The 71,714-nt window shown below is 47.5% G+C and overlaps 1 protein-coding gene, 2 long non-coding RNA genes and 1 other non-coding gene across 11 annotated transcripts in view; 2 read left to right on the forward strand and 2 right to left on the reverse strand.

Moving 5' to 3' along the window:
- Positions 1-426: 426 nt before the first annotated feature.
- On the forward strand, positions 427-4,221 carry LOC149357524 (uncharacterized). The gene is made up of 4 exons (XR_016291849.1): positions 427-720; positions 943-1,032; positions 2,127-2,230; positions 4,107-4,221. It is a non-coding gene; the product is annotated as an uncharacterized LOC149357524 (long non-coding RNA).
- A 3,892-nt stretch (positions 4,222-8,113) lies between these two features.
- LOC149357525 (cytochrome P450 3A12-like) lies at positions 8,114-55,743 on the reverse strand. 8 transcript variants are annotated; one of them, XM_089577934.1, is made up of 6 exons: positions 55,432-55,519; positions 55,203-55,333; positions 37,895-38,102; positions 21,472-21,661; positions 12,794-13,005; positions 8,114-10,142 (listed from the first exon to the last, which is right to left on the reverse strand). In XM_089577934.1, the coding sequence occupies exons 3-6, from the start codon at positions 38,072-38,074 to the stop codon at positions 9,195-9,197; spliced, it is 1,530 nt and encodes a 509-aa protein (XP_089434060.1). In that variant the 5' UTR covers positions 38,075-38,102; positions 55,203-55,333; positions 55,432-55,519; the 3' UTR covers positions 8,114-9,194. The 8 variants fall into 8 exon arrangements, with proteins under 8 accessions (XP_089434060.1, XP_089434059.1, XP_089434061.1 ...); XM_089577933.1 differs by adding an exon at positions 50,625-50,701 and having other exon boundaries at positions 55,203-55,514; XM_089577935.1 differs by lacking the exons at positions 55,203-55,333; positions 55,432-55,519 and adding an exon at positions 55,723-55,737.
- Positions 29,084-29,154, reverse strand: TRNAG-GCC (transfer RNA glycine (anticodon GCC)). The gene has a single exon. It is a non-coding gene; the product is annotated as a tRNA-Gly (tRNA).
- A 12,184-nt stretch (positions 55,744-67,927) lies between the features above and the next one.
- LOC149357527 (uncharacterized) overlaps positions 67,928-71,714 on the forward strand; it is an 8,478-nt gene continuing 4,691 nt past the window's right edge. Inside the window, exons 1-3 of the long non-coding RNA XR_016289908.1 lie at positions 67,928-68,164; positions 69,051-69,144; positions 69,691-69,766. This is a non-coding gene — a long non-coding RNA (uncharacterized LOC149357527). The remainder of the gene's footprint in view (positions 68,165-69,050; positions 69,145-69,690; positions 69,767-71,714) is intronic.

Here is a 71,714-nt window from a genome sequence, read left to right on the forward strand (position 1 = left end):
CAAAGGGATACTGCAAGGACTGATAAGACGAGTCTCGCCGCGCTCGTTGTCTCCGATAACGGAAGAGTTGTGCGCACGCCGAAAGCGCGGAAAAATACGTGCCACAAGGGCAGAGAGGCGCATGCAAAAATAATAAGCTACCAGCACATTGCAAGGACCAAAGGTTGTCGCCCGCACGCGGGCGGCTTGACCTTGGGACACTACTGGGAACGCAGACGTTCTTTCAGTCAGCGGAGAAAAGGAAAAGAGGGGAAGCGCGGGGTCCGGCGGAACGAAAGAAAGGCACGAAGAATGGAGGAAGGAAAACCTCCTCTGTAATTCCTCTATGGCGCGAAGCAAGCTTTGGAAGCGATGGCTGGCGATGGGTTGTAGTTTCTCCTGGTTTCTTCCTTCTCTCCATGCTTCTCTCTCTTCAGATCACGTGCCTGTCTATTTGGATTGGCCGCTCGCGTAGAGTCGAAGACGAAGCCGCTGTTTACCGCGCCTGGGTGCCGTGCGTGCAAGTCGCGACGCGCATTCCTCATTTCATCTTGCAGTACGGGCCTGTGTGCGTTTAGGTTCTGTTCAGCGATTACTTCATCGTGCAAGCTTCATCGATGTGTGACGCTGCAGTGGGCGACATCTTCGCGAAAGAGTCAACGTCTGAAAGAAACAGCGCACGCCAGATCGTCGCGGCGCCCTCATCGTACGGATTCTTTGAGCCCAATTTCAACCGTACAAGTAAGTGACATTTTCGTTTGGTCATACGGGTTGTTTCCTGCCATCAAGTTATGGTGTGTTCAGTACAGATTTTTTATCATGGATTGTGTGCGCGAGCCGCTGCTTGTTGCTATTTCTTGTTTTGAGCCGGTCGCGTGCGGCCGGAGGGAGCCTATCGTGTACAACACACGATCGCAGCGGCGCAATCTGCCGGCGTCTTTCTCATGCTTTCTTTCGCTGCAGGCTCTGATCCTTCGTCTGCCGTGCGAAAGAACATTGCCGGTCGTCTCTTCAACGCCAAGTATTTGTCCCTGCTCACGACCATTCAGTAAGGTAAGTCCAAACCGCAGTCTCCGTTCAGAAAGGGGCGAGTAAATTAGTGTGCGCGCTTCTGTGGCACGTACTGCGCGCAGTGCTCACATCTACTGCAGCACTGTATGTGTTTCCTATTGGACCATAATCCCTTTATAATTTTAGCGCTGCAAGGCAACTCCTTCTGCCAGGCCGCTTTTTTTTTTTTTTTTTGCGAATGGACGGCGTCAATTTTTTTTTCTTTACCACGGAGTAGCAAGCAAACGATAAAACAGTAAACGTGAAATTTATTTATTCATAGGCACGAAATTAGCAGCTCATTTGTGCTCTGCGCTTCCTGGCATGCGGCCGTTTTCGCTTACACCTTGCAATATTTTTGCTAACCCAGAATGTGACTTATCATGCCAGCAGTTTTACTGCATTCGAATGGCAAGATGCGCTTGCTAATGGTGTTAAGTTGATATGTAACTGGCTCTTCACTCAGGCTGAGAACTAATAGAGAAAAGTGAACTTGTTTAGTTCTTTTTACTAGTGAAAAGGTCGGGGCTAGTTGGTGGCCCAACATTAGCTCACAAAAGCGTACAGTCTATGTCACCTCTTTTTGTGCTCTTGTATTCTCTTGTGAAAGAGTGAGACTTTAGGTTTGATGTCGCTCTAAGAGGTTGAATAGAAGAATACGCTAGTATCTAAGCTTTTCTGTTTAGAACAATAGGGATTTTGGTTGCACTGCGGTAATCTGTCAACGAAAAAAAAATTCTGTAATGAATACTGTCAATCTCGTAAGCAGTAACAGTATAGTTCTTTCTTTTTTCTGCAGTGGCTGTTAGAAAATGTGTTAATTATGTTAGGCACTTAGTGACAATTCACTGGTAATAGGCCATTGTGCTGTAGAAGTTTGTCGAGGCTTATTGTGCCAGTGCACTGCGTCAGTTATGCCTGTTATAAATATGTGGCAAGTGCTGTAATGGATAAAAATTTGGAATCAAAAGTTGTTTCTCGTTTTCAAACTATTCCGGTCGTTTTTTGAGCATGTGTGCTGCCATTACGTGGTTTAATGAACATATAAGTTATCACTAACCATTACACTAATGCTATAAATGACGCCTCTATTGCAGTGCACCTGGGAGAAGGAGGGATGCAAAGGTGCACAACCATTGTCACTCCTAGCACCGAAGTTCAGCCTGGATTCCGTACAAGTGGCCGGGACTAGATGTGTGTGGTATGTATGTTTTTATGTAATTGGGACATTGTTGCAAGTTCATCATCGCTTGATGTCCATCCGTGAACATAGTATGCTATGTTGCACAGCTGCAGCCATTCTATTACAGAGATTTTAGAGCTTTTCAATGTTTTCGAGGACTTAGTTCTGAAAGAATTTCTGAATAATGGTTTGATTAATTGTGACCACTTTTTATGACATGACGTATAAATGCAGTTTTTTTTCTGCAAAAGTAGGCTGGACTTCAGCAAAGATTTCATACTGAATTAGTTTGAGAGGCGCTGCCTACAATCCATGTTGCTGACGTCAGAAAAAAATGACACAGTTATGGTAATGCTTGGCAGGGTGGCATGCTACCAAGCTAATATGACTAGCACCGTTTATGCATGTGAAGCTTAATGTGATATGCAGCTACGTGAGGCTGTTAATCTTCTTTGTACTGTTCACACTTTCTTTTTGAGTAGGAAGGTGCTGTTCGCTGATGTGAATAATTTCCAATAACTCACATGAATCCACATTAGTTTCATTTCACATCGGAGTGAACTTAAAATTTAATTAAGGTCACGTGCACTGCATGTGACAGCAGATATGGAAGGCAACTGTTTTAATAGCCATTCTTGAATGCTGTCAGTCAGTGTTTACAATTTCATTATGCTAAGCATCTGAAAAGATGTGTAAAGGTAACATTCTATTGTGCCAGCAAAATGTAATTCATGAGAATTACTGCTGCTGCATATGCTGCAAGCATTGGAAGAAGCAGCACTGTCTAAATAAGAAGACGAGATTTGTAATTTCCTCAAGCAAAAATAGTGCTTTAGAAGGAGACTGTTCTGTGCTGCTTGTGTAGTTAATGTAGTCTGTCAGTGAAGGCCAGTCCATAACCAAAGCTTTTTGCACAGGCATAATGTAGAGGTGTAGTATGAAACAGGCTATGAACGTGAATAAAAAGTATCTGTATTATAATGTGGTCCAAATAATTTTTTGGGTATGACGTTACCTCATGCATGGAGACAATTCTTTAGATGTGTAAGTTGCCCTTGCTATTATTTCACATTTAGCCGAAAGCTTTTCTTTGTTTTCCAGGAGTGGTACACTAAGATTTATAGTGCATAGCCTTTGTGCATAGGCCTTTCACCAGGTATTTAAACTGTATCGAAAGGCTGTGACAATGGAATGCACCCAAAAATGCCATCACAGGGACAAGCTTCCTGCTGTTTGCTAATTGGAAATGAATTCACAGGTAATATATGCAGGGAAAATTACAGTTGGAAGTATCACTGATTGATGCTCAGATAATCACCTACACTTCCCTTTTAGGAAGAAAATTCACTGTATGGGCAACAAATCATATAATGGCATCAGAGACCAGAGACATATTGTTAGCAAGGGCTGCATGAAACCTTAACCACTCTAGATACGGAGAAATAAAAACACGAGAATGGAGGGAAGGGTTTGTTAAACGGCATTTCATTTGATCACCTTTTAGTAGCTTCCATTTCATGCACATGTTTTTCTGTTTCTTGATATGACAATCTTCTTAGTCTCGCATCCGGGATGCCTACAGCCTGACCGTGCAGCTGGGCACAATATTCTGGATTTTTCCTGAGAAGCCACTGTGCTTGTGATAATGTCAGCATATGTGAGTGATTAAGTAGCTGCCATTTAGGACATGTTTTGTTTTTCCTGCATATCTTTTCTGATTTTGGTTCTCAATAATAAACAGAAGCCTGCACTTGTGGCATTGTTTTCATGCATTTCCATTTATCCCTGCCTTTTGTGTGGTTTACACTTTTAGACCTGAATTAACTAAGCCCATGGTTACGTCGTCTGAGCTTTGTGGTTGCAAAATTCATTATATGTTTTCTTCTCTGTGCAGGTCAAATACATGGTACATACTGCCTCCACCTGTATGAAGAAGACTGCCAGGGTCATTGCTGTAATATGGTGTAGCATGTGACAAAATAAATATGACGGTATGTTTCTTTCTCCGATTCGTTTATGAATTCTTTGTGTACATTCTGCAGTAGTACCTGCACCTGAACACACAATGACACAGACCATCTCACATGAAAGATTCGTCGCAACATTTTGACACTGCCTGCACTTCCAGAAAGACTCGGGCTTCTACCATATGGGTCAACTTTAGTTCTGCATTCAGTGGGCAGGTTTACGCTACAGAAGGGTAATAATGCTCTCGTGTGGACAGTATAAATACACCACCGAGTAGTGTATAGATACCCCTTGCAGTAGGGCATTACTTTGTACCACTAGAAGGGTAACTTTATCCATCATGTAAGGGTATAAGCTTGCACCACAGGGGTGCAAACTTTGCTCTGTTTATGACGGTATAAGTTTAGTCTTTGACAAAGTAACTTTGCACTTCTATACATAGCATAAATTTACCTGCTAAAGGTGCAAACTTGCACCTTGCATGCTAGGATATGTTTATGCTTTCCTCAGGCTAACATTTACCCCTTTTAGAAAGGCGTAATGTTATACCTAACTGGTTTAAAGTTACTCTTCTTATGTCAGTGCAAGTTTAGGCTATTAGAGCGTAACATTACTCTATGTGCGAGAGCATAAATACTTAGTCTCCAAGAAACAGCGTAACCTTACCCCCAAAAAGGTGTCAGCTCAGCGACAAGTGTTTTACCCCCCAAAAAGACTAAGATCACACCTTTTTTTCTTAGAGTGTAAGCTCTCTTTCGGCGAACAGACGCTGTTGAAGAAGCTCGTTGCGGATGCCGCAGACGAAACGGTCGCGTAACATGATATCCAGGGCGAGCGCGGTGCTCACGGCGGCGGCCGTCGCCTCCGCGGCGGGCGGCGACGCTCCTACACCGAAGTTACAATCCGCGGCGAGTTTCCGTAAAGCGGCAACGTAACCAGCAATGGACTCGCGTGGTTGTTGGTGCCGTCTCTGGAATTTGCAGCGACAGTAGAGCTCGGATGGGCGTGGGTCATAATGCGTAGCCAAGGTTTGGACGATCTCGTCGTATGGCACTTCTCCTGGGCTCTTAGGTGCGACCAGTGCGCGGACGGTTTCGAATGTTTCCGGTCCGCAGAGAGTCAGGAGCAAGGCTCGCTTTTTTTTCGTCGTCTGTGATGGAATTTGCCACGAAGTAAAATCTAAGGCATTGGATCCATGATGTCCAGGACTTCCCCGAGAAAGGCTCGATGGAGGCTTGCAAGGATGCCATCGCCAGTTGACTCCACCCGTTTCTTCAGTGGGTTTCCGCTTCCCTCGTTGCCAGTGTTACATGCTTCTGATACGTTCCTTTATTGGAGACACACTGAGAGGATACATGCGTAAGTTACAGGAGAGAAGGCTGTGCTCTCGGCGCATGCGCTGCCGCTGGGATCTCTGGCGGTGGGTTCTTGCGGTGCTGAAACCGAAACTCGCGCACTCCACACTTCAAACCGAAACTCACGAACACCACAGAGGGAGCTATCGCGAGACTGTAAAGCGCAAGAGGAGAGTGGATGTCACTGGAACCATCCGGGTGGTGATTACCTTGCAAGAAGGAGGCAGAGTATGGAACCGAGCCTACGACCTCCAGGGGTCGTGGGTTCGGTTCCCACCGGCGGCATGTGGTTGTTTTTTCTTCTGCTTTTGCAATCAATTATCTTTAAGCGATAACATATTCAGTAATATTCTTCATTGATCAACCACCACTAAATAAATAAATATAAAAAATCCCCTGTGTTCCTTGGTTTCCTAACAATATATATATATATATATATATATATATATATATATATATATATATATATATATATATATATAGCAAACAAGACAAGGGCAGTAAGTGGATCGTTATATATATCAGATGAGCCAACAGCAACCAAGAAGAATGGAGTTTTGTAATTGTGGAGTTGATTAGTGAATATTTTATCCCTTAAAGACTGTGTGTGTGTGCGTGCGTGCGTTTGTGTGAGTGCGTGTATGCGTGCGTGTGCGTGCATGCGTACGCGCGCACACAGACACACACATCTTAACAGCTGTCGCTGAATCTCACTTTACACAGTGGTAAGCATCTTGCCAATTTTAATTAGATGAGCGTGAAATGCTTTCGTTGAAATTCACTGTATGCTTTTCCACCGCTTATAATCTAGAGAGGTTCGATCCCGACAGCGGCGATTGCGTAGGGATGGGGTAGAAATGATAGAGGCCCTCGGCATACTGTGCGATGTCAGTCCGCGTTAAAGAACCTCAAGTGGTCGAAAATACTTGGAGCACTGCATTGCGGCGTCCTTCATAAAATGTCTCATAAAACCTAAAACGTACATTTGGAGGGCTGTCTGTTTTCTTTGATTTTGTTTTAAGCTGACTCACAAACACATTCCTAAAATATCTGCTATGGCCCGTGCCGAATCCCATAGACTACAACGACGACTCGCCAGGTGCTACTTTCCAGCTTATAGTTTATTCAGTCAGTTCAGCATCTTCGGCATTATGCCTCCATATAACGTTTTGCTTGCTCGTGGTTTAGCAGCAGTTTGGAAATAGTTGCGGATCGAACCGAACAGTCTTAGAATAGTGTAAAACAAAAGTGGCCTGCATCACCGACAGCATCTGTGACCTTGACACATGTACAGTGTTAAAGACACGAAACTCTTTTCGGATGCTATACCTGGATCAACTCAAACCATTCTAAGTATGTTTTCAGCTTGATTAACGAGCAGAGTTACTGGTAAGAAAAGCGCGTCTGCCCAGTTCGGTACGCTTCAAGGAAGTCAGAACAGGGTCAGAGCACGCGGTTCTGCCAGTGGCAGTCCTGGGGGGGGGGGGGGGGGGGTCGCCCCTTCCCCCCCAAATCTTTTGCACATCTTCCCGAACGTCCGTTTTCCGGCTCTCACAGGTGACATGTGATTTTTGGCGTAGAACTGGAAAGCTTTTGCGTCTGTGATGAGTCAAGTAGTCCCCTACTTTGTACGTACACCGTGTTAGCGCCTTTCTTATTTCACACAGTTCTACATTCTACAGGTTATACGAGTAAAATTAGTAGTTATTATCGAAGTATCAGGGTCCTGCCGTGCCCCCGTCGTTGTCTTGCCTTAGCGCCGGCGCGCCGACAACGGCGGCTGTGGGGGTGCCATTCAGCTGCGGTTGGGGTGGCCAGCGACCTCGTCGGGGCGGAAGGGAGCCACCGATTCATGTCTTTATCCCACCGTGGGCGATTAGGCGGGCTTGACTTCCCGCTTGCTCTTTGTCAGATAGTGCACTAGTGCACGCTTGACATGAATGCTCCGTGGGTGCTACCTCGGACGGTACGTGGCCAGGCGCCCCACCCCGGCCGCTCAGGCAGTGTGCCGCGCGCGCGATTAGTCCGAGACAGGACGCTACGTACTATCTGTCGTTTTCTGTAAATTATTGTGCACAGTGGCCGCTCGCGCGCTCTTATTTTCGAACAGAGCCTGGACAATTGCGCGCGAGCGACGCGAACTTCATTACTTTTTGTATTTTATAAATAGTGTACAAAACTCTTCCCTGTGCTTTCTTGCTATCGCTCCCCTCTAAACCTCTCCTAGCTATCCTCCCTTTCCCTTTCACCTCTGCCGGCTGCAGCTCGCGTGTCTAAGATATTAAATAGCAATGGCCGCGGCCGGTAACAATATTTTCCCTCACCTTTTCCATTTTTTTTTGTAAAATGAACCATTACCACCTATCCCACCATGAGACCTAGCGATGCCAGTGTAGAGACCATCCCTTCTGTTGGCTTCACAAGACGCGCCGACCAGCCGCCTTGTCTGAGGGGACCAAGGGCAGAACAAAGCCCCTTCCCCGAACTGAGTAATGAAAGCCGCCAAACGCGCTCGTGAAATACCCGGGCAGGTGCTTTGACCTTGCTGGACCCACCGTGGCGGAATATCTCATTCGACGACCTTTTATCCTTTTATTGCTCCTCTCAGAAAAGGTAAAAAACTTAAAAGAAAGAGAGAGGATGGCCGGACCAGCAACGCTTCGACAGGTTTAACGCCACTTCAAGATAAATGAAAAAGAAGTGAATGCTCCAAAGGAAAAAAATAATTTAAAGAGGAAAAGAGAGCAGTAAAAAAATAAAAACTGAAAAGAAAAAAGAAACAAAAGGCACATCACAGTCAAAGTTACAGTCAGAGCCAGACAGCCAGAGCACAGCGTGTAGTCCGCAAAATAAATAATAAGAAAATCAAAGTCAAAATATACTCATGGTCACAGTAACAGTCAAAGCAAAGCACCGAGTGACAAAGAAATCAGAGAAGTAAAACCATAATCAAAGCAAAACAAGACAAAACCAAAGTCACAACACAGTCAAAGACACAGTTACACAGTCAGAGCGCAGTATACAGGCCACTGCTAAAGCGCCTATGCCCAACAAAGGAGCACGGAGCCCTCCTCTGTGCAGAGCGTGCGGAAGAGAAATTAGAGGAAAGATACAAATCAGCATGAAGAATTAGGAATTTTGTTACTTATGAGGTGAACCATTTGAAGGAGAAGATCGCAAGCAGCAGGGCATCGAAATGAATATTGCTCACGTAACCGTTAACACTCAAGGCAAGAGTTATGGTATAACATCTATATCGTTCGCCATTTATTTTCCAACAGGAAAAACACAAAATTTGTTGTATAAATAAAATGTAAATAAAAATTGCTTTTATTTTTTATTTCTTCGATATACGGAAGTCCGTCCGCCCCCACTAAAACCAATCTCTGGGACCGCCGCTGGGTTCTGCGAGGCCATGATTAGATGGCGCTATGACACAGCCTGCGCGTGCTTTTCAGACTCCTATATGGCAGCTTACACCATCAGACTCCTGCAAGGGAGCATACATGCACACAATAAAACGGAAAAATGAATTTTCGGGCACAGCGACGTCTTCTCCTGGAAAACGATGTGGTGGAAGTCGCAGTTCCACCACCAGTTCCAAAGCACGACTCAAAATATGTTTCCTAGGCGTACGCAGGGAAAGCGCGTAAGGTGCACTAAGCATCCCTTCGAGCCACTCGCAGTTTTATCTTCCTCGCGGGATTCACCGTGACCGCTGGCACAATCAGCTCCATCGGGTCATCCGTCTCCTCACAGACGCTGAAAACGAATGAGCCGACCAATTTCGCGAGCACTGTCTTCATCTCAAGAAGGGCGAACCGCCGTCCCATGCACTCGCGAGCTCCCAGGCCAAACGGGACATAGGCCGCCGGATGCCGCCGCTCCCCCTGCTTTCTGTCGGGTATAAATCGGTCCGGGAGGAAGCAGTACGGTTCGGGCCACAAATCCGGCCTGTGATGAATGTGCCACGTGGGAAGTATGACATGTGCACCGGCCGGCACGGTGTAACCTCCTAGCTTAATGTCCCTCCCGCATACTCTCGCTGTGAACAGCACGAGGGGAGGGTACAGTCTCAGACACTCGCTGATCACCATGCCCAGTCGCCTGAGCTTCTGCACGTCGTCATAGCCTAGCTTCCCGGAATTTTCTGAAAGCTGGGTTGTCACCTCTTCGAACACCCTGTCCTGCTCTTCAGGGTGCCTGGCCAACTCGTATAGAACAAAAGAGAGCGCCGTGGCTGTGGTCTCGAAGCCTGCTGCAAGAAAAAGGAAGCAATTTGCAACTAAGTGCCTCTCTGTGATCTCAGCCTTGCCACTGGTTCCGTCATCTGCCTCATTTTTAGCGTCCAGCATCAGCTGAAGCATGTCCACAGTGCTTCGCGGCCTCCCTTTCATCTCTGTAGTGCGCATACTGATGACTCTGCGAAGGTTGTCCATTATATGCAGAAAGAGTTTTCCGTAACTCAGAAAGGAAAAGGCCCAAGCGTAGACCTTTCGAAGCACCGGAAGGGCCACTGCGGTTGCCATGAGTCGTTCGTCAACTTCGAGTAATATCTTCTGGAGGCGTTTCATAACAGGATCTTCAGCATTTCGCTGGCATTCAACCTGCAATTTTAGTGACAACAATGAAGCAAAATAAGTGTTTTTTTTTTCGCCACAAAAAAATGGAATTCACAACGTACACGAGTGATGGAGGAGGGAAATTAACGGTGCTTTAATATACACACAAAATATTCACGTTTCGTTCAATAAGTTACTGAAACTTTGTATGGGACGGAGACCACATTTCCTAAAGATCTGGTACTAAATGATAAGAATCATGAAGAAATCACGCTTCTATGTCTTTGATAGAGGCCGGACGATAAGTTACAAAATAAAGGCATAAAAGCGCGTTGATTCTCTGCGCATTTACTCTCATCTTATAAGCTAGGAAGGAACTGAAAGTGAAACAATGCATGACCAAAGCTGATTTCACAATAACATGACACAGAATTAGCAGGCGGCTATTTTTTGAAAATAGCGTTTAACCTGAGTAGGAAGGCACCCCTTGATCTCAGTTAATGTCGGCAGTGGCGTGCGATACATGCTGTCTATCAACGTCGTGGCTGTGGGGCAGGTCATGACAGATGATCCACGTTATTATGGCTGGAGCATCAGATCTTGACCAAATTGCAAAGAGCCTTCTATATTTTTCTTAATATGGTCTCAGTCACCGCATTGATCGAGTAAAAAATATTATGGGCGCTATTCTGCAATGCGACGTGCTACATAGAAAACTCGTGAACACAGACATGCAGAAATGCTTGCATAAAAAAAATTCGAGAACGTCACCTACCTCATTCATGCTACAGGAGTATTTGGAAACAATAAACTTGAAATGGCATTAAACTAGGTACGCTTATTCGAGCACGGTAGGACTGGGCCGAGTCAGGCGTCGGGCTGAGCAGAGTCATCCCGGCTTGACGATTGCGCGTTTACATGAACTCGATCTCAGCGAGTCAAGGCAGGCGCGACAGCAGCGACGCCCAGCGTTGAGCAGTCCAGTTCGAGCGAGCGAAGGCAGCGCCCAAGATCGCAGCCGCCGCCGCTAATATCGGAGCCGCGAATGCGCCGACGCAAAGCAGGTTCTTATTCTTCCCTCCTCCCAATAATCCGACCCTGACTCGACAGCGCCGATATGTGCGGTATCTTCCTAGCGGGTCGGCCTGCATCAACGTACTCTTTTCTGTCGCTGACCCAGCTCGACCAGACGCTCGTTTAACCCGACCTGCTAACGTTTGCATGAGTGAATTTTGAGCCAGATAGGGGAATTTCAGCGGAAGTTGTATGGGCTCAGGCAAAGGCCCATACTGAAGTGTTTCTGAATAGTCTGCTGAAGGGTTCAATAGAGTAAACTGCTGGGCTAATTGATTCATAATGCGCAAAGGTGGAACCAGCGAAACAGACACAGGACAAGAACAAGGAGGTGCACACACAACACCGCTCCTTGAGCGTTAAACATAACTCATGGAGTAATTCGTGTCATCTGTACTAAACAGATGTATTCGCCGCACTAAGAAGCTAACCGAAAATGCATTCAGGCAGGTATCTCGACACGGGTTGATTCATTATCACATGTGGTGGTGAAACTTTAATTCCAGCGGATGTAGAGGAGCGACCCGAAGTCGCCCCTCGCTTAGACGACGGCCGCTATCCCATGGGCAGGGGCGGCTTCTTCAGCCAGCTGGAGGAGCTTGATCTGTGTCCTCGGGTAGGGGCTGAGCATTAGAGCCTCCCAATGATTAGAGTCGGTAATGAACTGACTCGCGGGTAGGGACTGCGGGCAGTTCCAGATCATATTATTTAGATCGGCTTTACTATCACAATTTTTGCATTTGCCTGAGTCCTTCCGAATAGAAGCTACACAATTGGGGATTTGGATAGGTGGTATTTTGAAGTTTACGCCAGGTTTTGCCTGTTTGGGGAAAATTTTATCTGCTGAGGGGAATCTGAGCCTTGCAAGCCTGTAGCGCTGCAGGATTTCTCTGTACGAAAAGAACCTGTCCTTACCGGAGAATAGGCTGGGCGGGCTGCACGACCCAGCTCGGCGGGTCAGTTCTCGAGCTAGGTTATGAGCCGCCTCATTACCAGCAAGGGAGGCATGAGCAGGCGACCAGATTAGGCGAATGTGCCGTGTGGGCTCATAATTTTGCAGAATCCGCTGCTTGTGGGGAAAATCTTCCCGGCGTGTAGTTACGTATCGCCAATTTTGAGTCGCTGACAATGGTTTCTTCCGAGGATCCCGCAATGCATGGCTAGAGCAATGGCTGTTTCTTCTCCAACATGTGTGTGCTGAGTGCGTATAGTGCGTATAGTGCCTACAGTTATAAGTGTACCACGTTCCGTGGTGACCACAGCTACCATCTTGTCAGCCGAGGAATCTGCTGCATGTGCATATACCACAGAAGTATCATTAAGAAAGCGTTTGCCCAACAATTTGGCTCTCTCTGCACGACGTTCAGCGTGGAAACTTGGGTGCATGTTCCGAGGTATTGGAGGAATGACCAGAAGCTGGCGTATATGTTTGGGCAGGTCAGTTGTTGGTCCGCCTTGTCGTTCGTACGTTATGCCTAATGTGGACAGAATGTGTCTGCCAATTGGCGTGGCCAATGCTCATTCATATTGTGAGACGGTGGCCAACATAAACCCTCAAGCCAAACCTAAGATTTGTTATTCCTCCCTTTTCTCCTTTTATAGACGAGAGATTGCCGCCTCACCTGCCAAGCGAGGGCGCATTTGGTGATGACGTCCATAGAAAATGCCTGGGACAGTGCAGTGACGTTAACGACGGCGCGCCCGGCACAAAGGTGTTCCGAGATCACATCCACCGTCGTGATTGCGCAGGCGTCCATCGTGTGCCACATCAGCTTCATTTTGGCGCTGCTGAAGCTCGGGCTGAGCACGGTGCGCACCCTCTTCCACTCGTCACCTGCCGGAGAAAGAAACGCGGAATTTCAGAGCAACTTCAAAATTGAACGTGTTCAGGAACGAGCGCCGATACGGCTGTTCTATCAAAAAAGAAAACTCCTTTTATCCGAGAGCTAAGTATTCCTTGTCGCTGCCAGTGAAGGCCTTTATTGCATAAAATTAATCAATGACACCGTAGAACGGACGTTCGGGCGCGTTACTCACTGTTCATTTCGGAAGAAAAACAGCGCAAAATGCAAAGGACAAGTGCACGGCAAATACAAGTCAAGTTGTTGACTTTTACTGCCTTTGCCTTGCGCTAGCCCCCCCCCCCCCCCCCCCGCTGGGCAGTGATTTTTCATGTCATAAGCGAAATTTTCTTTAATTGACCAAAATATATCTATTTTCGACCCCTTTTCTCACCCGAACAATGAATAACGCAGCACTTTAGACAAAAAGCTAGAAAATTTCAGTTCTTAGATTTCTTAGAAATCGGCAATAATTACTTCCCGGAAATATTTTTATTCGGTGTTTAGGAAGCGCTAGCCACAACCTTGCACGCCACTCCTTACCATCATCTTGTTTGTTCAAAGGAAGGCAGCGATGAAAATGAACAGCTATGGCGAAATCAAGGTTATATTAACCTTGGACGAAATATACTTTTATAGCCAATGCACACAGTTCCGACGAACAGCAAATGCTTAGAGGCAAGCATTAGAGGCAACACGTTAGCGGCCAGGCAAAAGCTGGCCTGTCTATTGCCGCCGGAAATGAGCAAATCTGGCTTCCCTCCTCTTCAAGGAAAAACCGCTAAACCATCTTGCCCTCCATACATCTCACTGATACAAAAACCCGCTACAATCTTCAGAAAGCCAGGATTTATTTTTCACTGAGGTAAAGTACTGCATACCGAATTCCTTGGAGTGGTTTAAACGGATTTTCGTGACGTTCCTCAACAAGGCATGCCGGAGTGATAGGTTCTTGCAGAAGCAAAGCTTGTGGAGCTTCCACACTGCTTTGGGCGTACTATTGAACAGAACCTAGCTCGATTTGCACACAGCCCTCTACAAGCTTGTTCTCATTGGGAACATTTAGAGCGGGCTATTTGTGAAAGCCACCGTGCAGGAAGTTAGCCGGCCAAACCTTGCGCAGAACAAAACTGAAACAAATGGAAAGGCATACATTCCGCAGTAGACAATCTGATTTCACTAATGATATGCGGAAATAATCACCTGCAAAGGCGACTTTAAAAATAAAGGCCAGTTATCTGGCGCTGGCTCTAGGAGTGGGCTAGGAGACAGCGAAAGCGGCAGCATGCTGATCCGCTTCTTATTCTTCACGCAGTTCTGCGCCTGCCTCGCTGGTGCCTCCGTAGGGACTATAGCGGCGCCTTGTTTCCTTGCGCTACGGACTTCAGCTCCATCGCCATCACCAATCCTACACGTGGATGACCTCTGTGCGAGCGTGGACTGCCCTACCTTTCCAGTAAAAGACCGCACGGGTGTTCCCTCCACTGCGCAACCTGGCCGAGCATCTCCCTTCGACGATGTCATCTTCTATCTACCGGTAATCTTAAAGCCAAGTTCTGTGACGTCACCAACGGATCGTATAAAAGCAATGCCAACACAGCAGACTGCCAGTGGGCTAGGAGACAGCGAAAGCGGCAGCATGCTGATCCGCTTCTTATTCTTCACGCAGTTCTGCGCCTGCCTCGCTGGTGCCTTCGTCGGGACTACAGCGGCGCCTTGTTTCCTTGCGCTGCGGACTTCAGCTCCATCGCCATCACCAATCCTACACGTGGATGACCTCTGTGCGAGCGTGGACTGCCCTACCTTTCCAGTAAAAGACCGCACGGGTGTTCTCTCCACTGCGCAACCTGGCCGAGAATCTCCCTTCGACGATGTCATCTTCGATCTACCGGTAATCTTAAAGCCAAGTTCTGTGACGTCACCCACGGATCGTATAAAAGCAATGCCAACACAGCAGACTGCCAGTGGGCTAGGAGACAGCGAAAGCGGCAGCATGCTGATCCGCTTCTTATTCTGCACGCAGTTCTGCGCCTGCCTCGCTGGTGCCTTCGTCGGGACTACAGCGGCGCCTTGTTTCCTTGCGCTACGGACTTCAGCTCCATCGCCATCACCAATCCTACACGTGGATGACCTCTGTGCGAGCTTGGACTGCCCTAACTTTCCTGTAAAAGACAGCACCGGTGTTCTCTCCACTGCGCAACCTGGCCGAGCATCTCCCTTCGACGATGTCATCTTCGATCTACTGGTCATCTTGAAGCCAAGTTCTGTGACGTCACCAACGGATCGTATAAAAGCAATGCCAACACAGCAGACTGCCAGTGGGCTAGGAGACAGCGAAAGCGGCAGCATGCTGATCCGCTTCTTATTCTTCACGCAGTTCTGCGCCTGCCTCGCTGGTGCCTTCGTCGGGACTGCAGCGGCGCCTTGTTTCCTTGCGCTGCGGACTTCAGCTCCATCGCCATCACCAATCCTACACGTGGATGACCTCTGTGCGAGCGTGGACTGCCCTACCTTTCCAGTAAAAGACCGCATGGGTGTTCCCTCCACTGCGCAACCTGGGCGAGAATCTCCCTTCGACGATGTCATCTTCGATCTACCGGTAATCTTAAAGCCAAGTTCTGTGACGTCACCCACGGATCGTGTAAAAGCAATGCCAACACAGCAGACTGCCAGTGGGCTAGGAGACAGCGAAAGCGGCAGCATGCTGATCCGCTTCTTATTCTTCACGCAGTTCTGCGCCTGCCTCGCTGGTGCCTTCGTCGGGACTACAGCGGCGCCTTGTTTCCTTGCGCTGCGGACTTCAGCTCCATCGCCATCACCAATCCTACACGTGGATGACCTCTGTGCGAGCTTGGACTGCCCTACCTTTCCTGTAAAAGACAGCACGGGTGTTCTCTCCACTGCGCAACCTGGCCGAGCATCTCCCTTCGACGATGTCATCTTCGATCTACTGGTCATCTTGAAGCCAAGTTCTGTGACGTCACCAACGGATCGTATAAAAGCAATGCCAACACAGGAGACTGCCAGTGGGCTAGGAGACAGCGAAAGCGGCAGCATGCTGATCCGCTTCTTATTCTTCACGCAGTTCTGCGCCTGCCTCGCTGGTGCCTTCGTCGGGACTACAGCGGCGCCTTGTTTCCTTGCGCTACGGACTTCAGCTCCATCGCCATCACCAATCCTACACGTGGATGACCTCTGTGCGAGCGTGGACTGCCCTACCTTTCCAGTAAAAGAACGCATGGGTGTTCCCTCCACTGCGCAACCTGGCCGAGAATCTCCCTTCGACGATGTCATCTTCGATCTACCGGTAATCTTAAAGCCAAGTTCTGTGACGTCACCAACGGATCGTATAAAAGCAATGCCAACACAGCAGACTGCCAGTGGGCTAGGAGACAGCGAAAGCGGCAGCATGCTGATCCGCTTCTTATTCTCCACGCAGTTCTGCGCCTGCCTCGCTGGTGCCTTCGTCGGGACTACAGCGGCGCCTTGTTTCCTTGCGCTGCGGACTTCAGCTCCATCGCCATCACCAATCCTACACGTGGATGACCTCTGTGCGAGCTTGGACTGCCCTACCTTTCCTGTAAAAGACAGCACGGGTGTTCTCTCCACTGCGCAACCTGGCCGAGCATCTCCCTTCGACGATGTCATCTTCGATCTACTGGTCATCTTGAAGCCAAGTTCTGTGACGTCACCAACGGATCGTATAAAAGCAATGCCAACACAGGAGACTGCCAGTGGGCTAGGAGACAGCGAAAGCGGCAGCATGCTGATCCGCTTCTTATTCTTCACGCAGTTCTGCGCCTGCCTCGCTGGTGCCTTCGTCGGGACTACAGCGGCGCCTTGTTTCCTTGCGCTGCGGACTTCAGCTCCATCGCCATCACCAATCCTACACGTGGATGACCTCTGTGCGAGCGTGGACTGCCCTACCTTTCCAGTAAAAGACCGCATGGGTGTTCCCTCCACTGCGCAACCTGGGCGAGAATCTCCCTTCGACGATGTCATCTTCGATCTACCGGTAATCTTAAAGCCAAGTTCTGTGACGTCACCCACGGATCATATAAAAGCAATGCCAACACAGCAGACTGCCAGTGGGCTAGGAGACAGCGAAAGCGGCAGCATGCTGATCCGCTTTTTATTCTTCACGAAGGTACGTTTTCTTGAAAACGTACGGTGCGTCCGCTCTGATAGATTTTTGATGCTGTTTCCTCGCCTACACAATCGCGGTTTTCGTTATGTGTCCGTATCGTTGTATTCACAGCTTGTTTACTGCACTGCTAGTGTTCTCTTAAGCGGAGATGTGGAAACTAATCCTGGACCCTCTCAGAGCAATCCTGGTTCAAATCCAGGCACACGTTCTACATCTTCTTCCGTTAATGTTCAAGTAGCAAGCACTGATGACGCTTGCTGCACTTCCAATCAGCCAGCTATTAATAAAATGCTTGCCGAATTGCTTGCGGGCCAGAGAAAAATGGCCGAAGATATTGCAGATATAAAACGTTTCCAGCAGAGTGAACTCTCGTTTTAAGGCACTTGAATCACGAATCTCTGCTCTTGAGTCAAACCCGCCAACCTCGAACGGCGACGCAAGCGACGGGACCGTGCAACACCAGTTGAATTCGTTGTATGAGGTTGTTAGCAAGCTTGTTTCAAGAAATGATGAGCTGGAAAACCGTTCTCGCAGAAACAGTCATATATTTCACGGTCTTGCTGAAGAAGATGAAGAACTAACAAAGTTCTGTTCATTGCGGTGACTAAGGTATTCATCGATACTTTCAGTTGGACTGTCCTAAAATAGAAAGGTATCATCGGCTAGGTAGAAAGCAGGAAGGGCGCCCTCGTCCTGTCATCGTTAAGCTACTTGACTTTCGGGAAAAAACTCAAGCGTTAAAAATGCTCGTAGGCTCAAAAATTCAGGCATTAGCTTATCGGAGGATTTCTATGCTCACGTTCGATTGATCCGGAAAAAAAATATGGGATGCAACGCAATTTTATCGTGACAGTGGCTCGAAGGTTCATTTGCGTTATGACGACGTGTTTATTGATAACGTGCGGTACAACTGGGATGATGTTGAGAAAAGTTTGGTCAATGATTCGAAATCAATGCCCCCGGACACTGCTGCTGCTAATGCTACTGCTGCCAAGCCACCCGCAAACTCTGACTGACGGGACACCGCCGCCAACCTTCGTGTTCTGAACATTAATGCCAGAAGTTTAGTAAACAAGCTGCCAAATTTTATCTCTTTAATCCTCACTCATTCGCCTGATGTCATTGCGGTCACCGAAACGTGGCTACATGATGGTATAATTGACTCTGAAATAACTCCTCCAGGTTTTCTTGTAATTAGGGCAGACAGGCAGCATGGGAAAGGAGGCGGTGTCGCTCTCTTCATTACGTCTAGTCTGAAATTTGTTGAAATTTCGGTCCCTGTTGAAATAGAGTCAACTTGGTGCAAACTCTACGTAGGTAACAAATCATTTGTTATTGGTGCGGTGTATCGACCACCAGGCACTTCTTTAGACCACATGCATTCTTTAAGTAACTTCTTGCATTCTCATCATACCAGCAATCCAAATATAATTCTCCTAGGAGACTTCAATCTTCCCGGAATTCAATGGCATACATTATCCATTACTGGTCACGACATTGCAATCAGTAATGAACTTGTCAACTTTTCTTTGTCATTTGGGTTAAAACAGATAGTTGATAAGTCCACGAGGTCTTCGGCAATACTGGATCTGGTGTTTTTAAGCTTTCTCTTTTCGCAACGAATTTTACATGCGAAGTCGTCGAGGGGATATCACAACGCTGTTCTTGTTTCGATACCATGTTCTATTCCTTGCTCTAAACTAACTTATTCATAACATTTACGGATTTCAGTAGAGCAGACGACGTGGCTATCCTGGGTTTATTAAGTGACGCATTTGAACAGTTTCAGCACCTTAGCATATCATGTGACATGAATTCTTTAGTAACATTTTTCGAAAACATTGTGAAGGTCTGTATTCAACGTTTCGTTCTATTAAAAACTAAAAAGCAAAACCCCAGTACGCCCTGGATAACAAGAGACATACTGCATCTTTCTCGCCGTGTTGCCAGACTACGCGTTTCCAAGCGCAATGGTAACCCTGCACTTTTGCAACAGTTCAGCGACGCTAAAGAAGAACTCCGTGCCAAAGTTCACTCGGGAAAAGATTTTTACTACAGAAATTCCTTGCCGCAATTAATGAAACACAATCCCCGCAAATTTTGGGCATCCATATTGCCACAGAGCACTAGTCCCAATACCTTCATTATTGATGATAAGCCGGTCTGTGACTCGTCAGCTATAGCTACTAGTTTCAACACATATTTTCAGTCGGTATTTACAAGAGATAACCTTGAAATGATTACTTTTCCTAGCAACTCTCAACGTTCTGTCGATGATATTTCAATAAGCGTCGAAGGTGTTCTGAACTTCCTCATTCTGAACATAAATGTGAAAAAAGTAGTGGTCCTGATGATATCCCTAATGTATTTCTGCATCGTTACTCCCTTTGGACCAGCCGTTATTTGACTACCATCTTCTAGAAATCGCTATCATCCGCAACCGTCTCCGTAGCCTGGAAGCTTGCAAAAGTTATTCACGAGTTGTTATTGAAAAGTTATTGAAAAGTTATTATTCAAAAGTCATTATTGGGCACGAGAGTTTGTGTCGTCCCTGTTTTGTCCCGTCTTTCCAAAAGCGCAATTATGTTTGACCATGTTAACTACCAACTAGCCCAATTTGAAACCCTCTTAAAAGTTATTCCCCTGTTTAAAGCTGGCAGCACCCAAATCTTGTCCAACTATCGCCCCATTTCGTTAAATTCGCACTCATGCAAATTACTAGAACATATCATTCATAAGCACATTTCAGAATTTCTTGAAGCTAACAATATCTTGTGCAAATTTCAGCATGGGTTTCGGCGCGGGCTCAGTACCATTTCACAACTTGTAGAATTCACGCACGACATTGCTAGTTCCCTCGACACGGGCTCACAAATCGTCGCTTTATTTATCGACCTATCTAAAGCTTTCGACACCGTTCTCCACAGCAAACTTCCTTGTAAACTTAATGCAATACTCAAAAACCCGTTACTGGTAGACTGCATATCAAGCTTTCTTTCTAATCGTACACAGTATGTTTCTTTCAACTCCTGTTCATCTGAAACTCTCAATGTATCATCCGGTGTACCACAAGGATCCGTGCTCGGGCCGCTGTTATTCTTATTATACATTAATGATTTGCCAGAAAATATTATTTCGAAAATTCGGTTGTATGCAGACGATTGTGTGATATACAGTTCAATTAACACCCCTGAGAATCACACGACACTAAATCAGTCATTCGTGTCATTCTGCTCATGGCGGGAAACATGGCAAATGCAAATAAACTTTCGTAAATCTGTATACATGTCATTCTCTAATCGCACAATACCATCTTCTTACACCTATTCATTCAAAGATAACTCTCTGAATCAAGTGTCCGAGTACAAATATTTAGGTCTTCTTTTTTCTTCTAACTTGTCCTGGTCAAAGCATATTAACACAATATCCAATAATGCAATGCGGAGGCTAGGTTATCTAAAACGTACACTTTGTGTTGCCCCCCAAGAAACTAAACTGGTAACATACAAAGCTTTAATTCGTCCACTTTTGGAGTATGGGTCAATAATCTGGGATCCCCATAAACAGTCCGATATCAGTAAGCTGGAATCCGTCCAAAGGAAAGCAGTATGGTTTATTTGCCGACGGTATGACAGAAATTTTTCACCTTCATCCACTCTTCCTGCCATAGGCCCTTCCCTCCTTTGTACCCGCCGCGACAATGAGTGTTTAAAATATTTTCATGGTATTGTTAATTTATCCCGCTTTCCTTCATTGTCTGAGTATTTGCATTTTTCAGCATCTTCATCTACAAGGAGCTACCACCCATTGAATGTAACACCCGTTCACGCGCGCACTGATATGTTCAAATTTAGTTTTTTTCCTCGTGTTATCGAACGATGGAATTCTTTACCCGGTGATATACGCTCCCTGTAATCAAACCCATATTTCAATGTTGTTGCAAATCTGTGATTAGTCTGTTGAATTACTGTTCTGTATTTTAATGATGTTCACTTCTGAATATGTTGTCCCTCTGTGCCTTTTCTTTTTTATTTTTTTCTTCCTCCCACTGCTGCAAGAGCCCCATCGTGGCTGCAGTATATGTAAATAAATAAATAAGTAAATAAATAAATAAATAAATAAATACATAAATCTTGTTAAGTTACTGACGATAAAAGAAAATAGTCCCCGAGATCGAGTTCTTCGTGCGGCGACTCATTACCTGATATCAGCAGAGATTTCTTCCGCTTTTCCTGCTTGACGATCATGCATAGCAAGCAAGAAAGCGGTACAAAATATAAGTATTGAAATTAAAATGTTCAGAACGTGGTACCTTTCAGCCCAATGAGACTGCTTTTGACGGGCTCCACATCAACAATAATGGGCACTCGGTCATGGAACACGTGTGTTTCTCTGACGAAGCATTCTTTGATGTCGTCGAGGTCGCTTAGGACGACCTTCGGAACCTCGCCTTCATAGAAGCCAAACACCTTGCCGTATTGTCGGATCCAGGCATCCATTACCTGCATCACATGCAGAAAATAAACACACGCCCATGGTTTGTACTTTCACTGTTCCGAAAAGAGAGCATACGGTACATGTCTAAGATACTGGGACAAAAATTTTGATAATTCGAAAATGGCAAGACACTGTTACTGAAATATTAAATATAATGGTCTATTCTTCTGATATGTAACAGAATCTTTCTTTTAAAGTGCTTCCATCGATCGCACCAAACAGTTTAGACTGCCATAGAAACCAGTTGGAACGCTTTTGACGACAGCAATAACGATAATAGAAAAAAATGCAAAACTACCATCGGGTGATCTGCGGATAGTAAGGTGGAAAGTTGGGCGAGTTGAATCTTATTCATGATGAAGTTTAGCGCCAAAAACGAGGACAAAGAAGGAGTGAAGACACAACACGAGCGCTTTTTCGCAACTAAAACTTTAATGGAAGAACACATAACATATATACCCATATCGTGAAGTAAATCAAAAAGCAGAAACATACATGATATGGTCAAGATAAACCTTAGAGGGCGATACATCTGAAGAGTGCTGAGGGTGCAAAAGGTACATAAAGGGTGCAAAAACAGGAAACTTCATGGTCACAATCACAATCACGAAGGCGAAACCAAAATACCAAAAAAAAACAAAAAAGGGGGGAAAGGAAAGATATTAATTCCACGTGTGATCCAGGTATGCCAGCTCTTTTTCTGTAAAAGAAATGGACGGTGCGCTTATGCATGAATTTCCCTGTCGCGAAATATAAAAAGCCTCGGTAATTTCGCGCTGGAGGCGTTCTCTATGATGTGACAGAATTTCTGTCACATCATAGAGAACGCCTCCAGCGCGAAATTACCGAGGCTTTTTATATTTCGCGACAGGGAAATTCATGCATAAGCGCACCGTCCATTTCTTTAACAGAAAAAGAGCTGGCATACCTGGATCACACGTGGAATTAATATCTTTCCTTTCCCCCCTTTTTTGTTTTTTTTTTGGTATTTTGGTTTCGCCTTCGTGATTGTGATTGTGACCATGAAGTTTCCTGTTTTTGCACCCTTTATGTACCTTTTGCACCCTCAGCACTCTTCAGATGTATCGCCCTCTAAGGTTTATCTTGACCATATCATGTATGTTTCTTCTTTTTGATTTACTTCACGATATGGGTATATATGTTATGTGTTCTTCCATTAAAGTTTTAGTTGCGAAAAAGCGCTCGTGTTGTGTCTTCACTCCGTCTTTGTCCTCGTTTTTCGCGCTAAACTTCATCATGAATCTGCGGATATATTGATTGTTCTAGTGAAATCTTACATCATATAAAATAATCGCGTTCAAAAACGGTTTCCCGCTCAAAAATGTTTTTGTCCAGAATTGTTGCATATGTCAAAATAAGCGAGCTCTAACAATGGCTGCCTACAATACTCCGGTAGCTCTCGCAGTCTTAATTCTCATAAGCAATAGAAGCGATGCTTATGATGACCTCACTTCACTCTACAGCTTTCAGAAACAGGCGTCAAAGTAGTGTGCAATCCGCGTTGTGTCAGTTTTTAAACGTGAAATACGCGAGCTGCAAGCGAACGAAACATCCTAACTGCATTAAAGAAACTTTCAAATTTGTCCGGACCTGTAATCTCAATCATTATCACAATTTTGTGAGTGTCTGTGGGTCGCATATTTAGAAGACACCCTGGCTCCCCTCTCCCTATGGGCCAATCTTTTCCTTAAGGTGCAAAACGCGCTGGAAACGTGCTTATTACTGCAAGTACAGAAAGATAAACAGCTAATACGCAGGCCTGATGCCTAGCAGGTCTTTGACTCGCTGCAAACGACTTAACATTTAAAGAGTTTTTTTTTTTTTTCAGACGAGCCAAATCCACCTAAACGCAAACCGAGAGAAACGCGAAAGTTTGTTATCAGCATAAACCGTACCGCGATCCCAGCTGTCATATGATATGCTTTACAAGCTAGTTTGAGCAACTCTGCACCATGATGCAATGAAAAATTATGCAAATAATTTTGTGAATATCAGCATGTAAGCATTCCATGTGAAACTCTGTTTCTGAACCATTTTCGTCGAGAAAATTTTATTTCCACAGTTATTTTTAAGCTCTGTTAATGCAAATAATGGTTAAAAATGATTATGCTGTCAATACAGTAAAATATAAAATAGTCTTCATAGTGTGCAGTAAGGGGCATTGGTGTGCTTCAAAACAAGCAAGTGCGAAGAGCCGGCTTCAGCCGCAAGGAACCGACGTGACAACCTTCTTTTCCAGTGTTCCCACGTCGGCAGCGAGAAAATGAGTTAGCTAGAATGTATGGGATCTAGAGTGCATTTTACTTCTAAGCAGCATTCTAAATCCAAGAGTATTACCGAAACGGTAAATGCATACAGGACGCAGAACGACCAGGCAACGGCAAGTATTGTCGTTTCCTGTCTGGCTCAGGCACTTCGCTTCGAATAATGCACTGAAAAAATCATTGCCTAGCACGCTAACTAAGCGCTTCAATGTTAGCCATATCAAAGCCGCATCCTTGCTTCATCGTTATCGTCATCTCGGTTCAGATCTTCCACCGTACTTTTCATAGCCTTAGCAGTCGATGCGAAAGTGGCGCTGGGGAAGGACTAAATAAAACCACTCTCGAAAAAATCCGACTTATGAGGCTCAAGCTGACAAAGAATGCTCCCAAGAGTGGATATGAGTTACTTTATCCTAACATCAACAGAATCTGGCTAATTTTTTTATGATACAGAGGATTTGCGGGAACTTTCTCTAGGCGTTACTTGGCATCTTTCGTTCTCATAGCTTTTGCAAAAGTAAGACCTATGGGTGAGTGTTCTATTACAACAAAATTTCACTTCGTGTCCTTGTCTGGATTTGAGCTATTTGAAAAAAAATCCTCACTTGTGTGTGTGCGTTCGCTGAGACTGCCCTCACAACATGCAGCGAACGAACAGAATAAATTAAGGAAGTGTAGCGATTAAGACGCGTTCAAACATTGCTTGTAAAAAACTGTTTAATTTCAATTGGCTCATGAGCGAAAAAACAGAAATGCCCATTGAATTAAAACGCATGCTCTCGCTTCGAGATGCACTGCCCGTGTTGCGGGCGCTCTCCCGTTTTCCACAAATCTTCTAAATCGCTAGGACACGTGGATGAGCTGACCAGAGAAAGAGCAAAGGCATATGGTATGCACAAACAGATAAACAAGCAGCAGCAGTAGGAGTAAATTTGATAACGGAGCTGCCATCAACACAGAAATGCACCTAACCCAGTAATAAACAACCTGCGCGAGTTTTTTTCCAGCCACCAGTGTATTGCGTCACACGATAGTAATATTTGATACTTTTTACAGCGAAACACGCCCATCTGCGCTTTTTAATTTCTGATACGCGGACGTGCGATGCAGCTAGTTAGTATCCATGTTCTGTTTTTTTTTTGGTAAAAAAAATGTTCAACACCAGTTATAGCCGCTTACTGCGGGGGGTCTGGAGGACTCGAGCTACATTCCGCCCCCCCCCCCTCCCCCCCCCCCCCGCCCTTAAAAAAAATCCGGGGTTAAAAAATCCCCCCTTCCCCCTTCTTGGAGACTGAGCGATGGGGTCAGGGGCCAGCATATCTTCTGCATATGTTGTCGTCCAATGTTCTGTCCTTGCAAAGTGCTTTTTGTGTATCCGGAATAAATTGGTGATTTTAGAAGACTGGATTTGTCACCCGTGGGGCGAGACCATGGCTCGCGCACCCCTTCATTAGAAGGCGGGGCCTGTAGTATATAGCCTCTCCGCCTGTCTACATCTTGTACTAAAATCATCTGAAGATAACATGTCACACGTCATACATATGCCCACCCTAAGCGATCAAGATATCTTCAAAAGAGTAGTTTTTGGGCTTGTTGGTGCACGATCATAGCGAGAGAATATAGCGCAGAGTAGGACAGGACAGGACACACGACTCGTCATAAGAAGCCGTACGTGTCATCGTCATAAGAAGCCGTACGTGTCATGCATTGAAGGTGTCGTGTATAAAATACCGTTATCATGCGGGGGCCATTACATCGCCCAGACGGGGAGATGCCTCAATCAGCGATTGATGGAACACGCACGCGACGTCAAGAACGGGAAAGAGAAATCACTTGTTGACCTCATTCGTTCATGCGAATCTAAAACCTGCAAACCATTTTTTGAAAAACTGCTGTGCTTGCAAAAAGTAGGGACATGACCACGCGATTAATAATTGAAGCTGAAAGGATAAATTCTTTGGGAGAGACATGTGTAAGCACTCCCTCTATCTTTTTATGTGATAAAGAACTCTCGTTTCTCAGGCAACGTTACTGTTAGCACAAGTGATGACGTGTTTTTGGTGTATAAATATGTTGCATGTGTGAAATAAAATTTGTTGGAAGATTGCGCTCGTGTTGTTCGTATCTTCTTGTGTCCTGTCCTACTCTGCGCTATATTCTCTCGCTAAGATATCTTGCATTTCAAGTTTGATTTATTATGCGCCATTGTCAAAATGCTCCAAGACCATTAGCGACTATAACGAAGCTCATTTTGTAGCACTTAATAACTGGCCAGCTTTTTAGATGTTTTCTTACCAGGTTATCTGGAGCGCTGAGCATAAATAAATTGGTGCATGTACCGGAGTAAAGTGTCTGAACTGATTCCTCGTCTTATCCCTTCTTCGGCGTGTGTACTCCAATAGCTATGCTCCATGGTATAACAGATATTTAAAACACTTTTCTCAGAAAAAGAAAAGATTTTTTGAACTGATAAGTATTCATTAAAACATGCCCATTGATCAGCATACAAGACAGGTGCTTCAGCCTATTAGTGAGCCCTGAAATCTACTAAATCTGCCTTCTTTAAAGTAACCCTCCTGAACAATCCGCAGACTATTCCAAAACACTTCTGGAACATAATAAAACCTGGAAACGCCAATAAAGTGCCGTTATTGCACCCACCGCCGAGCCTGCTCCCGGCCACCTCTGTGCTACTGTACTAAATGATCTTTCGTTAAATCGTTTCCTTCTTCATACAATGTTATCCAATTTCCTGATCTCCAACTATGCGATCATTTAGCGATGGATCCCAACATGTTCGCCTTGCAAGGCATCATACCGCTATCGATTTGAAACTAACATCTTCTAGCGGAATTTATTGGTATAAATGGCAAATTTATAGGAAATTCTAAAGAGTAGTTCTATCATCATGAAATGAATATTCTCACAATCGTATCATCATGGTGTACTACTGAAGACTGGAAGACTGCTGCGGTCATATACCAGTACATAAAGCCGGAGATAGACAGAATACATCTAACCATTGTTCCATATCTTTGAGATGAATAGAATGCAAAATAATGGAACATATATTTACATATCTTGTTAGTTTTCCGAGGAAATAAATTTCTTCTCTCTATAAAGAGCATGGCTCCCAAAAGCTTTTCTCTTGTGACAATAAACTACTTTCCTTCGCTAACGATTTGCACTTCTATTTGGACTTCGCTTTTACATCTGACCCCATATTTCTTGACTTCGCTAAAGCATTCGATAAAGTTAATAGCTCACTACTACTACATAAACTAAGAGTGCTGAACATTGACCTTGCAGTTGTTAACTGTATCCGTGGATTTCCATCTTCTCGTGTTGAATCTGTCAGCATTAATGACACTGATTGCTCTAGTGTACCACTTGGTTCTGGGGTTCCTCAAGGATCACTACTTGGCTCCCTCACCTTTTTTTTATCTCCTACACTGCTGCGAATTTCCGTTCCGCTCTGTAATGTACTCCGTACACTTAGAGTAAAATAAATAAATAAAAATCTCTTGCCAAGGAGCATACCCGGAGGAGGGGGGGGGGAATGAAAAAGAGGGGGTACTAACCTCAGTGCCGGGTCCATTAAATATAATCTCTCTCCACCTGAAATGTCACGTGGTAGTAAACTTCTTCTAAATTGTTCCTTTCTATGAGATTAAACTTTAAATCTAGCAGGACACTTTCTAACACGTCCTGCGTACATCCGATGAAGTTGGTGTGCCGTATTGCCGCTACCGTTATTCCAATCATACTACTGCCCTAATTTGTCGCTACCTTTCAGTCGCCATGGTGATCTGCTGCTGACCACGAATTAGCGGCATTTAACACGTCTATGTCCACGTGGTCGAGGTCGATCCAGGCAAGTAAAAGAGATTAGCGTAAGCGACCGATCCCCGGAGCGACGGAATGCCAACGGGCGGCTCTGTGGTTCACGAACCAGAGTGCCAGGCTGTTCCTATGCTCATAAGAGCAGTTTAGCAGACAGGCACTGCCTGCAAATAATTGTTTCCGTCTCTTTTTTTCATGAAAGGCTCGCTTCCGACGGACACCGCTCAAGCTTCAAAGACATCATTTTTTGCGCTTGGCCTTTATTTCCGTAAAAAAATGCGCTTGAGCCGCGCGACGGACAGATTACGGTGGAGGAAACAGCACTCGTCTAAGACGGGTAGTTCTGCTTGGATGCAGCTTAAAAGCAATCGCACCAGGGAATAAAACCGGCGGTTTAGTTCACCGAGTCTGCGTATGGCGACAAAGGGGTTATAAGTGAGATGTAATTCTTACGAATTAAAATATCGCTGCTCCCAACAACGCCGCCAAAAAGAAAGGCCACGTTCGCAGCCACACAGGTAGGCCAACACCGAAGTGAGCACAGCAGCACTGGGACACTTGGGAAGCGGCGCACTTGAGAGAGGCTGCTTCTTTCCGGCCTCCCCTCCGCTGGAAACATGGGAACGGCTCTGCACTGTCCCTATCGTCGTGTTCACAAACCGACAACCTTTTTTACTCGCCCTTGCTCCTCATAGCTCACACAGCAGCTGTGGCACGTTAAAATGAATTATTTTAGGAGTGCACTAAAACGATTGTCACGTCTCAAACTCTACGATCACCATCATGACTGCAGTGTAAAACGCCGCCCCATGACACGGTCATCTAATTACAGCTGACGACCGAAGAAAGCAGAGCAGACTGCAACGTTCTCGTTCCACTCATGCAGGAATAGGAATAAGATGTGTACGCCCGCTACTTGATCTGACACCGTGGCGCGCGAACTCATTAGGACCATTGAATTATTTTCCCTACGACAAGCTTGCATTCCGTTGGAAAAGCCTACCGGACCTGAACTGGACGCAATGTCATCGGGTCCTGAAAAGGACCAAGTACAATGCGAGACTGATTAGGGATCTTCGTGCAGTTCTGAAGATCATATACGGAGTTCGGAAAAAGAATCGCGAGCGAGCAATCAGGGGCAGTGCTAACTTCTCGCTTGCCTTTTACTTTCTCTTCGTGAGTGGGTACATTATAGACTGCAAGCACTTTTTTGCATGGTTTGGCAATGCTGCTTGCAATTATGACAAGAATCATCACAGAGAAAACGCGTAAACGGCTAAAAAAAAGGCGCGGAAAACCTGCGTCGGCCGGGAATCGAACCCGGGCCACCCGCGTGGCAGGCGAGTATTCTACCACTGAACCACCGACGCCGACATTAAAGATGTGTGTTCTAAGCCTACAGATGCATTGCGCAAGCACCCCAGATATGGGTCACAGACTCTCCTCCATCTTGCCCACGTCGTCGCTCCTCAGTTGCGTTACGCCAGCAACGCAGACGCCCTCCCCATCGAGGCCCAGTGGCTGCGCTCAAGTTCGCCATTATCAGCTCAGTGCTATCATATCACTAACGCTAGAACACATGGAGGGGACGAGAGAGAGGGGAAAAGCTTGGGTCGAGTGTAATATCTGAACAAGCGGCGCCAGCTCGCAAGCTTGTTCTCGATAGCATGATATCTATGTCACGCTCTCCTAAATGAGTCATTGCAAGCCCAAGCGGAGATACCTTGGACAGCAGACAAACGGACGACGGTGAACCGGACATAACACTTTTAACTGTTTTGCTTCGAAACTTGCACGCTTATATAGTATATTTTAGGAAACAAACACCCCACGCGGAAAACAAAATAAGTGACGTTTAGACACGTGCACTTAGAGGTAAGAAAAACGACTAGATAGAGGAAGAAAATTTCAAGACAATAAAAAACGGTCCCCGAAAGAGGAAAAAAGCTGGGAGTGCTGGTCAAGGTAAATAGAATTACTGAAACGAGAATTATGTTCCGCCTATACAGCTGTGCCGGTGGAGCACATCTACGGTATTTCAACATGCGCACGTTGCTTCTCAGAAATCTTGGTTGTCGGTAGTTTTGACTCGTGTTAACTTCCTGTATTTATGAGTGCAGGAGCATTACAAGAAACAGATCTCAGGGATTATCTGAGGTGCCTGCGGCGAGGAATAAATGATGAAGAAACTCAAGAAACCATGCAATCAGCTATTCTATTCGTAGCAGCTGATAGCGAGAGAAACCCACAATAAATGTGACCAAATTTCTTTCAGAGTATGCGGGTGCCCTCAAGGTCACTTTTCAGAAAAATCACCCACTTAGTATGCTAGCATCAAAAAATGACCTAAATACAATATCAATGCGGAGATGTCCTCCCAAACAAATAAATCAGTATTGAGTATCGCATACGGAGTATGGAGTATCGCATACGTGCACGTATGGAAAAGTTCCGAGTTGGCTATGTACAGGGCCGTCCAAGATGGATAGATGTAAGGATCGAATGTCCCATCTGAAACGGGATGGTGGTGGGCGAAACCACGCTCGTTTTTTTTTTTATATTCTTCTAGCACACTTGTTTGAGAGGTACCATCTAGAAATTCTTCCTTCTAAAAAGAAAACCAATTCTGTTGTCTTTATTCAATAACAGTTTTGAATTCTGTTGTATCATTACGTCACTTCCCTGATTTTCAGCCACTGATCTTCCAATCGTTTTTTTTTTTTTTACAAAGATCCGTCAGTCCCATCCTTGGAGATGTGCACAAGTGTCAAGACGACCTATCTGCTTCACTGAAAATGATATTTCTTGCCTTTGTAGCTTATGGTAGGCTTCGAGAAAATTCGTGAAATAAATGTTTATTATAGGCATGGTGTTCTGGATGTGCTAAAGATTACAAAAATTATTTAGGAAGGGCGCCTCGGACGACATCGAGAGCTTTCTATCCTCTACAAACGCAATAAGAGGCGGATAAATGCAGTCATATTTCGGCCAGCTATCTTTTCAGTGTTTTCACGCCAGAGATGGCACGGAGAAGGACTCATGTGGCAGGAGATGACGCAGCACTAGCAGGGCTGTCATCATTACGGTACAGCAGTTTTTGCTTCGTTTTTTTTTTGCTTAACTGTGTAACTTACCTTTACAGCTTGCTGTGCAGCATACAGATCTATTCAAAATTCACTTCAGTGCTTATTTAGGGATGCTAAGCATTAGAAAAAGAGCAAGTATATGAACGTAGTTAAGCAGTAAATTGATCATCAAGTTAAAAGTATCAAGACAAAAAAAGATACAAATGCATAGAGAAAATTGTGTAAATAATATAAGGAGCGCAAATAAAGTGGCAGAATCCAAACGAGATGAAATCTATATAACGTTCGACGAAAACTCGTCTGGTCGGGAAGAACCCAAAAGTTTTTGTACGTTACGTAGATGACTGTTTCTGCATTATCAAAAAGGATGCGTTATGTGCCTTCAGAGATCACATCAATAGCATGGAAGACTCCATTCAATTCACGGTTGAGGAGGAGGCTGCTTGCCGTCTTCCTTTTCTGGACGTTTTGGTCGAACGCCGTAACCACCGCCTTTCTTTCAAAGTTGTGGGAATCCTGGCTTTCGCCGTCGCCTTTGCGCGGCTAGCCGGCCTCCCGCGTTGTTTCTCCTCTTTCCCTTGCTCCCGCCTCAGGCGGTGGAGAGGCGGCTGGGTGACTAATCACTGTCATTTAGCCACAGCTCCGCCCCGGCTCCCCAAGGGCCTTTGCCATTGGCGCCTTTTGGCGGGAATTCGGGACCCCGCTTTGGGCGGCCGCGCGCCGCGCGACCGTCCGAGCGGGGCCCAGAGAGAGAGGGATCCCTCCGAGACAGCGTAAGGTGCGTACGTTACTGTTTTGTCCCTGCCGGCCTTTGCCGCTCGGACCAGTGCATATACTCGAGCTCGCCCGCACGTGTCCTCTGACCTGCAGCGGCTCGAGCCTGTCCAGCGGGGTCCAGCGACCTCCGACAGGCGTACCTTGCGTTTATTGCCCACTCTCTCTCGCAACCGGCCCAACGGTCGGCACGAGAGAGATATCACAGCACTGCCGCGGGGACATTCTCCTGCAGCGGCGTGCTAGCGGCGCACATTGCTCGAGTCGCTTCGAGCGCGCAGCGGAGCCTTGCTCCTCGCGCGCCCCCGGGACGGGGCGACTATTGAGTGTGTGTGTACTGCTGAAGGACGACGTGAATAAACGTCTCCTTGGTGAACTTGGAGGCCTATTTCTTTGCGGCGAATCGCTCTCCTCCCAGCGGAGGTTGAGTGCACCGCATCGGTGTCCCAGTGTGTGTGTGGTGACGGCTGATCGGGGCCCTTGGCTCGCGCGAAGCTCGAACCCGCGGTGGGTGGTGGCCTGTGTCCACTTAGAAACCCACAACTGGCGCCCAACGTGCTAAGTCATTGGCGCTTACGCCTTTGATGGCACATTAGCCGAGCAGGTCGCCTTGACGATCACGCTTGCGCACCATGTCTAACACCCCCAGCGGGGCATTCGGAAGCTACATGTCGGCTCCCTACGGAGTTGTAGCGTCGTTTTATCCGCTGGCTGCTGTTCCTACGAATAGCTAGACACCGTGGTTGGCCGCGGCCCCCATTGGGGTTTACGGCGACACAACCCAAAATGTCGACCACGCGGCTCCCATTGGAGCTGTATCGGAAGCACCCTGCGGTGCATCCGCTGGTCACATGCCTCAGCTGTGCACGCTTTCCGCCCAGTGCGAAAGCAGTTCGTGTCACGCTGCCGCAACCGGCAGTTTCGAACAGCAGCAGCCGTGCCCCGCGAGCAGTCAATTCTGCTCGGGGAACGGCGAGGCGCTGGCCCGGTTCCCTGTGGAAACCACGCCGCTCATCGAACTAGGAGCCTTGCCTCCCTCGTTCGTGCAGCCCGCCCAAGCCTCCACTGAGGCAGGGGTGCAGTGCGCTCAGTTGGCTGATGCGGCTCCGCGAGCCTGCGGGTCGGCTGGCGCGCTGGGCTCTCCTGATACAGCATTACGACTTTTCGGTGCAGTATCGAAAGGGGAGCACAAACGTGGTAGCTGACGCGCTATCCCGTGCCCCACTCGCCAGCGGCGCCTTGACGCCTGTAGGCGGAGGGGGCGAAACAGCGGACGAGCCGCCGGGCGGCAAGGAGGGGGAACCCGCAAACGGGTTAACCCATTCCGCTAACCAGGCGAGCAGCGCTTCGCAAAGCGGACGAGAGGCAAAGCTCTTCGTGAGCGCCTCGGAGGTGCCGACGCGAACGGAAATTTTGGCTGCAAACCTGAGTGGGGACGAGACCATGCTCCCCTCTGGGATGACTGGAATCGTTTTCAGCCGTAAGAGCTACTGAAAGCCCAGCAAAATGACCCCTTTTGTCGCGAGGTGAGCGACGGTCTCAGGGAGACGGAGCGCCGTGACGCTACTGGTATTGTAGCGGGCGCAGGGGGGCAGAAGCCAGCGTGTGTCGCGGCGAACCCCGGGGAGTCATATTTGCTGGACCATGACGGGCTCGTGCTGAAGTACATAGCCACCGATGACGAGTCCATCGACCCGTTCTAGGTGGTTATCCCCAAAAGTCTAAGAGGCGCACTTTTGCGATTCTCTCATGACGAACCACTGGCCGGTCATCTGAGTGACTCCAAAGTTTTTGCAAAACTGAGTCAATCGGTGACGTGGCCCGGCATGAAGCGTGACATTATCCGCTATTGCCGTTCCTGCCATGTCTGTCAAGCGGTGAAGTCACGGGGTGGCAAGCCGCCTGGAATGATGAAACCGATTGACAGTGTGCGTCCGTGGCAGATGGCCACCTGCGATTTGATGGGGCCTTTCCCCAGGAGCAAGCAGGGGTTCATTGACCTGAAGGCCTACGCGTCACGGTCTGATGAGCTTGCGCCGGTACCCATTGGTATCAAAGGCAAGTGTAAAGGCACAACTGGTGCTGCGGAACGCAAGCGTACGGAGCACCGGTACAATCTGAGGCGACGGTCACCTGTGTGATTGATGCCGGACGGCGGACTTTTCCGCAACCGAAGGCACGCAGCCTCAGCTAGCTGGCGAGCTTTCTTGTCAGGCCCTACCCAGGTGAAGCACGGTGTGTTTTTTTCTGTTGTTGTTTTGGCAGCATGCTCAGTTCCAGCCTTGTGGGTTTATCAGTTTATTTATTTGTTTTGTTTTAGTCAGTTTCTAGCCACTTTCGTTTCCCCGCTTGTTCGTCTGTTTTCGTTCTAACGTACCAGACTTGTACATAGGCAAACTTCAGCCAGCTCGTGCTTGCTCTTATCTTCATGAAGAAAACGATGGGTGTCGTTTGTACAGCGCGCCTTTTCTCATTTCCGGCCCGACTGTGGGTGGTTGGCTCGTTAAGGAGCCGTGTGTCGCGGTGCGAGTTTTGTGCGGCCCGTATGGACGGGAAGTTGGCGGGGCGTTTGGGGCGATGGGTTGCGATGGGGGGCGGAAAGTGCACCCTTTGACCCTCGCCGCGGCGCCTCTGGACGCTTCTGATGAGGGGGTCGTTGTCGCCGACCAGCGTCCGCGCACTTGCGGGTGTATGCGTGGTTGTGGCTGTGACTGTGTGCGCGCGTAACCATGAGCCAAGGCGACGCCTGTGAGTTGTGCCGTTGTGTCCTTCTGCGTGAGCGCGAGGATGAGAAGCACCCCTTGCTGTGGACAAGGTTACACATCTGGACGCCGCCGAACGTCCTCGCCCGTTTCAGCCGGCGTGAAGGGGGTGCACTAACTGTCTTGTGCCCGAACGTGATGTCGTGTCCAAGGGCGCGAGGTCAGTGCTCTGCCGCGGCCCCGTCGTCATCAACGCACCCTACATCAACGGAAAGAAGACCGCCATCAGTCGTCGGCCCTCCCAACCCGTTCAACTTGAAGCCTGCGAGCGGTGAGTCGCCGACCGGCCCACTGGGCCGCGCCATCGAACTTTGAGGCTGGCATCCACCTGTAACATAGCTGTACAGTTGTATTCACATCTTATTGTATATAATCTGCAAGCTGTTTTGATTTACTGAAGCGTATGCAAGTGTTGTTTGCCTTGTTTTTCCTTTGTTTTTTTACATTGTTCTGGCTGGAACTGGTGTAGCTAGTTTTTTTTTGTGTGTATTCATTTCTTTATTTTGGAACTGAAGTGTATCTAGTTTTTTTTGTGTATTGATTTCTTTATTTTGGAACTGAAGTGTAGCTTATTTTTTTTGTGTATTGATTTCTTTATTTTGGCCGCGTGCTTTGCCGATGGGTAGGAGGGCATTTAAGGAGAGGGGGATGTGGGAATCCTGGCTTTCGCCGTCGCCTTTGCGCGGCTAGCCGGCCTCCCGCGTTGTTTCTCCTCTTTCCCTTGCTCCCGCCTCAGGCGGTGGAGAGGCGGCTGGGTGACTAATCACTGTCATTTAGCCACAGCTCCGCCCCGGCTCCCCAAGGGCCTTTGCCATTGGCGCCTTTTGGCGGGAATTCGGGACCCCGCTTTGGGCGGCCGCGCGCCGCGCGACCGTCCGAGCGGGGCCCAGAGAGAGAGGGATCCCTCCGAGACAGCGTAAGGTGCGTACGTTACTGTTTTGTCCCTGCCGGCCTTTGCCGCTCGGACCAGTGCATATACTCGAGCTCGCCCGCACGTGTCCTCTGACCTGCAGCGGCTCGAGCCTGTCCAGCGGGGTCCAGCGACCTCCGACAGGCGTACCTTGCGTTTATTGCCCACTCTCTCTCGCAACCGGCCCAACGGTCGGCACGAGAGAGATATCACAGCACTGCCGCGGGGACATTCTCCTGCAGCGGCGTGCTAGCGGCGCACATTGCTCGAGTCGCTTCGAGCGCGCAGCGGAGCCTTGCTCCTCGCGCGCCCCCGGGACGGGGCGACTATTGAGTGTGTGTGTACTGCTGAAGGACGACGTGAATAAACGTCTCCTTGGTGAACTTGGAGGCCTATTTCTTTGCGGCGAATCGCTCTCCTCCCAGCGGAGGTTGAGTGCACCGCATCGGTGTCCCAGTGTGTGTGTGGTGACGGCTGATCGGGGCCCTTGGCTCGCGCGAAGCTCGAACCCGCGGTGGGTGGTGGCCTGTGTCCACTTAGAAACCCACAAAGTTTATAGAAAGGACACCCACACAGGCCGGTACCTTCATTTTAATTCCGTGCACCCGGTTTGCCACAAACGCTCCGTCGTGGCTTCCCTCGTCCAACGTGCCAAAAACATCTGCCCAAGACCAGGAGATCGGGCTGCTGACCTACGCCAAGTGCGCCGAGAACTGAGTGAATGCGGCTACCCGAAGCACTTCGTAGATTCCGTTCTTCAACGCTCATCACGCCCGTCAGAACCAGTTGGTCCCCCGCGCCGAGCCCGAGCCGCTGTCCCATATGTACCGGGCGTGAGCGAGTCTCTGGCTCGCGTTTTACGCACTTACGGCGTACACGTCGCTCACGTTCCGGCATGCAAGCTGAGGCACGAGCTGGTGTCTGTCAAAGACAAGATAAAGAAAGAGAAGTTTCCTGGCGTCATCTACAAGATTCCCTGCGCAGATTGCGACTACTGCTATATCGGCGAGAGCCGGAATTTCGAGAGACGATTGAGGGACCACAAGAACGACGTCAGGAACAAGAGGATTGCTTCTAATGCACTTGCGGAACACATGGAAGCCGCGACGCACAAAATAGCCTGGGAAGAAGCTTCAGTCATCGCCAGAGAGAAGAATCGGCTGTCACGTCGGTATCTAGAATCCCTAATAATTCAATCAACAGAAAAAACCATTAACCACAACGCAGGCAATCTCCCGCCTACGTATGCAAGATGCCTGGGGCGATTACTGCAGTGCACTTAAGCGATGTGCTTTGGGCTTTTCGCCCAGTGATCAAGGCTTCCGTATGGAAGCCGAAACGTCTTCGTCTTCATATTAAACAACAACCTTTTGGTCGGCGTTCCTTCTATTGACTTCATGAATCCAAACGAGAGCGCGCACTCTGTATTTGAGCAAGAATATGGCTTCCGCTGTTTTATGGTTTGATAAACTTTAGCGCTGCTGCTTTAATCTTGTAAAAAAACCATCATCATCATCAGCCTGACTACGCCCACTACAGGGCAAAGGCCTCTCCCATGTCTCTCCAATCAACCCTGCCCTTTGCCAGGCGCGGCCACTGTATCCCGCAAACTTCTTAGTCTCATCCGCACAGCTAATTTTGGCGCCCCCTGCTCCGTTTGCCTTCTCTTGGAATCCACTCCGTTACCCTTAAGGACCAGCGGCTATCTTGCCTTTGCATTACATGCTCTGCCCAAGCCAATTTCTTCCTCTTGATTTCGATTAGGATGTCATTTACCAGCATTTGTTCCTTCACCCACTCCGCCCGCTTCCTACCTCTTAACGTTATACCTGTGATGACGAAGAAGTGCCCGCGCGGCAGCGGGACTGCTTTCGGCGAGCGCGCGCTTCCTGTTGGTGGTGTTGGAACGACTGACTGCCGGTGGACGCCGTTCAGCGCTTTGTGCTCTGTGCCGTGCTGTGCTTTGTGTTCTGTGCCCGAAAAACCCATTACACACCTATCATATTTCCTCCCATAGCTCGCTGCGATGTCCTTAAGCTGAACCCTTTTCGTTAGCCTCCACGTTTATGCCCCATAGGTGAGTGCCGGTAAGATACCGCTGTTCAATACTTCTTTTCTTGAAGGATATTGGTGAAGTAAAAAAAATGTTATAATTCAAAGAGTAGTGACCATTTATATAAGTAAAAAATGGGGCATTAAGCACATCCTCGCTTTAGCGACAGTTCACTAGGCTGGAATTGAGCCCGCAGCTGCTAACTGCGATAAACGGAAATAAATACCGAGATTTTAAATTGCTGCTAAAGGTGCTCATTTCCCAGATTTTAAAATTCTTTTCATGCCCTCTGTACCTAGCTCCTTCAGCAAAACGCAGTAATATTCAGCTCAACTTTAGCATTCATTGTTACCGTGACGTGAATTAGGTCAGCTCGTTTCTCCCTTTGTGCGGCTTTTCTGGCACAAGTGAACGCTTGAGGGCAAATGATTTCAACTTCTGTAGAAAAATTAGTGCCTCTCGCGGACATTCTTCATTCATTCATCATAATCAGGAGCACAGGATAGACGAGCATCTGACTCTCACCTTGAGCCGATCTTCTTTCAGTTGTTTCCAGTTGCCCAAGAAAAGGTTGGGCTCTGGACCTGGAATTCCGTATCTTTTCAACAATCGCTGCTGGTGTCTTCTTCTGAGTACCCATGCAATGGACAGAGCGAACACAGCAGACCACAAGGCTATCGTCACGCCCCACGCACCGGCTTCCATGGCAAGTGATCGCTCACAGGAGGTTAGGCTGCAGAGAGTCAAACGAGCCAGTAACTTAGATCGGCATGCTAAAGAGAAACGGGCGACAAAACCAGCACTTTCCCTAACCATCACATGTCGAGGCAGTGAGCGATGTAGAAAAATCAATATGAACGAACTATATGAGGTGTGAAGGAGAATCACTTTGGCGAGTAGAAGAACAGGTAAATTCTCTCAGGCTGCCACTCCTGTTACATGCCGCATGCCACCGGGGTGGGCACTGGTACATGTCTCAGTCTTAAAATGCAGCCTTCCTTAGATAAAAAAAAAAAGTTCTTTCCGTTCTACGCGAAACGTCGGCTGTGTTATCTCGCCTGCATGTGCTCAAGAGACTTCAACTTTCGCAGCAGTCTTTGAATCAAGCACCCATGCTATTCGGTTGTTACTGCCCCAACAGGTAGCAGGTGGCGACAGTACATCATGAATCATTGCACCTTTGCCGCCTCTAAGGGTTTTACTGCAGCCCATCATAAGCTATTAAGCCCCGCCCCTGTGTAGATAAGTGCTCTTTTCGCATTATTTTGTGTCTGTGGTACACTTGATACAATAAGGAATTGTGTAAACAGAGTTCTACAGTAAAATAATTCCTTCAACTAATCTCAAGCCACCGGACCCTGTTCTCTCACTCTACCTGTGCACTGGGTGGGAAGCTTTTCTCACATGTTTAGTCCAGCTGGTTCGTGCATGTTTCTGGCATGACTACTACTTGTAAACAAAACGTAAACAATAGCGGAAAGAGTAACATGAAGGACATCTAAATAACATAGACACCCACTATCAAGCGCTTCTATCAGGCAGTGACTGCATTCCTAAATTTTCCTTCACATTTAAATCAACAGGCACCGTCATTGTGCAGATGCATGCAGTGGAATGCTTATTTATCCAAGAATAACTTAGAGTCTCTTTGTTGTTAAATTTATTAGACAAGCCCGAATTCGTTTCATGTAGCATGACAGCGTGGGGGATACAGTTTGAGGAGGTAAACACAAAGCAGGACATACAAAGCAAATTTTTAGAGCAATTTATAACAAAGGCCTACATTAAAATAAAATAAAAGGAATGCAAGCGGATCTCATAAGAAAGGAAGATAACATTCATACAGGAAGGAAAGAGGAGAACAATGTGAAAGAAGGCGAGGAACGCCGGCACGCGCTTTGTCCTTCAGTGACAGAAAAAGATTGCACAGAAATTATGCTTTTGCGGACATACTATGGAGCACATTAACATGAGGCATGCAAGTCTACTTCCCTCTTGACTGCGTGTTAAAAAAATTTGAAGCCGACTTTTTTTTTCGACAATAGGTATAAGAATGAAATACATTTGAGGCAAGGAGTGGGTAATTTCAGAAAAGATCGTGCAGAAAGAGGGGTCGGCACCCTCCCCCTCCCCGCGCGCGCGCACACACGCACATACACGCACGCACACGCACACACACACACACACACGCACACACACACACACACACACGCATGCACGCACACACGCGCGCGCACACACACACACGCACACGCATGCACGCACACACGCGCGCGCGCACACACACACACACGCACACGCGCACACACACACGCACACGCACACGCACACACACACACACGCATGCACGCACACACGCGCGCACACACACACACACACACACGCACACGCGCGCACACACACACACACACACGCATGCACGCACACGCGCACACACACACACACACGCACACGCGCACACACACACACACACGCATGCACGCACACACGCGCGCGCACACACACACACACACGCACACGCGCACACACACACACACACGCATGCACGCACACGCACACGCACACACACACACACACACACGCACACGCACGCACACACACACACACACACACACACACGCATGCACGCACACACGCGCGCGCGCACGTATTTAGCGCCGCCACATTGTGAGAGCTATAAGTTGGTGAACACTGGTCTGCTGTTACAGTATTCTTATGGCCGAGACTTGGATCAGACCGCTAATCGGTTCACCAATGCTTCTTAAGCAGAGGTCAGAGCCGCGGGCTGAAAGAGACAGATACAGATACGTGGTTATTTAAGGAAAAGGAAACCGAACTGACGACCTGAAACAGTCTGATACTCTCCCAGCTAAAGAAAATTCAGGGGGCACTTTGGCTCTCTAAAGTGCTGCAATGCGAAATAATTTCCTTACGCACTGGTTTGCATTGATTTCTTTATTTCTTTATATTTTTTCTGTGTTGTAATTATCTTCTTTTAAATTTTTTTCTTTTTAAGTTTTATTTGCTATATTTATTTTTTATTTTTTATTTGGTTTGATGTTCTTATTTAATTTTTCCGTCAGGGGAGGGAGGAAGATGGAAGTGAACGAAGACACCGTATTCACTACACGCGCCTTTGTTCATTCCAAACCACCGAGCTGGCATTGCAGAGTGGTTAGTGTGCTCGCCTCGCACTCCGGAGACTCTGGGTGAATTCCGCAACTCAACCAATTTTCTACTCGGTTTTATTTATATATTTATTTTACTTGGAGCATCACTATGCCATCCCTTTAATTGGTTGCATGGTTACTAGCCAAAGTACAATTGGCCCCGTTTGAAATTCGCGCACAGTGACGTCACGACCATTCCAACCAATTGAAAAGCGTGACATTTCTGTCCACAACTCCTGCTTACAACGATGAGGGATTAAAGGCCTCCGCCTTAAAAATGGCGGAATATTTCTGCCTTTCTCATTATTTAGATCTTTCTTCTTTCGTTGTTTCGAAATCTCAAGGCGCTGCCATTGGAAAGGCCTCAGTGGGATCTTTTCAAGGATATACGTTTCATAGCCAATCCCAATAGAATTCGAAAGTTATGGACCTCGTAATGTTCACATGCAATCCTATGGGGCGCTGTACGCGCCACCAGAGAACATCGATAAACGGGAATTTCGCACTTAGTATGTCGTCATGACCAAAGCTTTATGTACACACTACTCGCGCTGCTAGCGCATGCAATGCTTGCACTTGTGGCGTTGAATGAATTACAGCGGTTCGAACTAGGTTTATAGGCTCATGTAATTGATGTGCTGCCTCCGGGGTGGCATAAGGACTAGCCTTTGTGAAGTTAGGTGGACCACACTTCATGTATCTCATATGGGTGCGGCCCATTCTTGCAGAAAGTCTCCACCCGCAGGAGCTATAGGGACCGCGTGGCGACGTTAATTCTTGGGGCATTCCAGATAGAAGAAAAAGAGGACCTTCTTCAAACGAGCCCTTCTTCAGAATGACTCCAGATATATAAATGGTTATTTTCCTCCCATCCGCGGTAGTGGGCATCGCTCTCACCGTCTCTTCGCGTCTACGTTGCTTTAGTGCGAAAGCTAATCCGGTGGTTCTGGCCCGAGCAAAATCACCTAGCGTTTGTTTATCTGCCTGTCCGAGAGCAACCTGGATCGCACAAATTCCGCCGGTGCAGCACTTTCCACCCCAGGGCAGTGGCTCACCGCTTTACCGCTGCACCACTCCGTCAGGAGTGATATGAGGAATCCCAGAGATCGACGAACGATAAGTAGAGAAAGACCAATGCTGCATATATGTACACGTCGCGCTTTCGCAATGTATGCGACTGTTGTAAACATTCACTCATTTTTTCTGTTTCAGTTTTCTTTTCTACTTCCTTGGTTTCCTTCGTGCATCCTGTCCACCGGAACTCCCCGAGAGGGAAGTTGTACAAGCTTTCTCCGCCACCCAGCAAATCTACCCCCCCCCCTCCCTCTCTAACAGACGCCGTCGGGTCCCTTTCCTCAGTCAGCGCCCTGTCCGCAGTCAGCTCTGCGCCCTGCATGCAGCACATGGCCGCAGATGTGCATTCCACACTCGACAAGCGAGCAGCTACAGCGAGTGCATGTATACAGCAACTTGGGAATGTGGCGGCTAATCGTGCCGATGGGGACAAACGACCGAGAAGACAATGGCGGCATCGATTTACAGTCACACAAGGGAAGGAGTTCGCTATATACCTCTTTTTCGACGGACTTATTACGCGGCGCAGCACCCATGCGGTCGATGCTGAGTGCTGCGTTCTCTTGGAAGAACTGCTTCTCGTTCTGCTACCGGCACTTCTCTCGGTACAGAGATTGCCTGCTCCTAGCCCATCACCCAGGAGCGGAAATACACATCACTCACAGCCACCCGGCAGCTTTTTAGCACTTTATGTCGCAAAGAAAGATGTCATTTCCAGCAAGGAATTTTTTAGGGAAATGGAAATACCAAACTAAGACTGATGCGCCTCGTTTCTGTCAGGACCCTGCGCTGAAGTTGCAGCTGCCGCTGAATGTGGCGAAATGGGAGGTCCCCGTTCGTCCGCACGGCTGTTCAGCCTAGAGTGGACCAATTAGCACAATGTGCTGTGCGATGTCAGTGCACGTTAAAGAACCCCAGGTGGTCGAAATTTCCGGAGCCTTTCACTACGGCGTCCCTCATAGCCTGAGTCGCCTCGGGACGTTAAACCCCATAAAGCGACCAAAGACTAGACGTTAGCGTCAAAGAAAAGCTTATCTCGTAGGAGAACAAAAAAATTCTGCTGGTTTAGCATTGCTAACCAAGAAATATTGTGCGAAATCACGTTTCTGCAGTTGGACACCAACACCACGCACCTAAAAGCGCGATTGAAAGCGCATTTCCTTTCGTTTCGGGACTTTCGTGCACACATAGAAGTTGAAGAAGACGTCGTGCAGTGCATAGCGCGAGAGTGTGCTGCAGTTTAACATGAGGCATGATCTGCTACAGTGATAGCCTAGTGCTCTCGTGCAGTGGCCAGCGAATCTGATCTGTTCGCGCCGCCGAGGGTTCGAAACCCACTCGCATAAATATTTCATTTCTCCAAGTTGCCCAAGGTCACACTCAAGGTCAAGCTTCACACAGGATTATTGGTTGGAGCCGGGGCAAATAGTGCTCTCGCACCGTAATGTACGACGGCACCAAGACCTGGAACTATTTAACCCTGCACGAGCATTTCTTCGAAGTCTTCCCATCGAGTTGTCGACAGATCCTTCATACTGCGGCTATCATTCTCAAAGTTAAACTATTGTAAATAGCCACCGAAGCAACAAGTTTCTTTTTTTACCAAACTGCCAAAGGTAAGCGCTCTTCTCATAGTTTACTATAGAGCAGAAGTGCTACTGCCCTGGCGAGGAAGCTCTGAATCGTTCACGGTTAAACGCTGAACTCTGAGGATATTTACAGGTAACATTACGTAGAGGGTGGTCGGGTGACATTCCCAATCCATCGATCATTTTTATATCATTGCTTTATAAGTAGGAATCGCATATCTGCTTAAAGTTTTGCTCGAAGAAAACTATGGAAGCGCATAAAATATGTCACGAAAATGTGGACTGTCCATGCCACTTCCTTTAACTTTTCCTTTCTTTTTCTTATTTCCTAGAGTATACAGCAGCGGTACAAGAGGATACGGCAGCGGCATTGCCGTATCCTCGAGGTGTAGCCTTGATATAGGTTAGATAAGCTGGAAAATACAAACATGCAAAAAATTACCGTCTGTCATTTAACCGTAGAATAATCGTTAAGTCCATCAGCAATATGAATATCACCTCTTATATAATGTGTTTTTTTCCTAATTGTACACCACTTTTCGTGTAAAGTTAGCCACGGCAAACAAGAGTCACAAAGAGTTGAAAAATAAAGCGATCTGCTAAAGAAGCGAGCCGAGGCAACAGCCAAAGCGGAAGGAAGATCAAGAACGAAATAATTTAATCGCTATATGTGAAATTGTTTGTGGATAAGAATATTTTTATTTAAAACAAAACATGGAAAACACTGCCGGAGGTGGAGAACGATTCCACGTGTTTTGAATTATGCTTCTACAGTCATCAGTCCAGCCGCCCAACACGGGCACTTCTCTGCTGTGGTTATGCGGGTATTGTTAGGATCAGGATGCCCTCCAGCCTAAGGGGATTAAAAACACGGACTCTCGTCCGGCGCAGCCACGGCAGCGGCGACAGCACAGCAAGCCTCCCCTGAAAGCAGCCAGCGCAGCTCTGCCAGTGCACCCTCATCTACGTGACGGAGATAATTGTCGAGGCCAGCCGTAGTTAACCTTCAAGAGAGGACCCGTGCGTCAGGTGGGACCAGTCACCGTGTTTGACCGCGGCATCCGCCGTCAAAGGACAAGTTTCCTGCGATCGGTTTCCCTACCCCGCGTGGCATTGCACGCAGCCTTGATCTTGCACGGAAGAACAAGTGCGACCACCTGCAGACCGTGCGAACGCCACTCGCGGACCTTCCGGTGTCTGCCCGACATGCATGGCATCCTCCTCACCCTCAAGCTCAACACGTGACTGGGGCGTGTTCCGCAATGAGAGAGTCTGTGATGAGTGCCAAAGTTAACTTTTCAGAACACGCCTTCCTCAACAGGCCGGACCTCCATCTGAGGATCTCAGGGAAGGAAAATCCTATAAAACTAGGCATCGAGTACGGCCGAGAATCTCGCTCTGACCGAGACTCCCGTGTGCTGACGTTCCCTTTTACTGAGAGGCACTCTCTGTTGCCGTTTACTTGCAGATAATGTAAATACTTGTATAAATTTCAGTGTCATCCTCGTAACCACGTCTCCGATCTTGCTCGTCCCTTTTCCGGCCCGTCCACGCTACCTCAGTCCCAATCAACAGCTCCAACGGACTCCAGCAGATATCTCGGCAGGGTGATTGCGCGATCTTTGTCGCTCATTTCGCCAGACCGCACTATAGCACAGGCAGATGTTAGGAGTGGATTTTGGGTTATCTGGGAAATTAAATTTTGGCAGTTTTGTCCTTTGTACACTTCACGGTGAGGCTTGCGTTCAGCGGGGATGAGCGGCACAATATGTGATCCGCGATGGATAAGTTCAAGGTAGAGAACCTCCTTCAAATTTTGGATGATCTGGGCATTTCAGTAGACCCTACTAAAACAAGAGCAGCGATTTTGGACTTTATGCTGACGGAGGAGGTGACAGCCGAGGAGGCAGACGAGACGTGGGCAAAGATTCTGGAGCGAAGGCTCCGAGAGGAGAAAGAACAGAAAAGGCGAAAACTTCGCGAAGAACAAGAAAGAGACTGGCAGGCGAAGTGTCGTGAGAGACGGGCTGAGCTTAGAAGCTACGCGAACAGAAGCTGCAGGAGCTCAGGCGTAAGGGAAAGAGCGAGAGCTCGTTTGAGCTTTTTCGAAGAGGAGAATGTTTCAGAACTTTCCTCGAAGATTTCGAGCAGATTTGCGCAAAGGAGGAGCTATACAAGGGCTACTCGTCAATTATGTTCGTGGCCATCCTGCCCTGTGATGTCGGCGGCGTACTGGCGCGCCTGTCCGATGAGGATGCCGACAACTACGGAAAAGCAAAAAGCGCTCTCTCCCCAGACCTTCACGCGCGTGCGACCTCTATACATTTATATTTATCATGCATATATGTAAATAGATTTATTGTCAGTGTACTCCTCCCCCTGTCCTTTCTACTATCCTCTCCCCTCTTTCTTTTCACTTCTACACTCTGCCTGCTATCCTTTATTTCCGCTGCCCCAGCTCAGGTGCTTCCAGCAGCGATAGCAGATGCCGGGGCAGAAAAAATTCTTTTACCTTCCATATTCAATGCAAAATAAAAAACCACTACAACAACAACTCTCCCGCTTCTTCGGCATACGCGGAGAGGCGGACTCCAAATTTCGAAGTGATGGAAGCGGTCAGTGCTCATCTGAGTGTCAGCGACCAGCCTAGGAACCCCGCTTGGCAAGCTAGGGAAGCAACAGTTGCTCAGGAGTGTAACTGCAGGGCTGGTTTAAGCCTAGAATGAAATGCCAGTTCGGGAGCTGCAGGAGCAGCATTTGTCGATTTAGAGGCGGAGAAAAAGAGTTGCGGCACCGCTAGCCGTAACAAAGACAGAATCGATGGTTTGGTAGGAAACGCGGGCAACAAAGAAAGGTTTGGCACGTTTAGCGCTAGTCCTGAGACATATGACGCGTTGGCAGACAAGACAGATGTTCCGCGCCAGAAAGATTGCTGTGAGGTTTGGTGTCAACGCAATGGCAGAACTAGAGAAGGTCCATGGCTGGTGCAGCCGGCGAATACCAGCAGTCAGACAGTCGAGGCGATACTGTGCGGCACAGAGTGTGACTGTGAGGGACCTGGTAGCAACGTTGAAGCGCCAAGCCAGAGAGCTGCGTTAGCTGAAAAGTGCGATGCCACACAGATTGCTGCCGAAACCTGAAATGAGTATGATGCTGCTCCGATAGGCAGACCGCAGGAAAATGAGCTCTGGTGCTGAGACAAAACCACAGGAGTGGATGATTCGGCAGGTAGGCCGTCGCTTTGCATGAAAAGCGAAGTGCAGGTGGTTTTGCTACGAGAGAAAAATTCCGCACACGACGAGCTTCTGAAGATCTCTAGGTTAAGTTTTGAAGCTGCGGTGAGGGCCGGCAGCTTCACACGTGACGGCACCGGGATAACTGGAAACGCAAGAAACAGATGCGCTAGGGCAGCTTCGAGAAGGCGGCGGCGTTCAAAGAGAACCAGATTGGATGGTTGCGCTAAAAACGAAGAAGTGCGGGTGAAGCTTGTACGTTTGAGGACCGGTAGACCCCGTAACTTCCAGAAATTGCCACCACGGCGCTCAAGAGTTCCCAGGCGTAATAAGGTGCCTTGATGCGCGCCTGCTTTTCGAGAGCGGGAGCGCATCGAGGCATCCTACTCAGGCATCGCATGAAAGCCAAGCTGACTGCCCTTGCGGGGCGGTAGTAGCCTCCGCCGGAGTTGTCATTGGACACGCGGCGCACGCGGCGTGCTACCGAGAAGGGCACGCGGCCGCCACACAAAAGGGCGCCGCAGAGCGCGCGGGAGTCCGAGGGGACGCCACATGCAGGTAACCTAGAGAGGAGGAAACGCTCTCTCTCTTTCAGCTTGCCAAGCGCTACCCTTGCTTTGGACGCATGTCTCATAGAGGCGGAACTAATCAACCCCTCAGCTTTTGTGAAGCGTCGGCTAGTAGAGGTGCTGTACGACCGCGACCGCGCAGGGAGCCGTTGGCAGGGCGCGGCTGAAGAATGGCGAATTCCAAGAATAAGTCTTTCTTATGTTTACTGTTTGCTTTCTATTCATTTACTCAACCGTAAAAAGAAGAGAAAAGGGGTGAAGGCAAAGAATATTCAAGCTTCTTGCCTGAGTGGCTTTTGTGACCTTCATGATTTTCACTCAGTTGTGCAGCTTTTGAAGATGTTTCCCTTTTAAACAGTGGGGAAATAACCATTTCCACTGCGACTGGAAGTGTCACACGCGCGTTTATTTTGCTATGTTTGGTTCCTTTTTTTCACGGCATCACTTATGTTGAGATTTGATGCGAATTGTTTTGCAGCATGCACTTATACACAGGTTTAGCTGCGCATTGTGAGAGTGTCAGCTGACGAGAGAATTACAGTGAAGTGGCTAGTAGGCTATGTGGCGTATTCCCTCGCATGGGCGCTACGAGATTACTTTGTTAGTGAGGTTACCTGCGCTGATTGTTACGTGCTGTTTCCGCTGACACGGAAGCACGAACGAAGTCTCTGTTGGCTTAGGTCTGTTGGCATTGTAGCTTAGGTAGCTCGCGAGAACCCTTGAGATGCTACTTTTTCAGCCGTATTAAGTTTTGTGGTATGTCACTTCTGCAGTGTTTGTACTGCAAGTTTCGCACATTTATGTCGTGTCTGCTGCCATGCAGAACGGAAAGGAAGACCACATGGACAACTGTGGTAGTTGCAAACAGGAAACAGCTTGGGGCAAACTGAAAGCCTTTGTCGCACCTCTCGGTTGATTCCTTTGCTGCCCAGATGGCATCTGAGATCGTTTCGACCGCTCCGATCAATCGTAGACCAGTTCTAATTTTCTTTCTGTCTTGAAGTGTCATGCACGATGAAGACATTTTGGAGTGGTCGGAACATGTGAACTTTGCATTGTGTTCGCGCTTCGTGTTCGTTGAGGAAAATTTTGGTTCATTTTGAAGTTTTACTTAGAGGGATCTCTGCAGAGTAATAAGTATTGATTTGGTGTTTTTCTGGCGGGACGAGTGGGCTTCAGGCGCCACTTGCTTTGGCTGTATGGCTTGGTGTTTGTTGTTTCGTTTGGCTCTCCTGCCAGAGAAATTCTGAGAGCTGGATATCGATAGCCGATGAGGAGCGGCCTGGAGGGCTGCAGAGCGGAAGATCATTCTTGCCCGTCCAGTCAGCTGAGCTGCGTAGGAGCAGCCCACCTTCCGGACTTACTGTCTGGCGGTGGGGGTGATGCCCTCTAGCCTAAGGGGATTAAAAACGCGGACTCTCGTCCGGCGCAGTCACGGCAGCGGCGACAGAACAGCAAGCCTCCCTGAAAGCAGCCAGCGCAGCTCTGCCAGTGCACCCTCATCTACATGACGGAGATAGTTGTCGAGGCCAGCCGTAATGGACCTTCAAGAGATCGGTTTCCCTACCCCGCGTGGGATTGCACGTAGCCTCGGCCTTGCACTGAAGAACAAGTGCGACCACCTGCAGACCGTGCGAACGCCACTGCGGACCTTCCGGTGTCCGCGCGAAAGAGATGGCATCCTCCTCACCCTCAAGCTCAACACGTGACGGGGGCGTGTTCCGCAATGAGAGAGTCTGTGATGAGTGCCAAAGTTAACTTTTCAGGACACGCCTTCCTCGGCAGGCCCGGCCTTCATCTGAGGATTTCAGAGAAGAAAAATCCTATAAAACTCGGCATCGAGTACGTCCGAGGAGCTCCCTCTCCCGGAAGCTCCCGTATGCTATGACGTTCCGTTTCACTAAGAGACACTCTCACTTGCTTTATACGTGTAGATAATGTCAACATTTGTATAAAGTTTTCAGCGTCTTCCTCGTAACCACGTCTCCGATCTTCCTCGTCCCTTCTCCGCCCCGACCACGCTACCTGAGTGCCGTTTCCAGCGGGATTACAACAGTGTTTTCTAACCTTTCGTGGTGCGCCAGTATGTCTAGGACCACAGGGCAGCGTCCTGCGCCCTATACGCGTTTTTACGGTACCCGCGGCCACACATCTTCCAACAACTTCCCAAAAAACAATACGAGTCTGTTACGGCACATTACTTTGTGGAACAAAAACGAGAGATCAAGAAGAGCTGTGACCATTATGCATACATAGCGTTCTCTGTAAACCTTTATAAGCTAATTAAACAGAACGGTAATAAAGATACTTTTTTGCATTTCCTTTCGTGGTTTACTTGTGCATGGCAATGTGCTTCGTGCGTTTCTTTTCTAGGCGGGTATATTTGATCTGGTTTTCTGTTTTCCAAAAGAAGGAAAGATGTATTTCACAGGCGCACATGTAGATGTACTTTATTTCATTTCTCTTTGCAAGTTTACACTCCTCTATGGCGACCACTGGGCGTCATTCACGCTTGTACCAATAAAGATCCTCGCCCCTGCTGTCCAATTAAAAGAAAAATTACCTTGGGTTGCCCCCTGCCTTCCGGGAAAAAAATCCTGGCTACGTGCCTGGTTACAGGCATACGTAGCGCCAGATCAAAAGTTTAAAACAAGATATCAACCAGAGGCGCATTGACGGCATAACCACGTCCCAAAACACACTGGCAGTAATTCTGCTCATCAGTGCCTTGGAATATCCGTTGTCAGCAAAAAGAATGTAACGCTAATATTCCCGCCAACAGACAAAATGAAATCCTCGGAACGATACGTATCATACAGCCGAAGATCGGCGAGGTAGCGGCGCTTTCTGGTGTAGTTTCGAGCACCTGCTGTCCTTCAACATGCACAGAAATCCCTGCACGCAGGCACTTTCGCCTCCATCAAACCAACGAGCTCGCGCTGACAAAACTCTCAGTAGAAATGGACTCACGACATCCAGCGGCAAAAAGTGCTATGCCGCATGCAAACTGCTTTTAGATTTTCGGTGGCCGTGGTGAACTGGGACAATATTTTGCAGGGCAGAGTATGAAAAACGTACACGCTGAACTACTAATTAATATTACGTTCTGTAGAGCTATTTTCTTCAAGTCCTTCTCCAAGCAGTCATGTAATTTCTTGTTGACCTAAAAACGTGCTTGCATATAAGTATTGAAATTACATTACTACATATTATGCCACGGACAAAACAAATATGTCTCACTTCTAACAAATCAGTGGCGTAGCCAGAAATTTTGTTCGGGGGGGGGGGGGGGGGGGGCAAAACGCAAGAATAATAACTGCATTGCCATTGAGAATGCAGTTGTATATTAGATAACGCTGCGCACAGTCTATAGACAAGTGACATATGTATTTTTAAATAAAAGTATGTATTTGTATGCTTTAAAAATCGTGCCAGACGTAACTGATACCAAAGCTTCCATGTTTTTGCGTAGTAAAGAAAATATCACACGAAGCCTAGAACAATATCAGCCTGAAACCAGCAAAGCAGTGCATGCCGTTGATATGAAAAACGTAAAGGCCATGAAATTAGCAAGTAGAGAAATATATTTGAATGAATCGTTGTAGTTGAAGAACGCTTACATTTTTGTACATATGCAACCACCAGGAAAAAATCTCAACGACGCTGTCCTTCGTTCCAGTGTACTCCGCGGCAAAAGCTGTCACAGGTCATGTATTGGGAGTAATTGCACCGAAATAAAATGGAGTATTAGAAATGCGAAGATACAACTAGATAAAGGACAGAAAAGTGTCTATGGAAATAAAGTCACTCCATATATACACAAAACCTCGCCACAGGCTATTTAAATAAACGTGTCTCCATTAAATCTACACTCTAAAAATAAAGGTAGTTGAAGTTACTACATTTTGGGGTAGCAACAACCGTCACATATATGACTACCTAGGTAGTAACTGTACGTAGTAACTGCAAGGTAGTAACATTTACTACCTCTGGAGAGAAAACACCTTAAAAAATCTAATGACTTTCTTTAGAAAGTCTAATGACTTTTGACATTAGGATCTTATGCCTATAAGATAAAAATAATGCAAAATAAGTGTCAAAATAAAAAAAAATTGGAGCAAAAACAAAAGGAAAAAAAACAGAAGGAAAAATGAGCACAAGTCTGGCACACTAGCTTGGGGTTGGTCAAAAAGTGCAATTAAGAAATCAAACTAAAGAATGGAACACATACGTGCTGCGTATATATTGTATTGAAAACAAAACAAAAGCACTGGCAATTTTGTTAGATTTGCTGCCAATTAGGAAACCCCTTTCATTATATAAAAACATGGGACATTGAGTAGAATGTCTCCGGGAATGTTAGTATACATACATGTGCATATTCCGATCATCCATTTCCAGATCAAGGTAGTAATCGATTCGCACTTTTCAGCAACGGTGGCGCCCCCACGCGGTTATTTTCCGAAGCGCTCGCCCGGTGATAAGCGTTCGCAGTGCAAGCAGCTACGCTTCGCGCAGTGGATGTGCCGACGCGAAAAGTGCGATGCAATCGTTTGTGCAGTGTCCCCCAGGGCATATCGTGCAGCGTGACATGAATTGAGCCTGCACAGTTCCTCTAGGTACAAAAAATTGAAATCACTGTGTAGCTTCCTGCTGTGGATCGGGAATAAAGTGACTGATCCAAATTTAGCGGTCGTGTACTGTGAGCCCGTCTAGAAAGATTTGTTCTTGCGTTATCTCGGTGAGTTGGGCGCCACAGCGTGAGTGGTTAGGGCGCTCCTCGGTCCGAAGTTTTATGACTTCAATCAAGGATCTTAACCCTCTGCGACCACGGCTGAAAGCCGGCACCGTGTCGCCGCTATAGATTACAGAGTACTCTCGCGACATGGCGTCAAGAATAAAAAAAAAGCACAGGCCGGTTAGAGAGTTTGCCTATACGTGTTTTAAAGGTGTGGTTTGAATGTTGACTGTTAATGGTTTGACCGTGGTGCTCATGAAACATCTAAATGTAGCGGACCCCTGTGCACAGTAATGTTTTGCGAAACGTTCTGTATTTTCCGCTCGTTGTCGTGTTCACGGGTTCTGTAGTTAGGGCGAGGTTAAAGCAATACATTAGTGGCGGAATTGGCGGATTACTGCAATTTACAATATGCAGTTCACACCTGTCAGCAGGGCTCAATTTCTTCTGAAAAAAAATTTGTTCACTAGACTGTCTGCGTCCAATACATGTAGCCCAGAGGAGCAACGTGTGCGACAGGCGCATAAAATTTATCTGCACACACTCCAGAACGATAACATTCTAATAAAGTAAGCGTACGGAATGTCATTGCATATCCGCCGATATTGAAAGATACTGTACTGTCCGCGCCTATAGTTAGTGCGCAAAGCGCGAAATTTCAGCTTTTGGGCATTACAGCCCGCGGATTGCATACCTGAAATTACGGTACATTGAAGCCAGTTACTTAGCGTTTCATGCTAAAAAGTTGCAGCGCAAAGTAATGCAACAAAGGACCGAAAAGAGGCGCTTGAAGTGCTTATTTCGTCTCCTGCCTTTCTTTGCGTTGTATGGTTTCAAGCGGTTAGTGGATCATATGGCTGGCATTAAAAGGTGTCTCATCCTCTACGACGCACCTCTGCGTTGGTTTAGCGAGCGACATAACCGTTCCGACAAACACAACAAGGCCGAGAGCTGCATGCTCCTTCATACGCGAGCGCTTCCGTGGCACCTCCATCACCGCTCCGTTCTCCATGACGCTGGTGCCGCCGCGCCACCTATAGGCGCTGAAAAGTTCGAATACTACCAGGGTTATAATGAGATAGTACAAGTGTAGTAACTGCCAAAAAACGTAGTAACAGCAGAAGTTACTACCTTGTTACTACTTAATTTTCTTTCGAGGTAGTAACAAGGTTGTAGCAACATAGTACATAGGTAGTAAGGGTTAAAAAAAGGTTGTAACAGCAGCCGTTACTACGTTTTCACTACCTTTTTTTCTAAGAGTGTACGTATCTAAGCAAAAGTCACTGTATAAAATGCGTCAAACAAGGCAAAGAACTATCTTGCGCAATGACAGATAGTAAACTCTACACACGGAAAGACAGACGATCGAGGCAAGAAAAAAACTATGAGATCAGAAGTCGCGATATGTACTTGGGCCATGGTGTGGTCGCGACAGCACCATATGGTTAGAATAATAGAGGAACAATGCAGAAATCAATACGAAAGTACGCATTTTTTAACTGCTTGCACAGCGACAATTATTCTGCACCCATAATTACAAAAGGGTATACTCCTTTGGTTCAATGCAAAAGTAAAAGCAGTTAGCTAAAAAAAGAAAGAGAAGGAGAAATGAAAGCCACGAATGATGCCGCAAGTTTAAATAACCAATATCCGAGTGTGTATGTTGGGGAACGCCGTGTGGGCAGGGCTTTGAATGAGCAAGGTCAATCAAGAATGGTTATTGATGTCTTCAAAATTTTCGTATTCGCACGGTAATTTTGATCATTATGCCAACTGATGCTTGCATTACGTGACTTTAGGTGTATGGGCGTTGCCACGAAATCCAACCCGAGTTAGCAATGTTCGCGCTAAAGTGTCTATTCTAGTCTGAAAAAGACATTGTAGGAGACAAAATCCGGAATGACTTCCGGCGCCGGTGGTTGTTTTGGTCAGCGGTGCGTGACAGTTCGAAAAAATTTCGAAAGGGGGGGGGGGTGCTAAAGCCCTATAAGCCCCCCCCCCCCCCCCCACTCCCGCCACCCTGGCTGCGCCTTTGTAACAAATGTATTAAAAGACTCGAATATAATTACACAGCAGTGTGCGTGTTTCCCCACTTAACAAAACCAATCCTAAGATGCTGCTGTGTCGCTCGCAATCACCATTAGCTAGCTAACTTCAACAAGCTGAAGTTGGTGTAAGAAAAAAATCTGCCCACTTTATTATTTGCCGATATGAGAGACGTTTTGCGCCTCCCTCTAATCGGTCTGCACTGGTTATCACACCACCTTGCTCATGTCATCATATTGAGAGCTTAAAGTTCCTATGATCTTTCATAACACTCCAGAATTTGAATCTATTAGGAATAATTTTAAACTTTCGAAGCCATCATAAAGTAGCGCAACTAAATATACCAGCTTCTAATCCTCCCACTGACATGTTTTAATGACGTGTTTAATGTTTTAATGATATGTTTTAATGACATCCGCCTTTTGAGTGTAGCATGGAACTTTGAAACTTCCCTTCTGGCACTAATCGCGCTCTGTATTGGAACAAAATGTTACAGGCTGCTGATTTTAATTCACTGAAATGTTTAATTTGTGTTTCTTGTATCATAAACGCATATTTTAACCTCACAGTTATGACGTTTCTTTTTTTTTTGCTTCTCCCGTCCGCTCCTGCCATTGCCTCATGTCAGGCTTCAGTATGTCAAAATAAAATAAAGACGCTACAAATACGACCACCACAAAAGTGTCGCCTTTTTCATTCCGTAATCAAAATACAGATCTACCCGCAGTCGCCATAAAGCTAATATGCGTAACGCCAACGCGCCCTGCTCGACTCGACTCTGTACTGGACTCCCATTAGTGGCGCCATCTGGGTTGCAAATGAATGGATACAAGCATCCTGTGGTGTTCGCAAGCTCTGGCAGATGGAGCCACATATTCTATGAATGTCCAACAAAACGTTACATCGGTGTGCCGTAGGAACTATAACGCTGCTATGACACCTAAGTGTGTTAACGCGCGGCTTTGAAGCGGACAGCAGAAATTCTGTGCATATGTGGTAATAGTTAGGCGACACTAATGTGCGCGTACGTACTGTCTCCGAGTTTTTACTGCACAAATCACGGCGCGATTAGAGGCGGAACCGTGCATGTAATCACTTTCGACGCGCATCGTTCATCTTTCTAAGCAGCGTAATCCGAGATACAAGATGACACTGAGAACGCCAAGCCGTTGCGTGATGACATGTTCCGGTTGGCGATCATGCCGTGAAGCATGCGGCTTTTTTCCCGGACATATCCGCAGTACTGATCGTGGTGTTTCATCATCAAGGCGAGAAACTGGACCACCGGACAGGTCAAAGACGAATGTGGATAAGCGTGCCTCCTTGCACTGCAGCCGCGTTTTCTGTGGTGTTGTTTGCCCAGTGATATCTCGAAGACAACAATTTAAAGGAAGTGCGGTTGAGCTTCACTCACCTCCTGGGTGACTTAGACGTGAGTTCACTGTTCCACCCTGCTCGAAGTGCGCGGCTGCTGCCTAGTCACATCCGGAATGCACGCTGGGTTCCTCTTAATGCTTATGAGCTAAAGCCGCTCTCTCTGGAGACCTGCAAGCGTGATCGGCGCAGTGATTGCAGTGGGTGCTCTGATTTTTGGGCTGCCGAAGCAGCTTTGTCGCAAAAAAGAACAAGACCAATACACTGACTGTCCGAGTTCATCGGCGGCTGAGTTGACAGGACCTGTTGCGCACAGCTTATTGCTTGCACACGATATGGATCACGGCTGCAAAGGCCCTTCTCAAACAAAGCTGGTTGTGATGGTGGCGCCATCTGCTGCACCTGCCATCAACAACGACAAAAAAAACGCCTTTCAATAAAACAGCATTCCACCGGTAAAACAAACTAACACAAAAAAAAACTCCCTTCGCACCGCACGAAAACAAATCCAATTACAAGTGTTGCCAGATCTTATCTGTGAGAAGTGTCATGTTCATTACGTATCAGCATGGAGGAAGCGTATCAGCACCGGGGCGACGGAGCGCTTGCCGTGCCCGACGTGGTGGCCGCTCCCCTCGCAAGCTCCTTGCCGATGGGCAAACAGCAGCCGTTTTGCGCGCAAAGGGCGGTGTTTTAGCAGACGACACGCTGAGTCGGGATGCCTTCGTAGTCGCCTTTTCAAGCAAAGGCTGCCGAAACGGAAGCGCATTGAATTTCATGTGGGCTTCGTTATCACAGTTTATCGTACGTGAATCACATTTTTTGAACGCTTACGAAATGAAAATGTGCGGTTGTTGCGCCCGGACCGTTACGCGCGCACAGCTGATGGAACAGGCAGGCGAAAGTTTGGTTCCACGAGACCCCGGCGGACTTGCAGCCTCTACAAGGTGTTTCAGGGAAGGCTAAATGATTCTCTAAAATTGGTTTCTTGAGGTAAATTCGGCTTTTTCAGGACAGTATTACCAGCGCTGGCGGACACGAGAAAACCGGTTAATCTTCTTAAGTAGTACGCTGGTTAACTAATTTTTAATAACTAACTTTGTAACTATTAGTTTCTGGCGCCTAGTTTCAATTACAGATTCGTAGCCGGTAGTTAGTAATAGCCGCATCAGTTCTTATATTATGTTCTGGACAAAAACATTTTTGAGAGTGGAACCGTTTATGAACGCAATTTTTTCGCATAATATAAGATTCTACTATAACAACCAATATACCCGCAGATCACACGACGGCACTCTTGTATTTTTTTGCGATCGATGGAAGCAGTTTGAAAGAAAAATTTTGCTATATGACAGAAGAATGGACCATTATGTTCAGCATTTCCATGCCAGTGTTTTACAATTTTCCAGTTTTCGAAATTTCTGTCCGAGAATGTTGGATGTGTAGAACACGCGAATATCCTTGGCGCTGTGGCTCATTAAAATTTAGCTTTTTTGACTAGTTACGTGCACTGGACAGGTTGCTTTGCCTGCATGCTTTTCGAAAGCGCATATATTTTGGCACAATATAGCCTAACCGAGCCATAGCGCTGAGGATAATCGCGTTTTCAAAATTCTAAACACTGATATCGCTATTATTAAGGGCCAGCTACAAATCTCTAATTGTAACAATCTGCTCACCTGTGATTGTTCAGAAGTTAATAATCAGAGAATAGTCAACCAGCTTACGACTTACCTCTCCAACCTTCCGGTGTCCGCCAAAGTGGTAATAATATACCGCAAAAGCTACATTTTCTCCCAAAAAAGACTATTTTTGGAAATTAATTCCCAGGAAGCCAAATCCGGCTACAAGACGACTGGACTCGTCTTGACTGTTCTTTAGTATAGGCTAGTGCTACTCTAAGCACTGTTGGGAACGGGGCCACAACCCACCGCTGGAACCAGTGTTAGAGATGGGGCTTCTATCCCACCGCTGGAACCAGAGTTGAAGACGGAGGGGTCCTGGAGATGACTAACTCGTTTAGCCTCGCAGGTACCGGCTCCGAATGACGATGTCGGACTGCGTTATCGAGGAAACTGTACAGAAGGGTTTATTCTACATATTTACAGAAGAGAATGGAATCGAATCGAATCCGAATGCAAATGCGAATCGAATGCAATGCGATGCAATGCAATGCTAATCGAATGCCATCCTCCGATCACACAACATCCCGTTAAATACGGTTCGCGTTCCCCAAATCCCTGACTAGGGAACTTAGGTCGAATAACGTTGTCCAATCGGATGGGCCATTGATGACGCTGGCGGTACCACCCCCGGCACGGGGCGGTGCTGAAGCTCTCTCGCTCTCTCACAGCTTGGGGGATGAGAAGGGGAAGACAGTCATCAAACACAGATGCGTCACCTTGACCACTGCCGCAAGTGTTCTGTGCGTTGCCTCCGTGGGAAAGCAGAATCCCGCAGTCTCCTCGTAGGTGGTTTAACCTTCTCGAACTCCCCCGCCGGATGGCCGAAGCACGAGACCCATTCGACACAGCGTCTTTCAATTAGCAGCCTTGCTCAGCGTGACCTTGCGTAGCATCATCCCGTTCGGTGACCCGAAGGCCGACTCGGCCAACGTATACCGCTGTCCGCCGTGCTTCATGTGCATCTCTGCTTCCAGCGTTGCTGCTGCTGTCCCAAGTTCTCGCCACATCGTTGCCTAACGACGACACTCGTTTGACAGTAATTTCTCCCAGGCCCGTGGTAGACAGCGTCCTTCGATCGGTTAGGTGATTTGGAGAGCAACAGCCCCGGCCGTCGTCGTCTATGCTTCTGCCGCCGGCGCCAGGCCTCGTTGTCCACTCTTAACAGCTCGTCCGCGGCCCGAAAAATCTCGAATGGCCAGCGTTCACGACCGCTGGGCAGGAAGAGATGAGGCCGGAGTCGGGTGGTAGGGCTGGTTTCCCGAAATGGCATCCAAACTCGAACATTCAACAAAGAATGGCATCAGTCGACTGTTCCACGAGACAGGGCACTGACCCACAAGCAAGCGCTCGGAATTTGCCAAAGACCCACCAGGCTTCCCACAATGACAATGTTTACTAAAACATCACTGAATTTTGGCGTAATTTTGGTGCCAAGAAAGCGCAAAATATCCCCTTTGAAATCGCCAAAGACGGACTGCTTGGACCAAGGTTAAAATCAAAAACCCACACACAGTAGGTGGTCCTACCAAGTACTCCTGTCTACAACAATCGGCTGAATCCATCAGCATTTCCGTGCGGTTTTCCGTTCCTGAAACGCATCGAGAAATTGTTTTTGGAGAGCAGGACTCCGTCTAAGCAAGCGACCATTTTTGGGGGGACAAAACTGTCATAAGCACGTTTGAGACGATGGCCAGTCTCAAATATGAACTTTGCGCCGTTCAAGTAGCTCTGGTAACCCGACAACATCTGTGCCGTCTAAACCAAACGCGCGCTCTTTGTCTAAAGCGCTTAACGCTTCTCTACATGTCAGCCTGCGGCTGATGTACTGAACATGGTGCTCTTCGTGGCCGTCGCCAACTTGACTTAAAATAGCACCCAGTCCTTTATCACTGGCGTCCCACTGAGCTTCTTTAACAAAATAAGTGGCCCGAATCAAAGGTCTGGACACGAGCGCATCTCTCAGGCTCCTTAAAGAGTTCTCTCTTAGGTCATCTCAGTATACGTCAGTGGGGCTCCCTTTCGTAAGGTGTCAGTCAATTAAGGGATCAAATCTCCGTCTACGCGACTCTAAGCGTAGTTCTACGCGAGCTGCACTCCTGTGAGTGCCGTTATCTCTTGGTAGCATGGGAAATCGACACCTGTGATTTCTAACTCAGTGACGCCCTAGCCTTTCTAACTCAGTGACGCCCTAGCCTTTGTCTAAGGTAAGGAAAAAAAAAACAGTAACCTCCGATCAACTCGTTTTAACTCAAGAGTATCCTTTCCCTGCCTGATTTCACAAACACACACAAAAAAAGAGGAATAAAAAAAAAACAGCTACTTCAAATCGCCACGCGGGGGGGAAAGCTGACTCCCCGCCGCCGAGTTGAAAGGATTAGTCTTTCAGACGCGCCCGCCGGGGTCGCGCTTTGACTGATTGTACTGCGGTCAACTCGTGACAAAAGGCTGCAGAAAAAAACGATCCCCGACTCTCACTGTCGTTTCCGCGCCCCCTCGAGGCTCTCCGAAAACCTTGGTCGTGCCTACAATGTCGATAACCGACTCTGGCTCTGGACGACGAGCAGTGACCAGCGCGAGAAGGTACCTCTTTCTCTCGCCCCACGCAGGAAGCTCGGCTACCCATTCGCCAAGCGCGCTTCCTAGAATGCGGTGCCAAATGTGAAGGACGATTCCTTTTCAAGTGCGCCCGCCGAACACGCCTGCATGTGTCGTCTCGGTTGTTCGACGCCTGCGTTCGCATGCGCTGAGTGCCGCGCCACCTTGCGCCTTCTGATCTCTTGGGCCGCTTTGCCTTTTTCCTAACTGGCTGTTTGTCCGGACGGCGCGGTCTATTCTTTCTTACAGGCCGATGCCCCTTGAATCACTTTGCGCCTGTTTTGCTTGGAAGACGTGCTCTCCCCTTTTCTTTACTGCGGTCAGCCTTTGACTCGCGTGCCGCCTGACCAGTAACTGCAAGCGTACGTTTACGAGGCGCAACGCGGGAAGGCTTCGCCTTTCCTTCCACCGCATTTCTTTCTTTCGCCCCTGTCTGCGCAACCGAATTTAGGGCTTTGAATTTGATCCGTTTCCTCTTGGTTCTTGCCCTTTTTCTTTTTCTGCGCCTAGCCTGTACCGCGTGCGTTTCTTGATCACAACTAGCTATCTCTAGTTTTTCCGTCGCACTTTGGAAATTTTCCTCAAATTCCAAACTGGCCTCTCCGGCTTTGCAGCAGAGTGCCAGCTCCACGCAGCTGACAGACGGACATGAAACTGCCCCTGAGATCCCTAGCTCATTCCTTTGGGGGTTGTCCTCTCCAGCTTGCCTGTCGCTCTGCGCGCCATTCTCTGCATTGCTGCGCTCAGCTACAACTGAGCCCGCCTGGCTGTCGCTCTGTGCGTCATGCTCTACATCGCAGTGCTGAGCCACTACTGAGCCCGCTTGCCTGTCGCTCTGTGCGTCTTTGTCTACATTGCAGTGCTCAGCCACAACTGAGCCCGCCTGGCTGTCGCTCTGCGCGCCATTCTCTACTCTGCAGTGCTGAGCTACAACTGAGCCCGCCTGGCTGTCGCTCTGCGCGCCATTCTCTCTACTGCAGTGCTCAGCTACAACTGAGCCCGCCTGGCTGTCGCTCTGCGCGCCATTCTCCCTACTGCGGTTGTTACTCTCAAAGGGGGTTTCCGCTGTTTCTACTTCGAAACCTTTTCCGATATTAAAATCTCCCTTTTCGCGGTCCTGCCGGTTTGACGCCTGTATCAGCTCTACTGAAAGTGTCGCGCTCGCAACTGTCCCGACAAAGTTGTCCGTTGCCACTCCTACCTCACTTGGAGGAGAATCCTCGCACTCGTGTAGTTTAGACGCTATCTCGGAATGCTCTCTCTTAGCATTACGTCCAACTTCTCCGGACACGGTCTCGGATTCTGCGGCTTCTCTTGGACCACCGCACCGGTTGAACGCGTTCTCTGCCACTTCCCTCGTGGTGTCGCGATTTACCAACGCGGCTACGGTCACAGACTTTTCGGGTCTTATCTGCGGACCTATTTCATAAGCATCGCTTGCTCTTTCAGGACTTCCGGCTCTCACACTACCGCCCTTTCTTCGTATTTCGTTTTGAACTTCTAATATCTTTAGTTTCGTTGTTTCAATTTCAACCTTCCACTTTTGCCGTTGCCGTTCCTTCTCTTTTTCCCACTCCCGATCAGCTGCTATTTTCTCCCGATCGGCTTTCTCTTTAGCCTCCTGGTCGGCTTTCTCTTTGCGGACCAAATTCCACGTATCTACTAGCAACTGATCGTTATGCTTGACTTGTTTAAGAATGAATTCGCATAGTTCAAATTTGGTTAGTTTGCTAGGCACTTCAAAAGACAGTTCCTCGCATATCAACAGCAAGTCCGACCTCCACAATTCCATTAGTTCCATGACAACGCCTTCTCCGCTTTGGCTCTGCTAACTCCACAATGCCTTGAGAATAACCCCTCCCAAACGACAAAGCCCTGATTCCCAGTCAAGATTATTCTCTGAATCTTACAGCCTGGTGAATCCCTTAGCAAAAGCCAAAACGCTCACCCGTGGAGAAAGTACGATGTCGCACGGTCCATCCCAGCTGCTGCCAACCAGTGTTGAGAACGGGGCCACAAGCCCGCTGCTGAGTCCAGTGTTAAAGATGGGGCTTCTATCCCACCGCTGCCACCAGTGTTGGGAACGGGGCCACAACCCACCGCTGGAACCAGTGTTAGAGATGGGGCTTCTATCCCACCGCTGGAACCAGAGTTGAAGACGGAGGGGTCCTGGAGATGACTAACTCGTTTAGCCTCGCAGGTACCGGCTCCGAATGACGATGTCGGACTGCGTTATCGAGGAAACTGTACAGAAGGGTTTATTCTACATATTTACAGAAGAGAATGGAATCGAATCGAATCCGAATGCAAATGCGAATCGAATGCAATGCGATGCAATGCAATGCTAATCGAATGCCATCCTCCGATCACACAACATCCCGTTAAATACGGTTCGCGTTCCCCAAATCCCTGACTAGGGAACTTAGGTCGAATAACGTTGTCCAATCGGATGGGCCATTGATGACGCTGGCGGTACCACCCCCGGCACGGGGCGGTGCTGAAGCTCTCTCGCTCTCTCACAGCTTGGGGGATGAGAAGGGGAAGACAGTCATCAAACACAGATGCGTCACCTTGACCACTGCCGCAAGTGTTCTGTGCGTTGCCTCCGTGGGAAAGCAGAATCCCGCAGTCTCCTCGTAGGTGGTTTAACCTTCTCGAACTCCCCCGCCGGATGGCCGAAGCACGAGACCCATTCGACACAGCGTCTTTCAATTAGCAGCCTTGCTCAGCGTGACCTTGCGTAGCATCATCCCGTTCGGTGACCCGAAGGCCGACTCGGCCAACGTATACCGCTGTCCGCCGTGCTTCATGTGCATCTCTGCTTCCAGCGTTGCTGCTGCTGTCCCAAGTTCTCGCCACATCGTTGCCTAACGACGACACTCGTTTGACAGTAATTTCTCCCAGGCCCGTGGTAGACAGCGTCCTTCGATCGGTTAGGTGATTTGGAGAGCAACAGCCCCGGCCGTCGTCGTCTATGCTTCTGCCGCCGGCGCCAGGCCTCGTTGTCCACTCTTAACAGCTCGTCCGCGGCCCGAAAAATCTCGAATGGCCAGCGTTCACGACCGCTGGGCAGGAAGAGATGAGGCCGGAGTCGGGTGGTAGGGCTGGTAGGTAGGGCTAGGGGTGGTCACAAAAATATAATAAAAATGCTTTGACACGAAGTGCGTCTCATTCTTTCCGGCTAAAGGGGGCTCCGTGTGCTGTTGAGCAAATAAATTTGCAAGTATTGTTGTAATGTTGCCGCCAACAAAAACTCCCTGCAGCTAGAGCTGCACGCACTTGATTTCAAACTACCCGCCAGAAGCTGATAGTGCGAGCTTTTGAGCGTCAGATAATGCTACAAGGTTAAAGAAAAAACAACTATCACGATTTGCCCCGCCAGAAGTAAATGCAATGAATTCTCGGTTTTAAAAGACTTGGACAATTTTGCACGAACGTTGCGACTCAGAGAATACTTTTGTGATAGGCCCCAACTTACTGCGGAGAGAGCATTCTGCGTTACAAACCAAAATTGGACTCCTAACATTGGAGGAGACAAAAACTTGGACGTGTACACTATTGCGGTCGAGAACGACATGATTCGTACCTACAAAAGCTACACTCCAGGAAGACCGAACATGTCCAAAAAAGAACGGGATGCATTGAAGGCTCCCAGCAGACGGATAGATGTCATCATAAAGCCAGCGGATAAAGGAGGCGGTAGAGTAGTCATGGATAGCGAAACATACATTGAGGAAGGCATATGACAACTCTCTAACACTTGTTTCTATCAGCGTCTTGAAGGAGGCTGTTAGAACTCCACAATACCAACAGTATACAGCAGAGGCTCTGGTTCAGCTTGCGAAAAATGGGGACATAACCCTACGGTTATCTAAAGCCCTCACCGCACCACACCCGTCGCCAGGTCCATTTTACATGGCGCCGAAAATCGACGAAAAGCATAATCCTGGCCGCCCATAGTATCTGACATTGCCACGATTACGAAACCAATTTAGACTTACACTGACACATTAATTAGACATGTTCCAACAACACACCCATCCTGGTAACATCAGACTAACCTCTCTGTCTTTACTGTCAATAAATCCTCTCTGTCTCTCTACGCTAACATTCCTGATTCCGATTGTATCACATCTCTGACCGAAGCGTACAAGCAGGATAGAAAGGAGGAGTCCCCTGCTCCACGTGTTCTAGAAATACTTGCAAAAATCATACTCGAATACAACAACTTTGAATTCAGCAATCAGCACTATTTACAAACTAATGGCACAGCCATGGGTACAAGCATGGCCCCCACCTACGCCAACATCATCATGCATATTACTGAATCTATTTCTTTTTCAAATTTCTCTCATTAAGCCCATCCTATAGAAACGCTATTTGGATGACATTTTTCTTTTAATTTGGTCGGACACAGAGCAGGAACTCCTACATTTTATTGAACAATTCAGCCTTGTCCACCCCAACATATCGTTCACTCACGCGTACTCCCACAGTACAATTAACTTCCTAATTTCGGTAAAGGAAGGCCTACTTACCACCAACGTATATGGAAAACCGACGGCCCGTCAACAATACTTACACTTTCAAATTTGCCATCCTCGTTACTCTAAAACAAGTACCCCATACTCTCAGACACATCGATTTAAAACAATCTCTTCCCAAGATCAAGACTTCATAAGGAATTCCAACCGCATGCGAGAAGTCCTCACCAAGCAACGATATCCCCCCGCCATAGTCAACGACGCAATTCAAAGGGCATCTAAACTCAACCGAGAGGAAATACTACAGGGACATCGACGCAGTGAAGAAACAGATCGCCGGGCAAACATGATACCTTCACAAGTAACCTTCCCCCCCTCCTCCAACGTAAACAAAATCCTTAAAAAAACATTTCAACATTCTCGAACAAAGCGAGCGCCTGGCCAAAATTTTCACTACTCCCCCTCAGTAGTCAACAGACGACCGAAATACATTCAAAACATTCTAGTACACTCAGAAACATATAACCATCTGGGGTTAGGGTGTCGACCATGCGCAAGAAGTAGGTGCCAGATCTGCAAACATGTACAGAGGGCAAAACATGCCTAGAACAACCAAACTCTGCTTTCCGGAGCTCCCAAAGCCGCTGCAACCAAGAAGGCAAAAAATGACGATGAAATCCTATGAGTTTAACAGCCCACGTTTACATCGCGACCATTTTTAACCAAGTCTTATCGCTAGTTATCGCGCGTTACGCCCGAAACACGCTCAGAGCGTGTTCTAGACATGCGTTTTGCCCTCTGTACAAACAACAAGCTGTGCAATAAGCACAGCCTCAGCTTTAAATGGAAAACCAATTACAACTTTAACTGTGATTCCTCCAACGTTATCTACCTCCTCGAATGCAGTGTGTGCAGTATACAGTACATTGAGCAGAGAGTTAACCCTCTATGAATTCGCTTCAATAACCACCACGCTCATACCTTATCTCTACCAAAGCCACCTAGACACTTAAGGCCTGCGCGCTCCCTCCGTGACGTCACCCAACTTGACCCAGCCGCTGCTGCCTGCGTCTCCTCCCGTGCAGGTGCACGGGCGTAGTGCGGGCGGTACTGATGTGGGGTAAAATTTTGATGACTGCTATTAAATTGCATTGGGCTAAAATGAAGCTATGCGTTGAATGGATGGGTTTTCATCCTATTAATAAAGGGATTGCTGGAATATTTTTGCGGTATATGTTTCACGTAGCATACCTAGATATGAAACTTCCGTAAAAGAAACGCCAGGGATCATAAGGAACAGGGGTCACAAGACTTTATTCACATATTTACAAATTATATACATATTTACAAATGGCAAGCTTTTTCCGTTCGTGCGCCAGCCCACACGATTCTATTAAAGATTCCATTTTAAGGTTTGAAATGTAGCTCGAGCGCATACCTGAAAAGCAGCGGAGGAAAAAGCCCTTCACGGACCAAAATATTGCCCTTTCTGTTCACTTTTTTATTTCAAGTTTGAACCAAGTTCAGTGCAGCTACTTGTATGCGACACTGCGCACCCATGTCATAGACGCCTTTATTCATTGCGCAAATGCATAGAATCGCTTCAATTACCTAAATATACCGAGCATTCTTTAGCCAAAACACTACGCACACTAAATATAGTCGAAACGTTGAATCAAGATGCGAGAATATATCTCGTTAGTGTATATATGCTCTCTGCAAAATTCGATGATATTCATAGGCATATTTATTTAACCATGACATGAACGCCCGCACTGAACTTGAAAATTTGTATCTATTCAACCACACAAGAACACTGCCTGGTACATAAGAGAAAAAGATATAATATTTACTGATACCAGCAGTCTAGGGCAAACATCGCGTCCCATGAATTTTAGAACCGCACCTTGTCCATACTTTAGCACCGTGATAAATTATTAGACTTCAACGATTGCTTCGATGCGCAGACACAACGTACAGTACCTTAGAATCTCGCCCAGTCCGTATGTCGACGTCGTCGCGGCGAACAGCACGCTCCCACGTAATCCTACACTCTAAGAACTGCTACTCCTCCATTAAGAGTAAAAGAGCCTCGCTACTCCTGCAGGTCTCAATCTACTCTCTCTACAAACGAGAAAGAGTGAAAGGTCCTGTTCACTCCTCTTGACAAAAGAGTAAAATGGCATTTCCACTCCTGCGTACTTCAAGGGAGTTCAGTGCTTGTTTTACTCCTCCGCCCTTACGGCCATACATTCGTAAGGGCGCGCTAGCTTCTCGGGGCCGGCCTGCCAGCCTGGATGCCGGCGTCAGAAAAATGCACTGGTATTGTTTGTTCACGACCAAAGCTCTGGGATAGAGTATCATTAGCCAATGTCGAGTTGTTGGTAGAAGCGATAACAGCCATACAAATTTCCTCCCATAGCCGCTTTGCTGCTGCTCTGGAGTTCGCCTGGCCTCTGCTATAGCTCCGCTCCTGAAGGGGTCGCGGAAACCGAGCATATATTTATTTCCCTATGACGCGGGGTTCAGAGTAAAACGGTGCCGAGGGTAGCACCTAAGTGCTGGCCAGTTTCGAAGCGCATTCAGCTACAGCATCTATGTGAAATCGGCTAGGTTTAGCGACGACAAGGGCAGCCAGCGAGCAGCGCACAGTTCGTCGCCCGGCGCGACCGCGGGCGGCGTCGTTGCCGAAAGCTCGGCTCGCTCAATGATTCGCTCCGTAGCTTGCGAATCGCGCACGCAAGGCTGGAAAATCGAGCAGCGACTGGCCTGCGATTGAGCGAGCCTTTATGCCCACGTTTGCAGCACAGGTGAACAAATTTAGCACACATGTATGCATGGAATATCGGCTGCGTTGCGGCGATTCTTAAGCTCGTCCTCGACGCCATCATCACCGTTCGGGTCGACCCGAGCATATCACTACGAGACATAGTTCACAATAAAACGTACTTACAATGCAAAGAGTAGCACCTCAGCGCTAGCCAGTTTCGAAGCGCTCTCAGCTCTGGCATCGAAGTGAAACCTCCTAGGCTTAGCTACGAATACGGCAGCCAGGGAGCAGGCCGAAGCTCGTCGCGCGGCGCGCTCGCGAGCAGCGTCATTGCTGAAAGCTCGGCTCACTCACAGATTGGCTCAGAAACTTGCGAATTGTACTCGCAAGGCTGGTAAATCGAGCAGCTAGCGGCTGGCCTGCGACTGAGCGCACGTTCGCAGTACAGGTGAACAACAATTAGCGCACGAATGCTTGGGATACCGGCTGCGTTGCGGCCACGTTAAGGCGATTCTTAAGCTCGTCCTCGACGCCATCGTCACCGTACGTGACACACAGGCTGAGAACTTAAATTCGAGTACGTGCTAAAGTAAGCTGCTCGTATTTCTCGGAACAATCTGAACTCGAAAAGACAGTTGCTTCTGTCGGCTTCCATGCATGTGGGCTCTTGATAGTGAAAGTACACTCGAACAGGATGCGGCGAGTGCGGGCCGCTGTTGCATATAAGCTAAAGTGTGAAGCAAGTATCGTCGTAGTTCCGTAACGCAGTTGATATCACAGTAATCCGCTTGTACGGGTCACATTTAAGCTCTGTTTCATGTAGATCTCCGTCGAGCATGCCAGTGTCGCGTTGAGTAATGCATCGCAGCAGCTCTTTGTCCTACCGCTCGCGTCGAACATATCCTTGATATGGACCAGTTTGCGATACGGTGCGTTTCTTTGCGTTTTTTGTCGCATTTAAGGGATTTTCGCTGCCGTCAATCGAAATTGCATTCCGTCAACAGCGTCGTCTGCGCCGTCGTCTGCTAGGACACCCGGGGATGGGATCACAGGATCGCAGCTTCTACAAACGACATGTCAGCAAAAGTATCTAAAAGCGCTTTGGTATTCGCATTTAATAAAGAAATAAAATGAAAAAATATAATTTGTTTTTGTTGCGAACACAATTCAAATATTAGTAATACAAAAAGCGCATTTGTAGGTTTTTTCAACGAAGCAAAACTGCAGCCGTCGTCACGTTTTGTGTTATTTGGGTTTTCGTAGCATTGTTTGAGTGCTCGTGCGGTGGACGTGTATGAAGAACACAAGTGTGTTTTGGAAACCAACGACGAGAATTACGCCCTGTCAACACTGGTGATTTTGAACGGGTAAAGCCGTGAAGAAAGGTAGCGCTACGACTTCTTGTCATCTGGAGAGGCAACGAAGAAGAATGTGCGGTTTTGCTAAGCCTTGATGAGCCGTCTGAACGGTGAGTCCCGTGTACGTTTCTTTACTTCTGATCTCTATTCGCACGCGTTATTAGTGTGCGCCTATATAGGGATGGCAGTGCAGGCAGTCTGCGTGCGGTTGCCTCAGCTATAATGCGTTAAGGCCGATTCACACGACGGTCCGTTGGCCCGCGGCCCGCGCACTACGTATTCAGGCGCGCTGTCGGCCGCGGCCACCAGTTATAACAACAGAGTTATGCGGTCGCTTGCTAGTGCTGCGAAAAACAACAGACAATGTTTACTACATTCCAATAGCATAGATTTGTGCTACGTAGGAGAGGATGATGAGCGTGCAGTGCCACGTTAGAGAGCGCTCTTGCTAGGCCAGCTGCGGACAGACAAGGGAACTGACAACGGTCGAGTTGCCTCGCGGCTGGTGACCGTCGGATTGATTTGTGCTACTTAGAAGATGACGATGAGCGGCAGTGCCGCGCGACAGAGCACTCGTGCTAGGCCAGCTGCCAACAGACAGTGCTCAGTGTGTGTACTCGTCGGATTAGTGCTTACGCCTTAATATTTGTCATACAATTTTTTCGGGGACAATGATCGCGTGTAAAAGGCTGGGGCATATCCCTTGCCTAGTCATTTGTAAATTTTTATCTGTGCTTCCCCATGGAACAGAATTTGACACAGTATTATGTCAAAGTTAGATCGTTCTTGCGTCTGCCCTGAGGTGTAGGTGTCGATGCTTCCTCGCCTTCAGATTTTGAGAACTGTTTGGAATGCAACTGCGCACTTATTTAGGATTTCAAGCTTTTTGCTATATCCCTCGTTTGTGCGGCCCGCTTTCAAGTCGTTCGCTATATCGGTGATGGTTTGTTATTGATTTTCACTTTCTCTTATTTATTCTTGGTTGACTGCCACCAGCTGTGCTGCCGGCGATTCTCCGCGCTCGGAACTATTCCCAGGCACGAGACCCTACCCACAGACCTCCCTGCACCACACTCACCAGTTTTCTTCGGTATTTTTTTCCCTTGCTTTTACTTGCATTGCCACTAGGCAGTTTTTATTTCTGTGCAGATTTGTTAAATGCAATACCAATTTTCGTTTCATGCTGTGATGTGAGATATCGTGCTTCTTGCTAATGAATGCATGCCTTTTCCATCCTCTCGTCATTTGTGCAAAGCAGACGGGTCTACTGGTCGCTACGTTCAATTTAAAAATACCTTCGGTGCTGCTCCAAGGCACCCTAGTAGTAATAATTAAATCCTGTGCATGCTATATTCGAATAGTTACGCTCTTTTCATCATGCATAAAAATAGTGGTATTCCAGCCTGCTCATCTTTCTATGCGGTTGTGACAGTCATGTAAATCTACTGAAAAAATGTATATCGGTGCATCACATACAATCTGTTCATTTCTTTTGTCATGGGCCATCTCATTGCTTTTTGTGTTCCTATGTGAATACCTTATTCTAATTTATGAAGCAGTACACAATTTCTTCTCTTGTCATTCATGACATTGTTACGGCCACTGACAACAGTTGCTCTGACATATTTATTTGCAGTTGCCAGCTGCCAGTATCTACTGGGCCATTCGTGCTTCCAGCTTTTGGCTGTGCTATCTCTCCTCAGCTGTTTGTGGTAGGTATTGTTTTCCAGTGATGCATACCTTACCTGCCTATTTAGAAAAATTTCGTAGACATAGGCTCACAGCCGGGTTTAGAAATGCATGCAGAGCTCTACGTGCACTTAGCAGCAGTACCTCCCTGTATAATCACATGAATCTGATCCTGAATTACATGAATGTAATTGCATGATCTGTATGAAATAGTCGCTCATGAAGCTTTTGACTGCTGCTGTTAACATAATGGAGTTTACACTGCTTCAGGTGCAGTGACTATTTCACACATGTTGCCTCTTATGCATATGTGCCCTCTGAAAGGGCGAACATATTCCTTTATCCCTTTAAAAAAACATTGTGTTCTATCATGATGCTTTACCGGTATTTCTGGTGTATAGACCAAAATGTCACTCAGTATTGTAACATGAAGCGGGAACTCAGTTTGTCCAATGTTTTAGAGGTAACATGAAGCGGGAACTGAGTTTGTCCAATGTTTTAGGGGTCCTAAAACATTGGACCAACACAGTTCCCACTCGAGTTATTGATCACTTCGCTCTCGCCCTACCATAAGCTTGCCGTCCAGGTTGGACAAATTGGTAGAGCGACTGCTCCAGTGAAGTGGTGGTTCTGAGCTCGAACACCGGACCAGGACGAATCTTTCTTTAACTACGAAGTTTCTGTGAAAGCTGTATAGCTTTCCTTTGTAGCGATTTGGCTGTGCTCGAGTGGATGTCAATGAGTAATTACTCCTTATTACAGATCTTTTGTCAACGCCAAACTGATTCAGTAGCAACAAATAGTAGAAGGGTAAAAGCATGCTGCTCCCAAAAATTCGTTAAGCATGTTATAAAATGTATGCTGTATTGTTTTAACTGCTGCAAAGAAATAACGGTGATGTTAGATGCCCAGCCCCTATTAGGTAAACATAGCTCGCAATTAACACAGTGGATCGAAAAGAAATATGTACTTCAACCCTCGCGACGACCCTCACCCCAGTAAAACAAAAAGTGCCAGTGTTGCCATACTTGAGAGCTTTGATCTTTAAAAGTGCAGTAGACTGCTACTCAAAGTTGACAAAAAAATGCGTCTCGTTTTCTGCATGTGCATTCCACAGTGCTGGTGCCATTTTCACTGGCCATTGACATTCAGTCGCATGATGTGCACCCCGCTCCTCGAGTTGATTTTGTTTGTCTTGTGAACCTGCCGTCAAAATCAGTGCAGGATAATGCTTCCCCAGTTGATCTGCAGTTAACCTTGTCCTTTGCCAGCTGCTGTCACCCTTTCTCCACAGAGAAGGGCGGTGGGAGTCCAAGCCAGGTGGAGTTGAAATATTTGACTAGTAGTGGACAGGGATCCTGCGGTTTGTTGAGGACACAGGTAAATTGGAGACTTATGGAAGAATTTTTTTACCAGCCAAAAAAGACGCATACACAAGAGAGAACCGCACAGGACAAGGGCTGGTAAAAGCCGTAGTCCTCTGTGGTTCTCTCTCTCTTGTGTATGCGTGTTCCTTGGCGGGTAAAAAAATTCCTCCGTAAGTCTCCAATTTGCCGGCTTCCTCCACAGATTGGAGGATCCCTGTCTGTTACTAGTCAAATTTCACTACTCCACCTAGATTGGACTCCCACTGCCCTTCTCGAACTTTTGAAATCCTGTTGCCCTAGCAGATCATCAGCTGTCGGTTGTATTACTTTCGCTTCAGTGAAATTTGACATGTAGCGGACAGGGATCCTAGAATTTGTGGAGTACACAGGCAAACTGGAGACTTATAGAAGAATTTTTTTACCAGCCAAGGAAGACGCATACACAAGATTCGTTGTCTGTGTTTTACTACTGAAAGTTCTAAATGCGTGCAAAAGTGTATCGTGCATTCGCACGTATTTTGAAAACTCAATTTTTGCAGCGTTAGGTTTTCGGAATTGGAGCTGTAGCATTGCCGCCACAGAATCCCGCTCGTGAACAAAGCGC

The sequence above is a fragment of the Amblyomma mixtum genome, chromosome 3 (assembly GCF_055824585.1).
Source record: "Amblyomma mixtum isolate Tamu chromosome 3, ASM5582458v1, whole genome shotgun sequence".
Lineage (NCBI taxonomy): Eukaryota > Metazoa > Arthropoda > Arachnida > Ixodida > Ixodidae > Amblyomma > Amblyomma mixtum.

Bases quoted from the DNA above. Each gene is read 5' to 3' on its own strand.
- LOC149357525 (XM_089577935.1), bottom strand. From the start codon at position 38,074: ATGGAAGCCGGTGCGTGGGGCGTGACGATAGCCTTGTGGTCTGCTGTG. The intron at 21,662-37,894 runs GTGAGAGTCAGA...CATGTGATGCAG, and splicing joins TGAAAGAAGATCGGCTCAAG to GTAATGGATGCCTGGATCCG. The intron at 10,143-12,793 runs GTGAGGCGGCAA...CTAAAATTGCAG, and splicing joins AATGCGCCCTCGCTTGGCAG to GTTGAATGCCAGCGAAATGC.